Genomic DNA, 72,089 nt, shown 5'->3' with positions numbered 1-72,089 from the left:
ATAACATAACATAACATAACATAACATAACATAACATAACATAACATAACATAACATAACATAACATAAGTAAAGTGGCATATTGGTACACTGGAAAGCCAATTAAACAAAAATTGCAATTGAATTTCTTTGACTTGCCTCCGTCAATGACAGATACGGCATACCAATAATTTATTTCACGAACTACTCAACACGAACAAATCACGAATAATTCGCTTCTAAATCCAAGTCTCAGCAGTATTGTATTAATTTGTTTACCAGGAAATGTATTTAATTGCCAGTAAGAAACACCGAAGGTCTTCTCTTGTCAGTGTGAATCTGTAAGCTGAACTAAACGTTCTGCCATTTTTTGTCGAAACCCCGTTTGGCCAATATTCGTCTTGATGCAGTCCAGTCGGTGATTGCTGGTTCTCGCTATCCGCCACTGGTTGTATGCTTTTAGCAAGAAAGAAGAAATGTCTAATTCATTCGCTCTTATCCACCCTATTCATGTCCTGTAGCACTCAAGAGCTGGACCCTAATCGAATATTGTCCATCGCTGCTTCTTCGCCTGACCTTTCTCGCCTTTTCGAATATTTCATTTTTCATGTTAACCATAAATAAATATGAGGATGTACATATATATATATTTTTTTGTGTGAATGTATGCACGTATATAAATACTTATATAGGTAGGTATGTAAGTGCAGTGTCCGTGTGAGTCGTTTGGTCGCCTGCCATGGAGTTCAAAATACAATATAATTTTTGAATTGTGGTAACATGCTTTTAGTCAGACTGTTACTCTTCCCTATTGCTGCTGCTGGCGCTGATTTAGAGCTGAATTTGTATGCCTTAATTTGTTTACACAGCTTAGTTAGTTGTTGTTGATTTGTACATATTTCCCTTTTTTTTGTCGTTTTCGTTTTTGTTTTTCTGTTTCAGTTTTAGTCTGTTTCAGTTTTTGGTTTTGGATCTTGACGTTCGTTTTTGCTATTGTTTTTCCTTGTTGGGCAAACTTTTGAATTAATGTACTGTTATACGAACGCACACAACTGTGCTATCTCATCCGGTGGCAACTCTCGCTCGAACGCTTGTAAAACAAGTAAAACTTTTAAAAATTCACACCAAATACTGGTTAAAAGTTTTAATCTTCGGGCGAATATTTCAATTAAGTGACAAAACTTTGCACTTGTCGTTTTGTTGTTATGCGTCATGTTTGGCCCGCTGATACCATCAGCCTATATGTATGCTACAAATAAATCTGCGTGCGTGCATTCCCTAATTTCGCCTCCGGCCAAACTCTCAGTTCAGCAACCGTTACTACTGGCTACATACTTACATACATATCTATCTCTCGACTTTTCACAAAACAACTTAAGTCGACTTAGCACTTTCTGCCTTTGAAGCGCTAAATTGCTGGATTTTAATTAAAAATTTAATATTATTTGCTTTGCACTTTAATAGAATTTTTAATAAAAAGATTTGATTATATTATGAAACATCACCATTTTATTAAACTAACAGCAAAACTCGCTTAAGTCAGTTAAGGTGTTTTGGCAAAAGTCCGCAAACGAGTAGAGGTAATTGTTGTGTGTAATTTGCTGAAGTTGTTGTTGTTGAGGCGCATGTTGCTTATACGCTGTGTCATCTGGTTACCTCTCTGCTATTCGTTCGTTTGTTTGCCGCTCTACACATTTCTATTGTGGTTGAGCAGCGCTTCATGGTGTGACCGAGTTTAATTGCGAGTATTTTGGAATCTCACTTGATTATATTCAACTTTAGAGTTTCAAATAAAAATGCATACATACGTAGTTATATAATACATGAATGGAGCTATTAGAGAAGAGTGTATTTGGGTATATTAGGAATTATACATGAAATATGGTGTATGGAAATTTTCTCACTATCTTTTATTTTACGTACTCATGTAAGAACGAATTAAATTTTTGTTTACTTACAGGTGTCCTTATTTATCGAGGAGAGCCTGTTAGATTCTGTAGTTTGTTGTTCCACAATTTGTATGGATGCACGGCAATACTACCAAGATGATGTATACTTTTTCTGTCTATAGTTGGAAATTCACAAAGTATTGAAAACTCAAAATACATGAATTTTCTGTGGCCATTTAAAAAAATCGACAAATGGTTGTTTCAGAAAGACCAATTTCGCTTAAGTGATATCTCAGACTACAGTCACCTGTAAAGGAACTAGTTAAATGTCTTTAGTCTACTCTACTGAGCAAAAGTAGCTTATCAGAAGTTCTTCTGTTATCAGTAGCCCACGGCGTTAATAATTGTTTTAGTTTTCACTGGCTGTACTTAAGATAGATTCGTGTTGTGTAAAGAATGTCTTAAACATAAAATAAAAAATAAAAAAATAGCAATTCAGGTGTATGGCTTAAAATTATAGTTTCAATGTACGCTTAAGGCATCGCCAGTCGACCCATCTATAGAATGTGTACTCGTAACAGTCAACCCCATGGTACCGTGAACTAATTCTTAGATGGCTCAAGGTTGTATGGCAATAGGAATTTGTAAAGGACGATTAATTGCATGTTCTTTCGGTGGTAGCTGTTTGAAATGCGATGAGATGGAATTTTCGCAGTATATTCTTCAGTTCTACTCCCTTCTAAAAAGCTAAAAATTCAAACATACAGGGTTTGATTGAAAAGTAAAAAGCCTTCCCGCGCGGAGCGTCAGCCAAGCGATCAACCAAATCGGCTGGTGAGGGAATATGATCGTTGGACCTTCCCCTTCCACAAGAAACCGGTCCCAATTCGATGGCAACAACGGTGCAGTAAACATCGCTCCGCGCGTGAAAGCTGTTTTAAAAGTGTGTTAGGATTTTGTAGTGGCGAAATGCAGCGATCGTTGGAGCAACGTTACTCGATCAAATTTTGCGTAAAGCTAAACAGTTTGTATCTCCACGAAGCACTGTAAACGCGGCATTTTACAAAGAAGTGCTATCTGGAATTGTTCTTTTAAAAAGCGCGCGTTAAACATATGTCTAATTTTCTTTGCTGGAATGTTGGTACAACTGTCCTAGTTAGTGTCGTAGAGTTTGAGCGTGATCTGTCAATTAACTTTTTTTCTTTTCGTATTTTTGGCATTTAATTATATCAGTCAACCCGAGGTGTGCTCTGCGATTTTCACTATGGATATAAATATCGAAAAAAGAATTTGTCTAAATTCTGTGCTATGAACGAGATTTCGTGCGCCGAATCGTTTATCAAAAACACGAATCTGCGAGTGGTATAAGACTTTGGCGCGCACCAAAAAGTCGTGGAAGATTTACCCCGATCTGGTCGCCCATCAACATCTTCAGCGGACGAAAATGTCTACAAAGCCAAGGGAATGGTGCAGGAAAACTATCATTTAAGTTTGAGGAAGGTAGCTAGTGACCTTAACGTGTCTCACAAATTAATGCGCAACATTTTACACTATGAATGGGCCATAAGACGTGAGGCTGTTCGACTCGTTCCAAAAGAGTTGAATCACAAAATTCATCGGAAGAAGATGGCTGAAGACATGCTTGAGCAAGTGAATTCGGACCCAACGTTTATCCAGCGCATCATAATAGGTGATAAAACGTGGGTATATAAGTTTTACATGCAAACCAGTCAACAGGCGGCTGAATGGGGCTATCCACATGAGCCGAAACCCAAAAAACCTCGTCAAAGTCGGTCAAAAGAGAAAGTCATGCTACTCGTTTTCTTTGATTATCATGGTGTTGGGCACTCGGAATTCGATCCAAATGGTTCTACCGAAATAAAGAATATTATTTGGAAGATATGCGTCATTTGAGAGAGAATATGCATAGGAAACGACTCGATTTTTGGAAAGAAAACTCATGGATCTTGCACCATGATAACGCACCGTCTCACAAGGCTCATATTGTGCACACTTTTTTGACCAAAAGCTCGACAAATATCATCAAACAAACGCCGTATTCACCGGATTTAGCCCCCTGTGACTGTTCCCCTTTCCCAAAACTTAAATTGCCACTCCGCGGGCGCCGCTTTGAGTCGATAGAGGCCATTCAGGAGAATTCGCTGAAGAAGCTTTGATGACTGAACTAGTCGTTGCTTCGAATGGAGCCTAAACAATTATTTTGTGTTTTATTGAAAATGCCTGGTACTTTTTTGACAGAATGTATGTGATCTACACGTTGAGCCAAAATCTCTGGTTAGTTCGTATACAAATAGGAAAGATATTTGCGCTTCAATTTCAAAATTATGTCAAATTTACACACCAAACCGCTTGAAGGTAAATTTTGTCAAGTGTAAAAAAATGTTAAATTTATGTAAAACCTGAAGCAACTAAAACTACACCCGAAAACTTGTGCCATTCAATTGAATCAAAATTCAAAAAGCCCAAATGCAAAGCCAATACTGATGAAGGTCTCTTAATTCAATTATCTAACCGGCATACGAATTTGAGTGAATTATATTTCACTGGCAATCTATCTTTCACTCTCTTGCTCTTCAGCTCATCCTTCATTGATTTTTATAATTTTGTTTGGGACCCGATGCCTTATCCAAAACTCCTAAATCGCCAATGCACACAAATTAGTTTCCACAAGTTTGAATTACCGCAGCACCATAAGGAATGTTAGTCAAATTAGAAGCAATTTAATACCAGTTTTCAAAACCAAATACGAACCTTAACATATATATTCAGTGTATATGTGCTTGTATGTGTATATGTATGCCTTTTAGACATCGTCACTGGCTGTTGCATTCGCTGGGTGCAGCGGTCAAGCCTATCGAGTGCCGATTTGCTCACGTTTGCTAACCCAGTGATGGAAATAGTTGCAATGGCTTTAGGCAGCTTTTAACTACCTTAGTATTCATACTCTGTAAGAGCTTAAGCAAAAGGTTATTGCAAAATACGTCATTTCAAGGAAAGTCAATTTTTAATTCACTCGAAATGTGGGAGCAGTGACCAGTTAAGACCTTCTGCATGATTCCGAGCCAACAATAAAGGTACAATGTCTAGGGATTGCAAAGGATGTGTTAGAAGCTTTCATATCAGCGTTATCATATACACATTGATAGCATTAGCAGCATGTGGCCGATCACTGCTTTGCTGGTGTATCACGCGTTCGTTTCATACTTCGGCTTCTTTGAGAATTTCGTTGAAGGTTCAACAAAAATGCAACCAGTTATGGTTTCAGCTAGTTCTGGTAGCTCAAACTTTTTCGGTTTCCCGAATTTTCCTTGCTTTTTACGCCAAAATCACTCATTTTAATTAGGCCCAACTTGGAAAAGTTTGGAGCAGACCCACCGCACACTTGAATAACAATTCGATGGGCTTTGACCGCATTCTTCTTTAACATTTAAATCGACATTTTCATCAACCCACTTGAAGAGGTCATCCCCTGTGGAGGTTTTTTTACTTTTTCAAATTTTTTTTTTTTTTGATATGAGAACTAAAAAGCTTCCTTTCAGAATTTGTTATCATGCATTTATCTGAATTTTGGAAGCGTATAAAAGTTTAAAAAATATACATTTCATCTAAGGCAGCAAGCTTAACAATAAAAAAAATATATTGGCACCTGTTTGATGTTTGGTCAAGCTCCTTGTCCTATGAAATACAATCGGAAGTTTGCCTTTCCCTGCCAAGGGGTGAACGCTGCTAGAAAATCTGTTTCTGTCATTTCCGAATGGCAGTCATGCATCAAACTGTTGGGCTACCAACCAGCATAGCTGCACGTTATCGGGCTTCTTTTTTTGACGTGATAACGTCTTATAATTCGATTTAGCCGGCTGCACGCACGAAAAAATGTGTCGTTACCTTGCTCATTTGTCGTTACCTTGCTCATTTGTCGTTACCTTGAATGAATTGCAAGCGAAAGCGCGGAACGAACAAAGCAAACGAACGGCAACGTTCGAAATCTTGCTCTCTCCTACTTAAGTGAGCGTATATATGTATGTATATGCGCATATGTACATATATAAATTCACGTATTTGTATTTGCATATGCCTTCTTATTTATTATTATTAATTTGATTTACTTGTCTTAATGTTATTATTATTAATTTTTTTACTATATATGAAGGAAAAAATGTATGGTAATATTTACCACATACCTTATAAGATATGTTGTCTATACTAATATATGTATGTATATAAACATGCGTATCCATATACAATTTCGCGCAATTTTCAAAAAGAACAAATCTATATGTAAAGATGCATAAAAGTCATATGGACAAATCAAATATACGAATCTATTCCGTACGCAAGCAAATGTAGGCTAATGTGCTTGAACTGCAAGCGAGAGCGCGGAACGAACGACAAAGAGCACTCGGCCCAAGCGTTCGGCAATGTTAGACATCTGGCTCTTTACTTGAGGGAGCATATATATGTATGTATATGTATGTATATGCGCATTTGTATATAAATTCACATACTTGTATTTGCATATGCCTTCTTCCTGTGTGCATGGTAATGAACCAATTCTCTGTTGAGAATAGGACGATGATAGAAAAAGTAGGAAATGAAAGGGAGTGTTTCAAGTGTATTGTGTCTTGAGAAAGTCAAATCGATGATGATGCCTCTAAGTGTTGTTGACTTATTAATGTCTGATGCACAATCGAAATTGAAGATATCTTTCATGAATTTGATCAATGTTTCGTCATTTTTCACGTTTGTGTAAGTGTAACTTGACCTATTCCATTGCAATTCCATTTACCTCCTCCTCTATATCCATACAAAATATCTATCAAACAAATAAAATTAAAATTTTCTTTTGAAAATTGCAACCATTCCATCAATATTTTCTTATGACGTTGTCACGTTAAACTATCGTCAGTAAACCGACTTTACAGACAACCTCTTTTTTTAAATATTTTTTTATGAAGAACAAATTGCCCAATAAATCTTGATTATGCTGGTTCATCACATGCAAACACAAAAAGATGGTTATACCCTATGATCAAAAAGTACAGGGGATGTTTAATTTAAATGAACCGCGCATGTGAGAACCAGTCCGTACTTTTTTCTTATGTTGGTAGAACTGGAAGGCACACATCTGTTACTTTGTAGCGCCATCGCATCGTTAGTGTCTGCCTGTACGTCGCAAACAGCCGGAAATGTGGGCAGGCAATTCTTGGATTTTGCATGATAATAACGCACCATCGCACCGAGCTCAAATTGTGCTGGATTATATGACCAAACATCAAGTAAATACCACCGTGCAAGCACCGTCTTCACCTGATATGGCCCCGTGTGACTTCTTTTTGTTTTCCAAGTTGAAGTTACCACTTCGTGGAAAGAGATGTCAGTCAATAGAAGAGATCAAAGAGAATGCGACGAAGGAGCTGAAGACCATCTCTTCGTTGGCCTACCAGGGATGCATGGAGGACTGGGTTAAACGTTGGCACATGTGTGTTGCTTCAGACGGGTCATATTTTGAAGGAGATAAAATAAATTTGCCTGAAATTTAACTCTGTTGTTTTTATTTAAACATTCCCGGTACTTTCTGATCATAGGGTATTTTGTACAATCGTAATTTTTTTCGCGAGCTTGGTCCCTTGTAAGATAAATTTTGTTTCTCGGGCTTGATTCGTCGTCTAATATTAGTGATGATGTAAGCTTTTTTACCAAAATATATAAATGAGCTTTAATAATATAAATTCCCAAAAATTCATTCAAAATGCTAATGGTGACCACCTCCTGATAGAATGCGGAGATTACGGCTTTGGAGAAGGACACCAGGAAGTTGTTCAATCTCCCAAAAGAGACCAGATCTTCGAAGGTCTATAAGAATGGCCTGAAGATCTTCAAAAAGTCCGTCAGAAGAATTCAAAGGCAACTGTGAAACGACTTCAGAGACATTGCAGAGAGTGCTGAAGGAAATCGAAAAATCTGATTCCTCGAATCTCAACCAAAAGCCAAACGGGACCTCTTTATGCAATGAAAGGCTAGACGTTCTAATGAACGTCCACTTTTCCGGGTGCACAGTGGATTCTGGTGCAAGCATTTTTAACGTGAGGACCAAGAACTACGCCGGGAACACCACGAGTAGTAGAAAGATTGAATGAGCAATTAGGTTTTTCTAACTGTACAAATCTCCAGCACTAGATGGCATCTTTCCCGCTGAACTACAAGTAGCCTGTAGCCTTCTAATTCACCATTTCTCTGACTCAACCTTTGACACATCGCGAGGAAATGGAAAATGGCAAATGTGATTTTCTTTCACAAAGGAGGTAAAGCTTCTCATGTCAAACCAAAGGATTTTGGGCCAATAAGACTCACTTCCTGTTTTATCAAAATTTTGTAGAAATTTCTGGATGTCCATATGCGACAACAAATTCACCCGAATTGCATCTCACCGTGTCAGCGCGCATGCTCCGAGGACAAGTCCGTGGGCACAGCTCCACATGCAATTGTAAACAAAATAGAAATGGAATTTTGTAATCATAGACTTAAATAAATAAATAAACACAGACTTAAATAAATAAATAACAAAGATACCTATCTTTCACGATGTAGCAGGAGCTTTCAACAATCTCCACTGGATGCTGTTATCAGGCGTCTGCTTCAGGCGGGTCTGTATCAGCCGTAGGTAGAATTCGCTTGGCAACTTCTTGAGAAAAGAAACCCAAAACTATTTGAGTGAGTTATTAATCACAATCTTTATTTTACCGTAGTGCGTTATATATCTACTTATTAGCATTGCTTCATGGCTGGTAGATCAACCGTCAGCAATCTTGCGGTTTTTTCAGAGTTTTATACATCTACTTTTAGTGGCAGACTTCCAAGTTGATACTATGAAATTCGATATACGAGATTTCTCCAATGCTTTTTCTAACAGTTTAGTTCTCATTGGTTTAATTCTCATTGGTTTCTCAAAATAGATAAAATCGTACCTCTACCGTCGGAAATGTGAAGTCGTTCTGAATGAGTTTTCTTCCTATTCGTTTACGACCACTTCTGGTGTTGCTCAGGTTAGTGCACTAAGCCCTTTGCTCTTTACCATTTATATTAATGATGTCTCTGATTGTATTCGTTTCTCTGAATTTCTTTTGTATGCAGGCGATTTGAAAATTTATGTCCCTATTTCTAGAATCTTTGATTTCTATATACCCTCTTCAGGCTTCCGTAATAAGTTGGCTTAGTGTGATAAAAATCGGCTTCTATTGAGTACAAAAAAGAACTTTCGTATATTTAGTAAGGGCTTACATTTCACATCTCTGCACGAGATTTCTGATTTGGAAATCGATTTTTGTGCAAATCATTAGGGTTTATGTACTTTAGAGGCTTGAGAGTAAAATTTGATTCCATCATTACAAAGTATGATCACAAAGTAAGCACTTGTGCATCTAAAGAACTTCACCTATTCACTGCTGTGTGCAATGAATTCTCCATATGTGCGAACATTCTTCTGAGAATTCAATACCAACTGCCTTAACGATACCGTCGGTGGCTGGGCCTGCAGGCCGTACAGTACTCAGCTAGTACAAATTTTCTGCAGATTTGGAAGCAATTGGCCGAAATGTCTTATTAATGATAGCAAACGGACCGACAACTACTCGCACACACACACACACGCATACACACATACGTACATCTGTACCTACTCGAATATTGCATGCCAGCTCATGCACGAGTCAATTGTGTATTGGGCCGCAAATGGCTAAACTTTGCTCATCGACCAAGTGTTTAGCCTTGCAGCAGGCTAAAACAAGAACAAGAAAACCAATCACCGCAATAACAACTGTATGCTGCACCTGCAACTCGATGGACCTAAATCACATCGTCTTACTGAGAAATCGGTTGTGCCCATTGCACAAGGGAATATAGAAGACCATTTGGCTAAGATTGTTGGCAGCCAGTGATTTGTAAGTTTATACGACATTTGCAATGTGTGTTTGGTGGTACTGCAGTTGCCTATGGTGTTACATAAATATGCTGTGCATTAACGTTGCTGCATTTGCGCCAAAGAAGTGAGTCTGTCGATGCGCAAAAAAAGCTGCTTGCAACTATGTACGTATACATATGTAAATGTATGTACGAATGTACCTATTACGTTAGTTTGTGTATGCTGCAGAAAAATGAAGCACAATTCGGTCGGAAGAATAGGGATATAATGAATGCGGCTGCCGCAGTAAAGTAGTCAGTTGCCGGTTGCTGTCAGGCAACAGTCAAAATGACGGCGTGTTCCACGGCGAGTTAGTCAAAGTTCAAGGGCATAGCAATTATTATGATATTCCAGTATTTTTATAGCTTCAGCACAAGAGTGGCGGGTGCATGCCACCAATGCCAATGTCATGACCATGCTTCCCGACCAAATGGCGGCGGAGCGTATGCGCAACAATGGCTGGCAGCTGTGGCGGTGGCGGTGGCGGTGGCGGTGGCGGTGATGAGCAGTGGACGCTGCTACCAGCCGCTACACTAACTCTCGCTGTTGCTGGGTCTACTGTAATACTTTATTATTTGCAATTTTGTTTCAGTTAACACTTTACCGAATTCTTTTTGCTTTTGTTGGGTTCGCTGCTGTGGTACTTCAAAGTAAGCGGAGTCGTAAAAATCTCAGCTCGAAAATGTGATTTATGTTGTGGGGCCGAGAATGAAGTGAAAATGTTTTGATGAGTTAACTTTTATCTAAGTTGCGGTGGTAAGTTTTTTGTTTGCTTGGAAATGCGTGCATGTGGGAATCAGTACCTTTCACTCCGTTTTTATAAAAATACCTACTTTCTTGCACTGAAAAATTGCGGCTTGGCAAAGGAATGCCTTGGGTTTTTGTTTTTGTATAACATTAAACCTGTGTTACTATAAATTATGTTGAGAAGTTTTAGAGAGTGGCGAGAGTATAGGTAAGAACCTGTTTTCTACTAAAAGTCTTCGAAGGATTATTTGATCAATAAATTAAGGGAAGGATTTCGCGTTTAATTTCGATTAGATGGTAGAAAGAGCGGAACTTGTAGAGGTAAAAGGATACTGTCTTAGTATATATAGGTAAGAAGGAGGAAGTGAAAAATGTAAAGGACAAAGAGATATGCTGTGAGCTAACAAAAACGAACGGAAAATGGTTTTTTATGAGAAGGTTTTTCGTGGCAGAAATACTGCCGGAGGTTTGCCATAGCCTGCCGCGCCTGGTATCTCCTCAGTCATAACTAGAAAGTGTTTTAATGCCACAAAAGTGAGGCAGTTAAGGGGTAGATGTTCCGGCAATTCCATCTCACCATCTTATAGACTCCTACCACAGAAAGAACTTGAAGTTGTATTGAGTTTCATGGAAGAAGCCAGTCACGATCCAATCGAACTTCATGCGCTGTGGCACAGCATACAAATTTCAAAAAAACTATATTTTTACATAAGTAACACCGATTATGGCCACGGTAAAATCCTGGCTGGCCCTTTGGGGCTTCCCGGACTGGTGGACTATGCACTCCCGCCTATACTTGCTATTACATCATTTACGACCCTCCTACCCTCAAGGGAAGAGTGGGAACGGGACGACGTGAGACAGGGCGAGTCCATCCATGTATACACAGATGGCTCAAAGCTCGAGGGCAGGGTGGGCGGAGGTGTATATTCCGAATATCTGGGGATCTCCTTCAGTTTTCGGCTCCCCGACTACTGTAGTGTCTTTCAGGCTTAACTGATGGCAATAATAAAAGCCGCGACACTGATACAGTGTGATGCGATATCCGGAAATGATATCTACATTTTCACTGATAGCCAAGCGGCGATAAAATCCCTCACAAAACAGGCGACAACCTCCAAGGTAGCCATGAAATGCCGCACATCTCTTAACGAGATGGCTGAGTCACTTCACCTAAAGGTAACATGGGTTCCTGGCCATCGCGACATTGAGGGTAACTGTAGAGCCGATGAACTAGCAAGACTCGGCACTAAATTCTCTGACGAGCACATATATAATGACATAGGGATACCTTTACAAACATGTAAGCTACTTATCCTTGAAGAAACTGTAAAGAAAGCAAACGAAAGATGGCGTAATGAAGCCACCTGCAAAATCGCCCGTCAACTGTGGCCGACTCTGAATGCTAAACGCACTGAATCTCTGCTAAGCCAAAATAAACACAGTCTTAGCACATTGATCTCAGTCATAACGGGGCACTGCCTAATAGGTAGACACGCCCAAAGGATGGGTGTGCAAACACATGACTTCTATAGAAGTTGTCTAGATGAGGACGAGGAAGAGAGAATCTCGCACCTACTGTGCCACTGCCTTGCTCTATCCAGACGCAGGTTTACTATTCTGGGTAGACAATTTTTTAATGAGTTAGAAGACCTCAGTTCTATAGAAATCAGAGATATTTTAAAATTTTTGAAAAACACACACTGGTTTTAGGAGAGATAGGGACAAGCTCCCCACGCGGCATTACAATGGGCTATGCGCCTGAGTGTGTCCCACAGGACAACCGCTTCAACCTAACCTAACCTAACTAGTAGATGCTGGCAGCCGCTGTAGCCGAATGGGTTGGTGCGTAAAAATGCTCCGGCTTGAAACCTCGAGCATGAAATACCAAATGATTTGTACCGTGAAAAAGATCCACATAAAAACCCAAAAAAATTATACACGAATATTATTATATAAATACTTATGTTACGTAAAGCTGATGGCCTAATCGCTTTTGCTTTTTAATGCATTGTGATTGTAATTCATTACTTTCCAATTTTCAAATAAAAAAAAATAAAAAATAAATAAAAAAAACCCCATCTACCGTTCTAGGCATAGAGCCGTGGATCCCTTTCAGAACGAAACGAGCGATAGCCATTTCAAAGTGAGTTGTCCATGAGCGTAAACTTTATAGGCTTTTTGGTAAAACTACTCTTTTTAAAATGGCATATCTCAATTAAAAACAAATCGAACGAATTGGCGACCTACAAATTGCATGAATTTACTTCATAGTCATATTTTCTATACGAACTAATAGTTTTGAAGTTTTAAAGTTCAAGAGAGTAATTTTTTTCGTATGACAGTAACCAAAAAGTATTAAATACACTTTTTTCTAATGCCAAATTTACAATTTTCAATTTAAACTTGAAATTTAGGTTCATATTAGGCGAAATTTTACTACTGATCGAGAACTATTTTTTTCCAGATTTACCAAAAACATATCAGAAGTCTGTTCAAAGCAGACCTGTAAGTTTCGATGAATACTGGAGCTCAGCAATAATCAGCACTTTTGTGAATAATAAACATTTGGAAAATAATACATAGTTTTATCGTCCAAAAAAATCTTAAAGAAGACATAATTTTCACGCGCGCACCTTCAGTTTCCTCTTAAGACTCGCACTATTAAATAGAGTTGCGGCTTTGAATCACCAAATCCACAGAGACCAGATAAGATAGTCTTCTTGAGTTCCACGTGCCCTCCCGTGGTCATTTTTTTTCTGCACCGGTGGACCGCGTGCTGACGAAGGGTTGTGCTTTAGTTGACAAGCTGGGACCAAAATTTGTTTACTTAGTTTTGTTAATTTTTTGCAATTGGGTTGACTTTGTGATATTTATTTTTGATAAACCAAATGCATTTTTGTTGTTTGTTTCCTCTTCTTTTTTTTGTGACCACCGGTGGCCACGTTGTCCCAGAATGTCAAAATTCATATTGGCCCCAAGTGGCCACCAGTGGGCATACTCTAATTTTATATTTTTATGTATTTCTCTTTTTTGCTTTTATTTATTTGTTTTACAGATTAATTTTAGATGTCTAGAAAACTTTGACCACGTGATGGCATTGCTGCCGAGCTCAAAAAATCGAGTGTAGACGAAGTTACAGGATTTTCAGATGATTCACTTGTTGATAATGACTTTGAGCCAGATTCGTAAAGTTCTGGTTCAGAATCTGATGACAAAGATTTTGACGATAGTGAAGAAGATATAGCAAAGAACTTGGATGAAGACCCTAGCAAAGAAACTCCTCTTGCAAACTTGATAAATAATCGAACATTGGGGCCTGTTGGTGCAGATCGATTGACGTTTGTTGAGTCTCCGAAGTGTACAGGCGTGAATCCTGATGTTGCTGCCGCTTTAACTGGAAAAACTCCTGCAGATTTTTTCAACTATTTTATATCCGAAGACATGATAAATCTGTTTGCAGCCGAAAACTCCTCCAATAGATCGCAGGCAAAAAGGCTAGCAAAATGGGTAGATACCGATCCTTCAGAAATGCGTAAATTTCGTGGAATTATTATTGGGATGGGCCTTTGGAAGTGCCACAACACCGAGATTATTGGTCCAGGAACATCTATACTATAAAGGTGAATGTCTGTACGTTGTCCGCGCATCACTACGAAACGACAACACCAAAAGACGTTAAAATTTTTATACATTCATATTTTCACCCAATAAAGGTTATTAATAAAAAATTATTTTCTATGAAATTATTGTTTGTAATTCTTTTATATACTTATCCTAAATCCCTCAAAACTACTCGTACGCGAGCGGGGCCGCGGGTTAAAGCTAGTACTGTATAAAAATCAAAATCCTACATTTATGAGCAGAAGCTGATTTGAAAATTTAGTGCCCATGTTTCATACTTCTGATAACGAAAGCCAAGCAAATCTGAATGATCTTCTTCGCAAAATATCTGACGTTCTAAATACGCTCCAGTCCAAGTTCAGAGAGGCGTACGTTCCAGAAAATGTCGTGTGTATTGACGAAAGTAACGTTCCATTCCAGGGAAGGATACATTTCCGGCAATACATACCTAATAAGCGATCTATGCCGCTATGCCACGGCATTAAAGTTTTTAAACTTTGTGTAGCAAGAGGTTACACCTGGTCTTTCAAAGTCTATACAGGGAAAATGAAACAGGGCGATACATTAGTTTCATATACAGTTGTAACTGAGTTAATGGATGGACTCTTAAATTCAGGAGGAACTCTCTGCACGGACAATTGGTATATAACCTGCAAATCAATAAAATACTACAAAGAAATTAGTGCCAGAGTAGCTATCTTTTCAGACAGTCAGGTGGCTATTAAGGCCTTCGATTCCAATTCCATTTCATCCGAGTTAGTTTTACAGTGCAGAAAGGAACTAGAGCTGCTTGGTCATTGGCTTCAAATTACTCTGATATGGGTTCCCGGCCATAGGAAAATAGACATGAGCTAGCAAGAAAAGGTTCGGCACTAGACATAACAGAGGCGGTGGCGGTCGCTTACCGCTTTTATTACAATTAAAAACATCCATTGCTTCGCACTACTATACTTTAGTCGAAAAAAGGTGGAAGTGAATAAATACGTGTAGTACTACAAGAAAAACATGGTCATTGTACAACATCCAAAGGACGACTTATCTGTTAGGATGCTCTCGGCCAAACATTTCACGCATCACCGCAACCCTTACAGGTCACTGAAAAGTAGGGCATCACGCAACCAGACTTAACACCCCTTTCAATCGCATCTGTAGAAGCTGAAAAGCGGAAGCGGTGAAAGAAAGTCTCTTCCACTATCTATGCGAATTCCCAGGTCTAGCTAGAGCAAGACTTCGCTCTTTCGGCAAGCCCTTCTTACAGCAAATTAATAAAATCTCAGACGCAGTGATAAAAATTTTGCTTTTATACTTGGATCGCACGAAATGGATCTTACTGAAAAAAAAACACGAGACATCAACACCTGAGGGCAGTAGTAGTAAAATGCCGCTAGTCGCTAAAAAATTTGATTTTTTTGCATTTTCTTAAAGTATAGGGTTTTCCAATTCATGAGGCTATCAAGGACATAGGGCAGCCACTTTGCAATTCGGTTATGGACATTTTCATGAAAAGGATATTTTCCTGTACAAGCGTGGTCGTGGTGGTCATTTGCCTGAGGTTATTTTCCACTATTAACGCCATACCTTCCGGCATATCATCCGATCATTTATATTAAAAAATAGCATTTTTCTTTGAATATCAAAATAACACCTCTTATTGGAAACCCCTATATAATATCTTAAAAATATTGTGTGAAAATTTGAAGTGAATCCGTTAAATACTTTTCGAGTTATTCAACAATTAACGAAGGTCGTTCGGGCGCTCCGGAGCTCGATAGCAAAACTTTAAATGCGTTTTTCTCAAAAACTACGTTTTTTTAACAGGAGATCACTGTAACTTAGAAACCGCTTGGTAGATTTCAGTAAAATGTATACTGCTTTTGAAAAACATAAAAAACTCGTGCCTGATCAAAGGATTTTTTTTCAAAAATTTCGATTTTTTTTAACAATTAATTGTGGATTATTTTCCCAAAAATCTGAAAAATATTTCCTGAAGGCGCCATATTGTTAATTAAAAAAAAAAAGCTTCGATCAGCTACAAGATTATCTATTAATAAAACTAATTTCTCCTGTCCGATTGATTTTAGATGAATCTCCAAGGACTTGCGATGATCACCACAAGGGACTACTGGAGAAACGGGCTCCACACAAACAGCGATAACTTTTACAATTATAAAATTTTTTTTGAAATTTTGCCAAAGTCAAGTCGAAACATGATGAATTATTACTATGTTTTTATTTTTGTAAAATAAAGCAATTAACTAGCAAAACAAAATTATTGAAAATCATCATTTTTTCAATCATCATCATTTCATTATCTAATTTCACTGCAACGGTTATGTATATATTTTAAGATTATTTATTTATACAATTTTTTACAGCAGCTATCCTCCCCCTTGCCCTTAACTTCTACATGATTTGTTTCTTCTTCCTTACGTCTCTAATTATTTACTCAATTCAATTGCTTAACTGCAGCTCCCCGAGGGTTTTGTTTTGCTTTACAATAAGAATTCCTGCAGGTATTGCAATTCAAAAAAACATAAACCCCAAGGATTTCTTTACGCTAGCAAACAATTAATTTATTTCGTATTTCACTTATTTTTAGTATAAATGCTTGCGCACACATACATACACATATTTGCATACATGTCTACATAGGGAAACTTGAGAAGCCATTTGTGGATACAATAATCCAAAACGAAGAAATACATACATGCATACATGCATACATACATACATATATACATACATACATATACTAAATCACAATCGCTTTTGCATTCCGCTCCGAGCGTTTAGTAATCCATCTTAAGCTCAGTTTTTCATTAACAAATTTTTGCAACAATAAATTTGATAGTCCAAAACAAAGCCTTAGAATACTTATAACATATTTGTAAAGGGTGTGCCGGGACTTAATTTTTTTTAACTAAATGTTATTTTTACACATTCACATTTTTTTCAAAATTACATTTTTCAAGTGGCCGGTCTAGCTCAATAAACTCGTGCGTGAGTTCCCGAGTTCGATATCGTGGGCAAGAAACACCAAATGATTTGAAACTTTTTTTCTATTTGCAGTCGTTCCTCGGCAGGCAATAGCAAGTCTTCAAGTGCATTTCTGTCGTTGAAAAGCACCTCATTAAACTGTAGGTCCCTCCATTTGTGAAGCAACATCAAGACGCGCGCCACAAATAGGAGGAGAAACTCGGCCAAACCCCGAATAAAGGGTGTAAGCTAACTATATAAGTATATGTATGCACAAACATTTCTCAAGTCGACTGAACTCATAATTTCTGACTTTGCTTGTCCAAAACACGTTCTGAACACCACAAAAAAAATGCATTTCGAAATCAGAAATCATATCTGATCTGAAACCTGGCCAAAACGAGACATTGACTCTAAATTTGCAGACAGAAAGCAAGCGAAGACAAAGATGAAAACGTTTAAAGGGGTGGGGTGATATACATTTCACTACTGTCATTTACCGGGAGACCGGTACCACCTTCTTGAGCTCCCGTCCAGTGAATGCCGTAATCGGAGTCCAACCACTACCTATAGCCGATGAAGAGCTTCAGCTTTCCCGTGAGTTCCGCGTAACACTGGCACAATTACATTCTTGAGCGCTCTTGAGGCAGCCCAGAGTTTCGTGGACTGCACTGTACTATTTCCACGTTGAGAGAAAGCCAGCCAAAGGACCAACTGCCACTTTTCATGCCTACAATTATATAAATACTATGCATGTAAATGAAAGTAAAAAATATAATAACTATTCACCTGTGTTGATCCGGGAAGTTATGCAACTTGACCCTCACCTCCATTCCACTGTAAACATACCCAACACTTCCCGAGTCGCTGGCCGTCTCCTCATAGATGTGCCCATTTTTTCGGGCCAAACGCCGCTGTGACATTCTTTCACGCCACAATTCCATGAGTGCTATTTCTGTCGCCTCGCTCCACAAAATTCGTTTCTTTTTCAGTTGCTAGCAACTATCACTGACTCAAATTATTTAAAAATTGGCTTCTTCTATTCGTCTTTTCCCCGCTCGCTATCTCTAGAGGTCTAGTACTAAATCAGTACGAAAATAGCCCAGACAGACGGTGGCGTTAAACGGGATTAACCACTTAATTCTGAGCTACCGCAAGAATTAAGTGCAATTAATGTTGACTGACAACTAAACTTAATTCTCATATTTTCAGCGGATTAGGGGAATTTTCGATGGCCAGTTAATATCTTTTGTGAATGCAAAATAATGCAACTTTTACAGAGAAGGACAAGAATGACTGGATGCTATGATATTTCGGAGCAGTTTGAGAAATTTCAATTAAAGATTTTTTTTTAATAAATAATTATTTCTTAGTATCGGGCACCTGCTGTTCACTCATCCGTTTGCCTAGGCTACAACAGCACTGAGTTTGAAACTTGTAATTTGATTTTTGTTATGAAATTAAGTACAGAAAAAAATACAAAAAGTAAAAAATAAAATAATTAAAATTAATAAAAAAATAGTTAACCTTATGTCAGTCACTATTTATAAAACTGTGCATAGGAAGTTTTATCGCACCCGTCGTATTTACCAAACTTGACCTCTTCTGATTTGCAATTACCTTGCTCATTTCAGAGTTCTCCTTCTTGAATTAGGCTCATTTCAAGTGGAGGTACAAAAAGTTGGTTCGCTTATTTCTTGCTCTCAAGCGATGAATGTTCTTTTTTACCAGAGAGAGAGAGAAAGAGAGTGCAGACAGCTAAAACGCCCGATAGCCAACACTGTGAAATAAAGAAATATGTTTAATAATAATAATAGTTTAAATCTGTATTCCATAGACTACTTTAAAAAATCTGTTTTCCATTTAGAAAATTTTTCTGCACTCTTTTCTCTTCTACTTTTTCGAACTTTTTCTGCTATATTTTACACAAATTAATTCGCTTTTGCAAAGCCATTGCCTCGGGCCATTTTTGTATTTCTCTACAATTTTGTTGTTATTAATTTATTGTACTAATACTCAAACGCTTCCCACTCAAACGAAGTCATCAATACAAATGTTTTGATAAATTGACACCTCGGGTTATTTTTCCGAATTTAAAAATGTTCAAACCTTTTTTGCAAATATCAGTTTATTAAATTCTAATCCTCAAAAAATCCGAACTCGTATTTCATCCATAAATATCCTCGTAAACATAAGCGCGCTTATTGTGAAGAGAAAAACAAAATCCACTCACTCACAAAACAATGTTGCAACAACAATTTCGTTATCGTTTGTATGTGCTCGCATTAATATTGATGTCGTTGTTGTTGCGATATGTTGCAAATGTCGCAAATGCTAGCATTGAAGAGCATGGAGCTTTGGGAGCATTCGACACATTGCCCCCGCCTTCTGTAGAAACATCTGTCTCATTCAAATTTGCATCCAAACGGAGGAAGTAGGGCGAAACATATCTCACGAAAGCAAAAAAAAATAAGTGAACGAGTTTGAATCCATATCAAAGTTAGTGTTTTACACATTTTTTCACTCGTTTTTGTATTATTTTATTTATATTATTTTCTTTTATGTATTTGTGAGAGGTGTTTGTGTGTGTGTATAGCACTCAAGACCGTCGAAAGAAATTCGGGCCCAGAACTCAAAAGTGGTAATAAAATTAAATACTTTTGAAGTCTTTAGTCTATAATTAATCATTTGGTTTATCATATAATACATAAATTGCAGAAACTTGGAAGAGAGGCGGGTCCATAAGCAAAAATGTATTAAAACCCGTAAAAGTTTAGGAATTCGTTTTACGAGAGACGAAGTGGCTTCAGCAGATTACGAACTAGACCAGGAACTAGAACTCAAACTAGTGGTATGCCAATGAACCTCCAGACTTAAGTGGGCCGCTCTACACCCTTATGGAGACTGGAAACCACCGTAACCTAATCTAGCAGATCAAAACATTCTCAAACGATTGGAGTACTGTTTATTTTTTGCTATACTACTTTGAAGTCTTTGCTATTAACCTGGTATCCAAGTGTTGTTGGCTATTGGAGCGTGTCCAATTACTAACTACGCGGAGTAGGCTCCGACATACTGATATACCCATGCTCAAAATGAGAATAAGCCTCGCACAATTCTTTCCACTTCTTTAGCCAACTCATCGAAAACCCCTGTTCTTGTAGTCTGGTTTCGTTAAAAATAAAGTTTCCTAGGACTGTTGGATTCGAAGCTCTCTTTTCATTTTCATTGGGGGAGATTTTTGCGTAGCGGGTCCCAAACGCAGCGCGCTAGCAGTAATCCTGGGCTGCTTCCCCTTCTCACATTAGCTCGGTTCTCGAACGGATGTTCGGAAGCTACCCAGAGGATACTTGAGCGAAGCCCGGAAGTTCTGAGCTACTTGGGCCATATGCCGAAGAATCTTCTTGGCCACTCCCAAATGAATGGCGATCAGGGACTATCCCCACTTGGGTGGTTTTCTACATATGGAACTATCCTCCAAGCAGTAGAGCAGTAGTAAAGTCCTCTCTTGACGAACGAAACTAATTATCTATAAGACTCTCATAATGCCCCTCCTAACGTCCGACGCAGAAGCTTGGACGATGACAATATCCGATGAGGCATCCGATGGAGTGTTTGAGAGAAATATTCTGCGGAAGATCTCTGGACCGTTGCACGTTGGTGACGACGAATATCGTAAGCGACAAAGAGCTTTACGACGACATAGACATATTGCAGCGAATAAATATCCAGCGGCTTCGTTGGCTGGGCCATGTCGTCCGAATGGATACAAACGTGCTGGCTCTGAAAATATTCCATGCGGTACCAGCTGGTGGTAGCAGAGGGAGAGGAATGCCTCCTCTGTGTTGGAAAGATCAGGTGGAGACGAACTTCGCTTCACTTGGTATGTCCAACTGGTGAGCCGGCTAGCACGAGAAAGAAACGGCTGGCTTTCTTAAGCTCGGCCAAAATCGCTTAAGCGGTTATCACGCCAATCAAGAAGACTAAGGACTGTTAGATAGAAATAATAGTAGATGGCCTCGACGAGAAGACTAAGTGTAATACCGCGGTAGGCTTCTAACACCAACAGTATACAGGGTTAGCAGAAAATTTCTGATTTGGATGGCTAAAAAGACATACTTAAAAACAAATTTTTTTTTAATGTTGTGAAGTAGGAAATACTTAGCGAAAAATCGTAAATGCAACTTTATCAAGCAGTTATTTTTAACAGTAAGGGCTTGTTTCAGTTTTATTTATAAATTTTATTAATATAATTGGCACACCCTACACTTAAACACAAAGAAAAAAATCGGAAAACGTAAAAATTCGCTTTACACTTGGAATTTTTCAAGTTGATCTGTGTTCAAATATTTTGAAAAAACACTAAAAGCAAACAATTATAAATGTGCTAATTATCTTGAAATACAGCTTTCAGCGGTTATATTTACATTTACGAGGGTTACTACTTAAATTTTGAAACCGGCAGGTAAATAAAAAAAATATTTATAAACGAAAATTGCTTTAGTATTTATCAAAGTTTTTTCCATGATTACCAATACACCTTTACATGCGTCAAAATTTATTTGCGCCAAACGACACGAGCGATACGAGCACTTTTAATACCGATTGTCAAATTATGCTGCATTTTGAGCGAATAAATGCTTTTGGCCGGCAAAGATTCAAGCAATACTGAATATATGCGAGTAATGCCCTGGGGTGCCGCTATGTAATATCAGATTAAACACAGCATCGATTTTTTATGGTACAACATTTCATTTTGTACGGCCCTCTAAATCGTCCTAAAGTGAAATGTGACCATAATTGAGTTCGGAAGCACGAAACACGTTTCTCGAGAAAGTGGCCCCTCACCAAAACCCAAAGTGAGTTGATCGACGTACTGAGATCGTTCACGTCGAAAAACATAGAAACTCATCGCCCAGAAGTGTTACGATTTTTCGACCAAGTTTAATATTTCAGATACCTGTAAATAACAAAAAAGCACTCGTGAAACAAAAAGTTCCAAGTAGGATTACCATTAGAAGTTTTAGGTTTTACGTTAACAATAACAATAGCAAGTTTTATATATTCACACTGGAGTTGCCATTTCTTAAAACAACGGTAGCGACCCTCGTACTAATGTTTTTCTTAAGTTCTTGTTATGTACACAATAAGAGGCTTATAAAAAAAGTTAAAAACAAATAAGTTTTTTCCAATTCGGACTTTTTTCCATTTGCAATGTGCAAAAAGGGTACTTAATACTACTTAAGGGGACAGATACCTGTAAACGGCCATATTTTCCCTGGTTTTCATTAAAATTATTTAAAATGAAGAAGTCAATATATTTTTTTTTCAAAATTAGCATACAGTTTATTTATACATTAGAATAGTGATGGGCAAACTCAGCACGTTTGCACTGTGCAGCAGCGTGTGCTTCTGCGTGCTAAAAGTGCTAGGTGAAGGGGGATAACAAAGCACAGGGAAGAAACAGAAAAATTGAGCGAGTTGTGTCTGTGTTTGTATCCTGAATGAGAGAGCAATTATTCATGAATTCTTACCAGGGATGCCAACTTTTAACTTCATATCAACAAATTTCTAAAAAAAAAATGGATTTTTTGGAAGATTTTTGTTCAATAAGTAAATTTAATATTGTACATATTACACTTTCTATTATAATAATGAATTAAGATAATGAACAACAATAAACAAACAATTAAACATTTTAAAAGTTCGCGTAATACTGTTTTTTAATTGCTAGATGTAAAGAAGATTAAGGCCTCTGAAAATATTTAATTTGAGATTAAATTAAAATCTTACATATTGGAAAGCAATGACAGTTAAATCTTCAATAATATTGATCACCGCATATACTGACGAATCTGTAAATTATTCACACTTATCTTATGTTACTTAAATGGTTTTTGAGATCGGATATATTTTTTTAAATTGAGCTAAGAAATCCAGAAAATCAATTTTTTTAGCAAATTACTTTATAAAACTGCAAACTCTCTTCAGCTACCGAAGATTGTCGAATGTTTGAGAATTTTTAGCTACTGAATGATACCATTTTTTCTTTTATTTTTCATAAAAAGTGGACGTGATTGACAACAAATTTCGCCTATCTAAATCCAATACACTCTGATATGCACAACTACAAATAAAAATAAACAACCAGGAGTATATACTTATGTATATAAATCATGAATAATAAAATCAACAATGCCCTAAATTGATTCCCAGATTTAACAACTGCGGCAACTCTTACTCATAAGTTTTGACATTTCATAAATAAAATCAGTTTTTTCGTGATTTCTTCATTTTTCGACGATATTTTTTGAGACCGTAAGTTACATATCATTGTCGCATAAAAAACCACTAATATTAAGTGTATTTGTATGGTGTGGATGCAGTGAAAGTGCTGAAAATTCTATTTAAAAATTTGAAACGGCGAACGTCAAACAAAGTGCACAGTGTTCAACTGCCGAGAAAAACATAAATTTATTTCTAATGTGTAATATATTACTCTGTTTTAACTTTTAATTTAGAAAAAACAAAGTTAAATAAAATATTACAATAAATATAAAACATTTGGTTCAGCATGACCTCAAATAAAAGAACATTGTTAAATTTGAATCCGAAGTTTAGTATAACTTTTTTATGCAAATATGTAGACGGAGAATCACAATGCCTTGTATGTGAAAAACGTGTGGTGTGTAAGGTTTTTAACATAAAGAGACATTATGAGCTGCATAGGAGTGAATATGATGAATATGTAGGAGAAGAAAGGAAAAGTATAAACAAATCCTTAAGTCTAAACGAAAAGCCCGATTCGATACCGGTAAGTCATGTGCCAAATTACAGAAGGTCGGAAAAATTCAAATTATTAATTTTTTTTTTAATTTCTTAGGAAAGCGAAGAGTACGTTGTAGATGCAAAGCGTGCAACTTATGAAATCGCGTTAAACCTTGTTCGTGAGAATCGTGCATTTTCGGGTGGCGAATTGGTGAAGTCTTGTATATTAAAAGCAGTAGGAATTTTGTCCCCTTATCTCGTAGAACTATAAGCAGACGAGTAGATGAAATGGCGGGGATTACAGAATATCAGTTAAAAGAGCGTATAAAATCAATCACAGCGATTTCATTGGCAACTGACAAAAGTACAGCTATTTATATCCGACATAGCTCAATTAGCGATTTTTATCCGAGGAGTTGATGCCCACCTAAATATATGTGAAGAACTTTTGAACATTATTCCAATGAAAGGGACGACTAAAAGTGAAGATTTATTTCAATGTGTTAATGAATGTACTGAACGCATGGGTGTATTATGGCGAAAAGTGGTTTTTTTCATTCAGAAAAATATACTCGGATTTGTCAGTACAAATTTTTCTCCACATAGTTTAGCAACTATGAAACTTTGACATGCGAATGTTCAAACTTCTTGATTATAAAATCGCCTATGCTTCTTGATTACAAAAATTATTAAAGTAAATAAAATAGAAATTTGCTAAGATGATGTTAATATTCAAAGAAGCGTTTCTCAATAAAAAAAACCAAAAGCATTTTATTATTTAATATGAACGATCAATACTTCGAAATCCCCTAACATGGAATGAAGTCCCCTTATCTGGTAACTTTGCTATTGGCAAAGCTTCACTCTCTTTTTTACAAACACATATGCGTTGCGCAGAAGTGATTAATATACGTACACGCCTATTGCTTACCCTTCTGATGTAAGCTTGTCGCCCCCTCATCTAGCACTTTGCTAGCCCGCTCTGCTGCGAGCGTGCGACTCTGCTGCCCGTCCCTACATTAGAATAATGTAAATTTTTTTTTTTAATCATTTAAAATGGCGAATGTACACTCAATTCTTCCAGGAAGGTCGCAGCAAGTATTCTCAATCGGTGGGCATTGTAGCATCGGCGTCAGTGACCTGAATACAAAAAACCAAAAATTTTTTTGCTTATTAATGTCATAATTTCTTCATGAATTAATTTTCTTACTATTTTTGCTTCGAAAAAATTATTTTTTCGAAAACTTGTAAATTCACATAGAAAGTAATATCATAAGAAAGATGTGTGCAAAATTTCAGGGAGATCGGTCAATAACTTTTCGAGTTATCGTGTACGCCAATTCGAAAAACATAGTTTTGAGAAAAACGCGTCTAAAGTTTGAATACAACGTCACTATACCTCTCCCAGCGCTCGCTTCCGAGCCCTCACTCGACGACCCTGTTGGCAATCGTGCAATAAGAAAACTCGCTGCCAAAAGCGACAACAGATGTTTCAACAAATAAAGGGTACAACAGCAAAAAATCAAATAAAAAATTTGCTCTAGCAAGAAACAGCGCATAAGCAAGAAAGTTGCGGGAAAAATTACTAATGCAATGAAAGAAAATATTCTGCAAGAAAAGAAAATTGTAAATAGAAGCAAACTGAACTGAACAGAGGCAGCAAGGCAAGAAAAAATTTTATTTTTTAATTTTGTTAGGACAACATCATGCGGCACCAAATGCGCGCAGTTATGTGCACTTACCTGTAAAAACAAAAACAACTACTTTGAACGAAACATCCACGAAGTAAATATGTCCCTACATACACACTCAATAAAAATTTTAGTATATCTGTGCATGTGCCTGCATCAACTGCAGCTTTGATATTTGGCGGTTATTTGCAATAAGAAAATACACGAAAACCCTATTTAGCAAAAATATGGAATTTAGAAATTTTGCGATTTTCTTTTTACATGCATTCAGTTTACCATCTGTTCTTATAATATTTGTTGTTATCTTTACCATGATGCGAATTTTTAGTGGCATTTATTGAGTGTCTTTAGTGGTACCACAATCAACGAAAGAGCCCTTTTTGGCTTTCTCTTGAGTCAATTCTCTCATGAATAGGTTAAAGTGAGTTTGTAATCTCATGGTCTTCCCGAAAAAAAGTTTATCTCACATGTGACAATATTGCGAATATATTTTCTTGCGCCCTACGAAAATATTGAATGAATAAGAAAAGAACAAGAAAAATTCAACACTTACACAATTTACTTTCACAAACGATTTACTTTCATTTTTTAACAATCAATTAACCATTTACCGTAACGGCAGATCCTTCGAAAGAAATATGAACCGAACTGCCAGTGATCTATGAACTTTGCGAACAGATTTATTTTTATTTTTTTGCAAGTCAATTTTCGCAATTTGGAAGCGCTTTTCTGGCGTTAAGCGATTCATAATGACTTGCCAAACTTACTGAACAATCGACGACAGTCTACACAGTTTACGGTTCTCAGCTCCCAAATCATAGTTATCGATATCGACAATTCTCATACAACTAAAAACACACCCCATATACCATTATACTCGTACACTAGTCAAAAAAAGTTAACGTACACTTTAAATAAAAATTCAGATATAGCCGAATGGGTTGGTGCGTGACTACCATTCGGATTTCACGGAGAGAACGTAGGTTCGAAACACCAAATTAAGAAAAACATTTTTCTAATAGCGGTCGCCCCTCGGCAGGCAATAGCAAACCTCCGAGTGTATTTTTGCCATGGAAAAGTTGCTCATAAGAAATATCTGCCGTTAGACGTCGTCTTGAAACTGTAGGTCCCTCCATTTGTGGAGCAACATAAACACGCACACCACAAATAGGAGGAGGAGCTCGGCTAAACACCCAAGAAGGGTGTACGCGTCAATCACATATACATATATATTTTCTCTAAGTTTGGTTTTGTAACGCTTTGCTTCAAATTTCAAGTATTTTCAAATAATGCCTATGTATGTCCTAAAAAGCGTATGCCCTCTAAAATCTTACATTCTCCTACTCCACTTCAGAGCTACCCAGGCTCACGCCTGTAAGATCATCCACTCCGCTAGAATGCCCAGGCAGAGCCAGAGTTGGATGTTTACCCTTCCCCTTACACGATTTGGATGATTTTTCAAACTACGGTTGACTTGACGGTGTTTGGCTCCTCCTCGACTTCCAAGAATTATATAATACAAGTACACCGTGCTTCTTTTTGCTGGCGAATCTGTTTGCTACCGAAATTTCAATCTGTCTAATTGGTGACTAGCCCGAAGAGTATCAGACGCTGCGCTTCTCGGTGATATTCTACAATCTGATATTTTACGGTTGACAGCTGCATCTCTATGACGCTTTTCACATACGCTTCCTATATGTTTAATGCTAGTAGTTGCTGGCCTACGTGCTCCACAAAGAAAGACGCCTACACCTCCGAGACACACGAGATGATACTGACTTGTTCTTCCGCCGATTCCACTCTTGTTGTTGTTGTAGTCACCAATAGTCGTGGTCTAACTCATCTAAAGGTAGGCCTAACAAGCCTGCTGTTTCGACGTGTTGGATCCAGAGGAAGAGGGGTGTTTGGAAAGTGGGTTTGAAAGGGTATGTGCGGAGTGCATTCACATGGCGAGCATATATTGAGAATTTCGTACTTCAATATCCAGAACGTAAATGACCCAAAGTTACGCGAGGCAGCTGAAGCTCTTCGTCAGCAATAGGTGATGGTTGGTTTCCGATAACGGCATTCGGGGATCCGGAGCTTAGAAAGGTGGTAAGAGTCTCCCGATAAATATCGTTTAACGTCTGTCTGTATACAGCCCGGTCCAGTAGTTGTTGTTGTTTTTTAGTCGGTTTTAGTCATTCCCATGGCACCTGATTCTACATACCGGAATGACTCGGGTTTGTATCGGGCCAAGGACTATCACTTTAGCAGTATTCTCCGCTACAACAACGACCGGAATGTCTCGATTTGTCCCCGGTTCCGTGCCCCCGACAGTCGGTTCTACGTTACCGGAATGACTCAGATTTACTGTATATCCGGCCAAAGACTGTCACTCCATCAGCACTCCTCGTACATGTATGGGGAATGTTTTTGCTGCTACAACAACAACTCGAGTTTTTGTCGACCAAGCGCAGACGCCCCCAGTACGCCTCTGGTGTACTAAATATCACCCCTCATCGGTTCCTATCTCTTTCTTCTATCTGCTCTTCTTCTTACGTATATTTTTTTTGTGCACAAATTTTAAGTTTCTTTTTTATTGTTTCGTTTTTTTTTGTCTTTGTTATGGATGGATTTACAAATTTTTAGTATAGAAAACAATTTTTAGTATATAAAACATTTTTTTTTAATTTTTACAGTTATAATCTCTATCAAAAAAAGGTAAAATTGCAATTCATTGTCGCTTAGTCATCAACTGCAGTAAAACTGATTTACGAAATGCATTCAGTGCGTAACTGAATTCATTATACATAACTGTTAATTCTTGTGGATGTAAGGTAAATAATAATAGGTGCGTAAATCAGCAGTGGAAACTAAAGATAACAGCAGCGACTTGCAGCGAGAAGCCTGCGCCTATGCAACTAATGAGACATTTTGTGTAAATCAAATGCAGAATCATGCAAATAAGCAACTCAAAGGAAAAATTTACGCATAATCGAGATAAGCTCCCACTTAGCTTTTGGTATAAAAGACGTTCGCAGCCAATGCGGGAAAAATCAAATACGAAAAGTGTGACTAACGAATATACAAATTTTCTAAGCGGTAGCAAAGTATCACCATCATGAAATTGCTACTCATTTTTCTCATAGTTAGTGGTGTTGTTGCAGCAAAGGTAGGGAATTCAACTGCAATAATGAAATTTTGGAATATAAAAAAACATAATTTTTGATAACCTTTAAAAATGCTGTTACCTTTCAGGCGCAACTAAACCTTGGCTTGGGTCTTGGGATTGGGATTGGGCGTCTGGGCCCTCCGCCACCTGAGTTCTTCCAAAATGTAGTATTGAATTCAGAAGCCCAAAAGCTGCTTGCAACACCTGATTTACCAGCCGATTTACAGCAACGTGTGCTGGACACCATGAGCAGTTCTGAGTTGGGATTCACTAGTTGCAGTACTGTGACCACACTTCCGTGGTTTCAAATGCGCTGTGTTGCCTTACAACTGTCAAAATCCAAGGCCGAGTTGAAAGCTATTGACGACGAAGCAAAGGCGCGCGCTCAGGCTGTAGCAAACACCGAAGAATCAGCACAAACGGCAGCAAGTGCCTAAAAAAATTATTTTTATTGAAAGAGTGTTAAAAATGTGTTGCATATTAATCAAAAAATGTACATAGCATTAAATATATATACTGTGAGTGGGAAAATAACATGTTTATGTATGCGTGAGATTTTTAATTTAGGAAGAGTATTTCAAAATTCATTTCGACTAATCTACCGCTTATTAGCAAAATCAACTAACACGCGAAATGCATCTCTGTTTCACTGCTTAGCCGTTGTCCTCGAACTTCTTTACCATTCCTGCTGACCTGCGGTACCAACAAATTTGAGCTTTTATACGAATGTCAGAAACAGCCCCAAATTTACTAACTGTCAATTTGTCAAGTACGTAATCCCCCCACCCGTTAGTTGGAGCACGTTAGCGCAGTGCAAAACAGTTTTTCCAGTCATTTCTTCTCCTATCTCCAACACACACTAAAAGCTCCGCTACGAAGTACACAAATTCTTTGGATGTGAAATATCGATTTGCAGCGCGAGAAAAGTCCATCAGCGCAAAAACTAGAAAAAAGTTAATTTCATCGAAGAAAAGCGGAAAATCAAACCAGAAACAACTTCCAAGTGCAAATCGAAAGTCCGATAAATCACATCGGTGTTTGAAAAACCAGAAATACGCGAAAATAATTGCTCTAGTGAAAATCGCTGTGTGCACTGAGGAGACCAAGTGAAAAAAAGCGAAAGTAGCAGTGATGGCGTTCGCAGGATTGAAAAAACAAATTAACAAGGCGAACCAGTATGTGACGGAAAAAATGGGTGGGGCGGAGGGCACTAAGCTAGATATGGACTTCATGGAAATGGAGCGCAAGACGGACGTCACCGTTGAACTGGTCGAAGAGCTGCAGATGAAGACAAAGGAATTCCTGCAGCCCAATCCAACGGCGCGTGCAAAAATGGCTGCCGTCAAGGGCATCTCCAAACTGTCCGGCCAGGCTAAATCGAATACGTATCCACAAGCTGAAGGTCTACTCGCCGATTGCATGCTAATGTACGGAAAAAAATTGGGTGAGGACAATAGCGTATTCGCGCAGGCGCTTGTCGAATTTGGTGAAGCGCTGAAACAAATGGCTGATGTAAAATACTCACTCGATGACAATATAAAACAAAATGTCTTAGAACCACTGCATCACCTACAGACTAAAGAGCTAAAGGAAGTGATGCATCACCGTAAGAAGTTGCAGGGACGACGCCTCGACTTTGACTGCAAGCGTCGCCGGCAAGCTAAAGACGAGGAGATTCGTGGCGCCGAGGAGAAATTTGCCGAATCGCTGCATTTAGCGCAAATGGGCATGTTTAACTTGCTCGAAAACGACACAGAACACGTGTCACAATTGGTAACGTTCGCTGAGGCGCTTTACGAATTCCACTCGCAGTGCGCAGAAATACTGCGCGGCTTGCAGGAGACACTTCATGAAAAGCGTGAGGAGGCCGAAGCCCGACCAAAAGCTGAATTTGTGCCCAAGACGCTATTGGATCTCAATCTTGATGGCACCGGCGCTAACGACACGGACAGCGTGAGCACACCGGCACATAGGGCTTCAGCGGCATCACCGCTACCCTCGCCCTTGCGCTCACCAGCCAAGTCGCTGGTGGCGGGAGCCACTACACCACAGCGCCAGCAGCCTTGCTGCCAGGCACTGTACGATTTTGAGCCAGAGAATCCAGGCGAATTGGGCTTCAAAGAAAACGATACTATTACGTTGTTAAGTCGCGTTGACGACAATTGGTATGAAGGCTCCTTGAATGGACGCACCGGCTACTTCCCACAGTCATATGTGCAAGTTGTTGTACCACTGCCCAATGGCAATTAAGGGGAGCACGCTAAGCTGCATTGATGAGAGCAAAGCACTTCATCATCACTCCATAAGCAACTAGTTGACAAACAATAATTAATTATTTAAAATTAAATCTAACGGTTAATTAAATTTAAAGCTGCTAAAAACATTACAAACAAACTAAACAAAAAAAAAAACAAACAAAGAAAATCGCAAACAAATTGAAATGTGTATTTATTATAATTATTAAACTCAATGGAAATTAAGATTTATAAAATTTCAAAGATCAATTCATAAATACTTCAATTACATTCAATTCAAAATGACGGTACTTTTAACCTGATGTTTGTAATCAATATAAAATGAAAATTGTGCTACTATGAGTATTTATGTAACTCCTATCTTATTGCCTACCTATCGGACTAATATTTCATAAAGTTATCACCCGCCATTGTTGCCATTCTTAAGTCATCACATACCATATACGATAAACACAAACTTACACGAACTTACGCCCTGTTCCCATTTCTTGCTCTTAACTTACCTGTATTGTGTGTGTTGTTTTGTTATTTATATTTATATATGTATTTATTAAGCATAATACAAAATAATATATGCGTGTATATTTATTATAAATCTTACATTAATCTCATATATGTTTTCGAGGCGAAATAAAAACAAAAAACAAAAGCATATAAGAAAATAAATTTAAAGAAACACGAGAGCGAGAGCTCCTAAATTCCTAAATACCTTAAATATACCTTATACATTTATTGAAAAGACCTTACATTAAATATAAAAACAAAACATTAAAACTTACAAGTTAGAAGTAAAACCATTTGAACTGTATTGTATTTCAAAGAAAAAACACACTGATATTAAAAAACAAAAGCGAAAAGTGTCATAAGTGAAGCCACTAACTAAACGAAATATAAAAACTGAAAACAAAATTTTGCAGTGGTCCAGAAAAGAAAACGGATAGGTTTTACAATTTTGCTGTGTTAAAAAAAATTATTTTAATTTGTTAACATTATTATTGTAATTAAGCTGTTAAGTAACAAAAAATATATAATAGACATGAGAAACAAACATGTATTGAAGCTCATTTAAGAGGGCAAATGTACGCATGGGCTTGTGATCCCAGTGCTGGAAGTGTGGTTTCAGAAAATTTTAAAGTTTTTTTGCTTGAAGCAAACTATGAGATAATCAGTGGTTGCAAGGCTATTCGTAGGTTTGTTTGAATAGCTTAAGCCGAAAATCGCTATACGTTTCTGTGTCAAATATGTTTAAAAACAAAAAGTTTGCTGCCTTTTATAAAGAGCTACTTAGGGAGAGTTGTTGACGAATCGATAAATAAAGTGAAGTCAATTAGAAGAACTTTGGCTTTTCTGTTTTAAAGAAAATTGGTGTTTTTCCGTTGAAATTTGTACTTTGTTCCAACTTTTTCAATTTGTTTCATTTTCATTCTGCGCTTTGTTCCCACTTTTCACTTTATTTTCAATTTTATCTTTCTTCGCTCGTATTGTTTTCGCTAAGCCTGTGTTTATTTTGTATGACGTTAAATACATATTTTGTTCATTTTTTAATGTTTTCTTAAGAATGTATGCAAATACCACCTTTTTTCAACGAAAGCTTGTCCGTTTTAATTTTTGTGTGGCACTGCCACTTGAATAGCAAATAGAAACCAATCAGCTGAAGTGCTGATAAAACAGTAAATAGTTTTTGCGGGGCAGTGAGTCCCACAGTGACGAAGAAGCGTTGAATGCAAACGACCCACGATAACAGAAAGATATAGTATCTACATAACGCTAACGGTGGTTTAGTAGTCTCATGTTGGAATAACAAATATTGAAATTAAAACAATTTAAAAATGGATTTAATAATTATATACATACATACATACATAGAAGAAAAGGCTAAGCAAAACGAAAAACAATAATGTATTGAAAATATATACATACATACATACATATATGCAACTTGATGCAATTACGATGAATTAAAACAATAATATTGTAATGAAAATTTACAAGTGTAATAATGTAACAATTACCTACCCCTATACATACGAGTACGTACATACATACTATATACAAATACAAATACTTAACGTTAATATGGAATATGAAAACTAATTATAAAGCTAACGTAAATGCAGAGACAGCAAAGGAAGACGAGTATAATATTTATTTTATGCTGATATTAAGATATAATATTAATTACGTTATGCAAACAAGAAAAAAAACAAAAACCAAAAAAGTACAGAAATCATTGATGCAAAGCGCGACAAAAATGAAGGCTAAAAATGCGAACAAAAACAAAACCAAAAAGTAATTAATAAAATTTTATTTTTAATGTGTCTTTCGTTCCATCGTAAGCATTCTTTCTTTCCCATGTTTCTTTCTTTCCACTTCTATATATTTTCTTTGCGCACCACTTTTCTAACGAATATATTCTCTACGAATCTGCTACTCTATCGTCTGGTTTATTGTACTCGTATATGCTCTCCCCCCGCCGCCAGCATCCTGTGTCTCTATGTAGACCAGCCAATTGGCATTGATTTACAAAAAGTTGACAAAAAAAAAAACAAAAAACAAATGCCAAGGCAAAAAACCATTAGCTACTCATTGCCACTGTCACACCTACCGTAGCAAGCTTTCGTAAAGTTCATCCGTTTCCGCCCCCGCTTCTGTGTTATTTACACGTAACACCAAGTGCCGCCCCTCACCCCTGCGGTTAGACTCACAAATCGTTTAATTAAATGGGGGGCGTCAAATGGCTTCCACTATGACAACAATGTCAATGCCAAGCGGAGGCCACATAATACAATATTCTAGTGAGCATATCACAGCATCAGTCTATTCCTTTGCCCCGCAACTGCGCATCCCTATTTGCGCACGTCCACAGACAATCCATAATCTGTTTGTCCATATGCTGTGTACGTATGTATATGTATATGTGCATATCAATATTGTTGGTGTATTTGGAGCTTTTGGAATTACCCCCTTTAAAATGAATCGAGGTTATAATGTATGATGGCGCCATGGTTACAGTGACCCCGAAAAGGAGTAAGTATGTTTAAGCTCAACGATTAGTAAGGCATGCATGATGTGAGAGTGGCGCCAATGGAACACGCATGAGCTTTGTACCTGTGGTATTGGGTCTCCATAGCAGCCACATTAATCGCCGAAAATTAGTTTATGCAAGCCCAAGAATGATACAAATATTTAAGTATTCAATTCGCCTTGATGCAAGCCCATATTAGTTTGCGCGTAGTACATATACAACCTTTAAGGAATTTCTATTTGGATGATTCTGCATGTTGCGCAATAAGGACATGAGGTGCATCGCGAGGAGTTAAACACTAAACTTATAAAAAAACTATACCAATGCAGGTATACATAAAATAAATTCACATACCCTTGAAAGTTTTGAGTTTTGCTTTTTTAACGGTAAATAACTCATAAAAACACATTAAACAATAAATGCAGCCAAGCTAAGTGGCACATTTGCACGATTAAGGTGAAAGAAACGCTCCAAAACTATTTTAATTAAAGAAAACTGACGGAAGTTTGTCGGTTTGTTTTGTTGACAGAACTTTTGAAAGAGGAAATGATTGAAGACTTTCAGTCAGCATCCTGTTATAAATTTTTTTTTACAACTACAACTTTCATGTAAGAGCAAAACTAAAATATTATATTCTATAATTCTTGTGTCCTATAAATTATATTGGAAACATCTTTACTGGCTTAATTCTTTTTCTTTCGCATGTTATGTTTTGATGCAAATGTTTGCCGTTAACAGGTGGTTGGTATTTATAAGTAAAGGGTCTTTCAAAAGTGACGCCCAGACGTCAGTGAATAAATGCGACGGTATCTTTTTTATGTCACTTTGACATTTGTCAAAGAAATAGATGTACAATTTTAAACGAGTTAAAATTATTAAAACTTATTATGAAAATGGTCGATCTTTAAAAACAACATATCGGCAAATTCGTGTTGGAATCCTAATGAATCGACAATTCAAAGGTTGGTGAAACAATTTGAAGAAATTGATTCTATCGAGAATAGACAAAGGACTGGCGCAACAAAAACTAAACGTTCTCTTGCGAATATTGCTGCTGTACTGCATATGTAGCTGAAAACAATTAGGGGTAAAAATTTAGTAGAATGTAAAGTTCTTTGAAAAAATAAAGGTTATAAGGGGGATAGAGCGGTGTATCCCCATCTTAGAACTGAAAACCGTACCCCCCGGAGGCTTATATAGGGGCTTCAATAGGTGCGCTTCAACTTTTTTCCGATAGGGAGGGCGAACGACGCAATATTTTTTATTTTTCGCTTGTCATTTGTAAACTTCATTAGTATACATTTCATCATGGAACGCTACACACTTGAGCAACGATTGCAAATCGTGCAAATTTTTTATGAAAATAATCGTTCTGTTTTTCAATTGACGCGGGTCGATTTTGGCGCCCTTGGCAGCCATTTTGTTTTGGTGACAGCTGTCAAATCTTTTGTTTATTATTCAGTTGTTTATGCCAAATCATCATGGCAAGTTACACGATTGAACAGCACGTTCAAATGATAAAACTTTATTATCAAAATGAGTGTAAAAGTTGCGCGCATTGCGCCCATTTTTCGGTAGACGTGGTGGCCCTTCCAATTTCTTATGGCCCATATTGAACCATATGGACCTAGACGACATGTGGTTCCAGCAGGACGGCGCTACGTGCCTCACAGCAAACGCCATTTCATTCCATTTCAACATCTACCCGCTCTTATTGAAAAACCCTTTAGTTTTTAAGTAATTTATTGTTATACTTGTGGAGTTTAGCGAAAAGTTGGTGTTGCCAGACACCTGAAATAAGAACGAAGTTCGGATGCAAACATGTTCAGTCTGTAAATCTGCAGTATTTTTTGCTTTAGAATTGAGAAACATTTTCCAAAGTATTGTATAAACATATAAAATGAATTTTACAGGAGCGTCGACTAGAAGGGTTTTTGTAAATTTGTAGAATTTTTGCTTAGAACTTTTTTTTGCGTAGGCTTCCTTCGGCGGCGCTTCAAAATATAACCTTCATCAGTCCAACTCTGGCTACGCCATCCACAGTATTTTTGCATAGAACTCCTTTCCACGTTAAAACCATTGAACCCAAAATTAAAACGTCATATGCGTGTGTGTAGTAAGGAGGCACAACAACCCCCATCACCCATCATCAACACTAAACTGAAATACTTCATTTTTGTTCATATTTTTGTTTTCATTTGCAGGCATCCGGCAACACTAACTGTCGTCAATTCCAATTAATTATTATTCGCGTTTAAAATTGGAAAGTGATGATATGGGTAAATGCATTTGCATTTCATTTTTATTGAAATATTTCGAATACAAGTATATAAAATAACAAAAACGCGCGTGTGACTGTATATTTTGTGAATTTAAGAGAAGTTTAGAAAAATATGTATGTATTATAATGTGCCAAACTATAGTGAAGTTCCCGAGCAAAGTCCGCATTTTGAAGGCAAATAATTACCAAACAATTATTTTCGGAATAAATGGGAGTTATAAAGGTTGTTCCTGAATCACTCCCTAACATCTCCACCAAGTTTCATTAAATAAGACATTATAGTTTGCCTAAAATTTCCCATGTTCCATTATAGCAAATCCCAGTCCAATTAGACATTCACGAATCGATTCTACCTGTAGACGGACGCATGTTGGACATTTAATTTTTTTAATTTTTCACATAAAATCGTTAAGAGCTGTAGTTTAAATAAAAATAGCGAAACCTGAACAAATCTAAATTTTTATGTGTTTTATTTTCAAACCACATCGAGGCGCCTCTTTTGAAAGACCATTTACATGTAACGAAACGTTTCATAAAATAAAAATTTTTCAATATCAACACTGTTAGAATAAATGCTAACCGAAAGCAAATAAATTCGTGAATTCTGTTCATTAAATTTGTTTTTCTATAATCCCATTCAAAGAAAACCAGGTGTTGAACTAACGTAATTCTGGAGTTGTGTCAACGGTGCTGGAATACAATATTCTATCATTATTGTATTTGCTATTTTCGCAAAAAAAACTCCAGCCACGGCGAATCTATTCAAGGTGGTGGCATTCGAGCAGGAACAATATTTTTTAAACTACAACTGTCAAGGGCAAGATAATAGAAGAATGGAATGAATGACAAATAGTTAAAATTAGTTCGTCGCACATTTACATCACAACAAAATCTTTCCGTCATACCATTTTTCTAGCATTTCTAAATTAAAGGTGTGTTGCAGACGAAGAATCAACTACTCTTATCATACCACCTTCTATACATACACTTTGACTCCAAGACGAATTGAATGCAGAAGGTGGCGTCTTCTCAAAACAGTTACTTATTTTTCGCTATTTTGACTCAATTCGCTTTGGATAGAATACAAGATTATGCCTTCCGATTTTGTCGTGTCGAGCCCATGAATAAAGAAACAAAAGGAAGGGGAATTTCTTAAATTATTTGAGGAGACTATGAGTTATATAAAACTTATAAAAAAAGAGGTTGTCTGTAAAGTCGGTTTACTGACGATAGTTTAACGTGACAACGTCATAAGAAAATATTGATGTAATGGTGGCAATTTTCAAAACCAAATTTTAATTTTATTTGTTTGATAGATATTTTGTATGGATGTAGAGAAGGAGGTAAATGGAATCGCAATGGAATAGGTCAAGTTGCATCTACACAAACGTGAAAAATGACGAATCATTTATCAAATTTATGAAAGATATGTTCAATTTCGATTGTGCATCAGACGTTAATAAATCAACAACACTAAGAGGCAACATCATCGATTTGCCTTTTTCAAGCCACATTACACTCGAAACACCCCCTTTCATTTCCTACTTTTCTTATTACCGTCCCATTCTCAACAGAGAAATGGTTCATTACCATGCATACTGGAAGAAGGCATACGCAAATACAAATATGTGAATTTATATACAAATGCGCATATACATACATATACATACATATATGCTCACTCAAGTAGGAGAGAGCCAGATGTCGAACGTTGCCGAACGCGGAGGCTGATTGTCCTTTTTGTCGTTCGTTCCGCGCACTCGCTTGCAGTTCAAGCAAGGTAACGACGAATGAGCATGATAACGATGATTGAGCAAGATAACGACACATTTTTTCGTGCGTGCAGCCGGCTAAATCGAATTATAAGACGTTATCACGCCAATAATAATATATATATATTGAAATATGTATATTCCCAAAACAGTTTGCTTATTAAAATTAAAAACATTGCTTACAAAAAAAAAGCGACTGGTTTTTGATCGAAATAGTTATAAAATAACCAACTATTTTAAAATAAGTAAATGCTTTTATTATTTTATTCTTTTATGTTAATAAATTGGTGCAATAAAGATTATATTGCATTTGAATACTTTTTGTCGTTTTTGTTTGTTATTCAAAGAATGATAGAATACAAAATTGTGCCTTTCCGTGACAGGAGTATAGATAACAAGCAAATAAAACAAGGAGAACAAATAAGCGGAGGTGGAAGGAAATCCAAATATAGCTAAAATCGCTTAAGCGGCTAGTGCGCAATGCAAGAATATAGAATAAAGCCGGCACACATACATTTGCACATAAACAGTAGCGGTTGTTAAAAGGCGCCACCTTCTATATTCTCTGCGACGTGTTATTCACTAGTCCGTTTCTTCAGGTGGCATCGCCCCGGTATTTCGAGTCTTGGCAGCTCTGGCTCTATTGTTAAAAGCTTCCAATCAGAAACGTCATTTGCGAATGTCAAGAATTCGATGACGTTTAGCTTATTCATATTTTGCACCGATTTCCATACGTCTTGTGGGCTGAGTCAAGTTTGTGCAGATTCGTGGACGGAGAAAGACAGAAAAACTAAACGTAATTATTCGATTTTTATTAAAAAAATTCTACAAATTATTGTAAACTTAAATTGAGTGTACGTCTCAGTATTGATCAGTGAAGCTACGGTTAAATCAGTAGTGTTTGTCTAATTGGAACGAGTGCAAGGGGCGGTGTGTGAATTGGTGGTTTTGGTTGTAAAAGTTTGGGGCGAAATACCTACGACTACTAAATAACGCGGCCAGATCCCAGTGCATACGAATACAAGTGGCGGTGGTGCAAGTGGAAAGGAAAATTGTGACGGAATTTTTCCAGAAATAAATTTGTATGCGTATGCGTGATTCATATCAGAGTGTTGTGGGGTCGCGGTAGTGGAAAATAAATAAAATAAAAAACGCAAACTGAAAAACGATAAAAAATCGAAGTAATACCCAATTAAAGTGATTTTGTTTTCTTTTTTTATACATTATTACAGCCCTTTCTGTGAAGTGAAGTCCTAGCCGTGCGAAGTTGCCGCTAACGTAAACGTTGTTCTCCGCTGTAGTTGTGTAAAATAGTAACAAAATGTTCAGTTTTTTGAAACGTGAAAAAAACAATCAAGAGGTTGTGGAGAATGTGGTGGGGGAGCTTAAGAAAATCTACCGCAGCAAGTTGTTGCCATTGGAGGAGCATTACCAATTCCATGATTTCCATTCACCTAAACTTGAAGATCCCGATTTCGATGCAAAGCCAATGATCCTGCTAGTGGGTCAGTACTCTACCGGCAAGACAACGTTTATACGATACCTACTGGAGCGTGACTTTCCCGGCATACGCATTGGACCTGAGCCAACAACAGATCGCTTCATTGCTGTAATGCATGACGAAAAAGAAGGTGTCATACCCGGCAATGCGCTGGTCGTCGATCCCAAAAAGCAATTCCGTCCGTTGAGCAAATACGGCAACGCCTTTTTAAATCGTTTCCAGTGCTCTACACTTAACTCACCCGTCTTGCAGGCAATCTCCATTGTGGACACACCCGGTATTTTATCTGGTGAAAAGCAACGTATCGATCGCGGCTACGATTTCACTGGCGTACTAGAATGGTTTGCGGAGCGTGTAGATCGTATTATACTGCTTTTTGATGCACACAAACTTGACATCTCCGACGAGTTCCGACGTTCCATCGAAGCGCTCAAGGGACACGACGATAAAATACGCATCATTCTTAACAAGGCTGACATGATTGATCACCAACAGCTCATGCGTGTATATGGCGCTTTGATGTGGTCTTTGGGCAAAGTGCTGCAAACACCCGAAGTGGCGCGTGTTTACATCGGTTCATTCTGGGATCAGCCACTTCGTTTCGATGCCAATCGTCGCCTCTTCGAGGACGAAGAGCAGGATCTCTTCCGCGATTTGCAATCACTGCCACGAAATGCAGCGCTACGCAAACTCAATGATTTGATTAAACGGGCGCGTCTTGCGAAAGTGCATGCATTTATTATTTCTGAATTGCGCAAAGATATGCCATCGGTGTTCGGCAAGGACAGTAAAAAGAAGGAACTGATCAAAAATCTGGGACAGATCTATGATCGCATACAGCGGGAGCACTCCATTTCACCGGGTGATTTCCCGGACATCAAGAAAATGCAGGAAGTGCTACAACATCAAGACTTCAGCAAATTCCATTCGTTAAAACCGCATCTGCTGGATATTGTGGACAATATGCTGGCCAAGGATATTGCGCGATTAATGGAGATGATACCACAAGAAGAAATGACGCTAGTTTCAGAACCGGTGGTGAAAGGTAAGTGCCGGCGTTTCAGTTTCGGAATTTTTTGTGTAGTGTCATTGCTTGTCGGTTTGTGGCGCATGCATGTTGTTGCTTTTGCTTGTGAAATTTAACTACCTGTGTTCATTGTCTTCAAAACGCTTTTTTAAGCATAAAAAAGTGTCTCATATGCATTGTATTTTTTATTATTTTGAACCCAATTTAATATTTTGAATTTTTATATATTTTTTATATGCTGATGTATGCGATTCAACTCACTTGTTACTAATCAGAACTCAAAGGTAAATGACACTACAAAAATAATTATTTAAAATACTTCCAATTTAAAGTAGTAAATGAGCATGATTCAATTATTATTATATATATTATTGAATCATGGTAAATGAGGAGTATTTGTCTGCGTACATATGAATAGGAAATGCGATAGGCCTCATAATTAGTTACAATATTTTCTACCAATAAATAATATATGAACGAATTGCCTAGTGAAAAGCTTTTATAGGAGATACTTTTGTCGACTTAAATGCCTGCTAAATGTATACCTGTTGAAATCCCGCATGCCGCGTCATCACTCAGCATATTAATTTTACCGATACGACTTCCTATGACATGACCGCGATTCGATTGCAATTCTGGTCTCTGCAGCGTTATTTACCTAATTTTTTTAGAGAACTTTTCTGTAACTCCAGTTCCTCTACTTGTGCCAGAAAAGACACGTGACTTTGCAACTTACTATAATTCAAAGAGCTGCGATTTCTTTATGATACTTGAGCAATCATCAAGAAAACTCCAACAAACTTACACATCTAAAAATGTTGACCCAGTTAAGAGTAAAAAAAAAAAAATCTGTAAAAAAGCATTTAGCAGCTAAAATAACAATCGGCCAAACTCATTGCTGGTTACTCATCGTGATTTACTATGTCGACAAAACAAGTTTCATTTGCACTGGTATCAACCGAGTACCGGCAAAGTAAAGAACTGACATGGATGAAATTGAAAAATGGCAAGCTAGGCGGTAGCCGGCCACGACAACCATCAACGTATGCCCACACACATACAAAGGTGTTAATAAAAAATTGACAGTGTAGTAAAAATTGTACTTGGAGCTGAATGAGTAAGAAAATTAGGGCTGTGCAACTGTTCAAAATTTTAATAAATCATAATTAATTCACAATTATGATTAATCGGAAAGCAAATGATGCGCACAATTAAATTTAAATTTATGAAAAAAAATTATGATTTATTATATTAATTTAGCACAAGTACATATTTTTGGCTAATAATTCTGAATATATTGATGCATAAATGCATTATGCAAGCAACAACAACACTGACAGTTGTCAAAAACTGCTGAAAGAGAAGCTTGGACTGGGAACCTTCTGTATACGATTTCGATTAATTTGAGCAAACAAAATCTTGGTTATTCGCAAAATTAATTTACCGAACAATAGATTAATGAATTTGCTCTAATAAACGCACAGCCCTAATAAAAACTCAACGAATCATGACTTAGAAAGAGTAAATAAAGTGGAGTTAGAAAAACAAACAAAAAAAAAACGAAAAGCGGACAAGATCATATGACGAGCTCTTCACTTATTTCTAAGCCGGTATTCACGCCCGGCTTCATTATATGAAAAATTATGATGTTTGCTTTTGCGCGAACTGCCATTAGACTATTCGCACTAAATACCTCACGCGCATGTGCATGTACTATGTATGCGAATCTACACTTATGAACATGAAAATAGCAGTACCTTTAATAAATTATTTTGAAGTCTTTTATTTTCATCATATAAATCATACAAAAGAAAATTTCAACTCTAAATTATCAACGAAGGTTTAAGGGATTTCAGGTGTGTAGAGTGTATCTGAATAAATATGGCAACTACGTAAATAACGGTTCTTTATTGGCGTCGTTACGTTTTTAAGAGCAACATTGACATAGCAGTGCAAAGACTATTAATAGAATTTGGAACAGATGTATAGTAGACGAAAGTACATTTTTTATTATTTATTTTTTTGAAGTGAAACTTCTTAGGCGTCGGTGGACGAGCGAAAATGGAGAGTAAAAGTTCAAGGCCATGCAACGTTTTGGGCATTTTCGTTCTGCGAGAGAGAAAAAAGATATAACGTAGAGGAAAAGGGGAGAGAAAGCTATACCTTATATATATCTTAGATACACTTTAGGCTATTTTTCCTGAGTTTTTCGATGTGTGGTTGCTAATTTTTAGTGAGAAATAACACTACTACTACTACACTAACTACTTTTTGGCGCTTGATTGTTGGTGCAAACTTGTAGGTTCCTACTTTTTGGCGTTATACTTCCTTGGTGCCTTTTGGCGTTTTTTTTTTTGGTGCCTCCTTTTTGGCTCTTATTACCGGCTAGTGTTGGTGCGTACTGTAAAGTGCTATCCATTCCGGCGTCGGATTTATTGCTGTTGCCTTGCGCTAATTTGTACCGTTGCTGCGGTCCTAGAATCGCTGCGTTTGTGCGGGTGATAAACGCTCAGGATAGTGCGCGTTGTTGCCACGGTTTGTATCCGGCGTTTACCTATACTGGTCGACCCTCTCCGTTTTTGTAAATTTTGTCTATTTGTATTCTCTGCAAATGTTGTGACTTCATTTAGATATATATTCTCTCTCTCTTTCATTCTCTCTCGGGTCTCTCCCTCTTTCTTTGTCTGCCTTGAAAGTTTCACTTCTGTTATGTGTACTACGCTACACGCACGGATTTTAAATTTTGGTGAGTGCCATCCAGATATTATATTTCTCATGTTTTGACTGTAGTGAATCGAGCGAAACACTGTACCACAGAACAACGAAAGCAAATTCTGAAATTCACAGCAGTGAAAATCTCACACAAAAATTCAGAAAAAAGACGATGAAAACGAAAAACTTCCCTGCAAGATGATCGCAGAATTGTAAGGTGCTCCAAAGAGAATACCTTGAAGTGAGCCATACAATTTAAAAAAGAGCTGAACTTAAATGTGTTTGACACGAGTGTACGTAGAATACTGCGGGAAGCTGGATAAGCAGCTCGAAGCCTACGAAAAAAGCTTGACACCAAAACCTTAGGCAAAACGTTTGGAATTTGCAAGAAAAAATGCCAGCTGACATGTGTCGTAATATTTTCTGGACTGACAAGTCTAAAATAGTTGTATATGGGGACACGGTTTCACGACAATGTGTGAGACGCCCACCTGGCACCGAAAATCAGCCACAATACACTCTAAAAACCACTAAACAAGTAATAATAGGTGAATGTTTCTCATATTATGGCGCAGGCCTCATACAGAAATTTGATGGCATAATGTGCACCAATTTTTGTGTGGAAATAATGCAAAGTGTTCTGTTGCCGTATTGCAGAGAGAAATAGCCGATAAAATGGGTCTACCAGCAAGATAATGATCCTTATCGCACGAGTCGGAAGGCCAAGGATTGGTCTTGCGCAAATAAAATTGGGGTTATGAAATGGCCAGCTTAGTAAGCCGACCTCAATCCTATAGAAAATGTGGGGAGGGACTTAATGAATGAGCTGTACACAATGCCAAGCCGAGTAACAATCAACAACTTTGGGAAATTGTTAAAGATGCGTGGCTGAAGATTCCGAAGCAGCGGTGTGAGCTACTGGTGCAATCAATGCCCCGCCGTTGTACTGCCGTAATAAAATATTTGGGAAATTAACTAAATATTATTTACAACTTAGTATGTGCGAACTTTGTCACTGCAGTTTTCCTTTAATTTTTCTATAAACTTGGTGAGAATGCGTTACTTATATGGTCACTGCTATTTTAATGTTAACCCCGAGTTCGTATCATTTTTTATAAACAGTTTTGTTTTTCGTTATAGAATTGATTTAAATTCAGAAAGAATAGAATGAGCGGAGCTTTTCGTCATAATGGGAACAGTGGAAACTGTATTCAAAAGAGCGTTCGAAAAAGTAAAAATTAAAATACTTTCGGACAGTCAATCAGTTCTCATATTCTTAAAAAGCTTTACGTTCAATTCAAAAGTGCTTATCGAGTGTAACAACACACTCAACAAACTGGCGACTCGCAATCCGATTTCTCTGGATTGGGTACCAAGACGGGAGGGGCATGAAGGAAACGAATAGGTAGACTTTTAAGCCAAAAAATCCATGGGCCATTTATTGGACCAACACCAGCTTTCGGCTTTAACAAAAACAACCTCAAACAAGAACTAAAAAAATGGACCCCAATAAAAACCAAGGAATACTAGAACGGCACAAACGGACTTAATCACTTCAAAAAGCTCCTGAACTTTAATACCAACAAAGAAAAACCTGCTCTAACCCTAGACAAAACAGGTCTCAGATAACTCTGTGGAGCCGCTTACTCTTATAGGCCGCTTTGACTGCACCAAATATTTCTATAGACCATCTAGCTCTAGTTATGCAGGTTCTGCTGTGATGATGATGAGTCCATGGAACACTTAATCACCAACTGTGAAACATTAGGTCACAGGAGGCACAGAATTCTGGGCTCGTACCTACTAGAGGATGAAGACAAATGTTCCCTCCTAAGAAGCTGGTTTGATTTCCGGCAATACTAAATAATTTAAACTAAGCACTTAGGGGCGCACAATAGATCAATCTGGTTGCAGTGCATAATGACCTTAACCTAACCCGTACATCCATTACCACTACCATTAAAAAAAGAATAATATTTCAAAATAATAGTAATAATCGCATTAGAGATACATTTTTTTTTTTTTATCTAATATTTTTTGGTACTGCTATTTTCGTGCTCGCAACTGTATATATGTATGCATGAATATATGTACCTTCGAAAGGCACAAAATTTGTTGAAATAGAAAATGAAGCAGTAGCATCAGCTCAGTTTTACACACTTTCTAGTTATTAGGCAAAAGCGTGTGGACGCTCGTATTTGGCCTTGATAAGGCTTGGAACATTTTGCGTGAAACTGTTCTAAAATTTCTGAATAGATAATGGCATAAATAAACAAGCTTTAATATTAAGTAAAAAACAATTAAATTTAGTATTAAAAAGTGTTAAAAACGTAGTGAATCCATAAAAAAAATGTTAAACCAAATTTGAAGGAATCAAAAAACATTTCTACGTGCTTATGTTTGTGTACATGTACGTGTGTTTGTGTGTGCTTAAATGAGCTAATCATTTTGTGTTTGCTTCAGCACTTCTTTTATAGCGCCATCATTACTTTGTGTTTCGCTGTTTGCTTTTCTCAACTTTTTCTATTTTTGAATTTACGGTTTCCGCTTGAAGGCGCCAAATCCCCTGCTCAGATAAGCCAGATATGGCGGCTGCTGCTGTTACTAATTAATAAGCAAATAGGTTATATGCAGATGAGAAATCCCAAAGAATTAATGCTACTGCTATTCTACTTGGTATTTATTCCATTTTATTATGTAATACACTTCGTTATGTTAGCCCGTTATCGTTTTCGCGCTGAAGCTGATAAGCGCACTTATTGCCCTGTTCAAAGGTGCGGGGGGAGGGGAGGGAAAACACTGAAATGGCGAACAATCATTTTTCATTTATAACTCGTTCTTTCTAATTATATAATTTTACCCCGAAAGAGTTGTGTTCTCCACGACTCATGCGCGCATTTGTGTGTGTGTCTCTAATTTTATTGCAATGCTTTCGACAGACACCGGTATTTTGGGTGGGTCTGAGATGACTGATGCCTTGCCTGTGTTTGCTGCAGAAATCCTGCCATAAATGTGACGGTATCAAGGTTGGCACAAAACTAGTCCATTTTTGGTCGGAAGTAGACCACACATACATATATCACAAAATATGCTTTCCATTGGCAATTTGTATTAAGCGATGCCCTTGTTAGAGGAAATGGAAGTCTTGTCTAATTTTTATTTTATCTAAGACTGAATTTATTACTCAGCTACGGTCAAGAGTTGCTAAAAAAGACTTCGAATTGAAGTCGAAATGTCGACAAAGGCAATGTAAACGTAATTTGTTGCTTTATTGTTAAACCGGCCGTGAGTGCATAAACTAAAAATACGAAAACTTAATTTTCTGTATATATAACTTAAAAATTTTACCTGAGCCTTAGCTTGTTCCTAAAATGTGTAATATGCAATGAGTGCCTAATTTTTTTTTTACTGTATGACAGCTTCAGAGGGTAAATGCGCACAATGACACTTTGTTTGTCTTTTTTATCGCAGCAACATTTTTCATTTTCAAGCTGATATGCAAGCCACTGTATCAGCGTTGATAAACTGCGTAAGAATTCACATTTATGTGGTTGCTAAGTACTCATACTTAGAATGTTTGCTCTGGAGTTGCAGACGGATGGCAAGTAGGTCGGCGGCAGCGTGACTAAACCCTGACGCAACCGAATCCAGTACATACAGTTACTGAAGCTCGAAATGTGACAATAAAAAAATAGCAAATATTGGCATCAAAGAGGAGACCCAATTTGAAGAGAAGGCAATGGCAAACCTCCGAGTGTATTTCTGTCAGGAAAAAGCTGCTCACAAAAAAAATATCTGCCATTCGTAGTCTACTTAAAATTGTGGGTTCCTCGATTTGGGGAACAACATAAAGACGCAAGACACAAATCGGAGGAGGAGCTTGGCCAACACACACAAAAAGTGTGTGAGAATAGATTGGTAACGAGTCAATGTTGGTCGACTAGGCGAAATCGGAGTCATTCCGGTATGTATAACCGCATGACGTAGGAGTAATTGAACACATTACCAATCAAGAAGAAATATAATTAGGGTACATAACACTATTTCTGTTAGCATCCAATTCGCATCGCCGGTTTGACGAGCTCCAAAAACGCGCTTCAAAATTTCTTCCCACAGACCTGAAATGGTATTTACTGAGAACTGATTACAGCATTTGTATACACACGAATGCTGTTATTTGAGACCAACCGCTTTCGATTGACGAAAAGTGTAATATTCTTACCTGTCTTTGCTATTGTAATATCACAAACATTTACCTGTTGCTGGAATGACAGTGGCCGAATACAATTCCGGGTCCTTTCGGTACCGTAGGAGCTGCTACCGTCGGGATATAAGTCTTGTTTAGTGAAACGTCTTAGTCAAACTTCACGATGTACAGAGTGCAAGGGTTTGGTCGTACAGCCGGTTAACGGCTCTCAGCAATTTTGAAGGAATCAACTGATTTCTGACGTAACTTGGGTCATGACAACGGTTTGTTTGCGAAAAAACCGAGATTGTGTTGATGGAAAACGAAAAAAAAAACACTATCTGATTACACAAGTGTGTGAGTACGTGTGAAAAGAGAGGGCAGAGTTCTGCTGCCGAATACCCGGTGACGTGGCAGCCGAAGTTACTCTCACAATTTTACTTCGGAGGGCCAAATCTGGTAATCTGTAATAAAGGTGCATTAATTAAAAGTTATGACACTAGACCATCGTTTCCACGACAGTCGGTTCTACGATACCGAAACGATCCGGATTTATATGCGGTCAAGGACTGTCACTCCAGCAGCATTCCCCGTATGTAAGTATGGGGAATGTTTATGCTGCTACAACAACAACAAAAACACTAGACCAACAACAACGTTTTTTACATTGAAACATCTCGACAAAAGAAAGTACGAACCATGTTTCACAGCCGGCATGAAGTTGGAGCTTGAAGCATAAGACGATAGTGCGAATGGAATGGTTTTTCGTCATTTCCTTTTATGTTGACATACGGATGGACACGACGAAACAAAAACAAAAAAACAAATCAGTTGGTTTACCAATACCACCTTTAATAGATTCCCCTGTTGTCTATCATCCCTAATGAAATCCCATGGTTGAGAGAAGACCGCAGGTTATTTGTTTAGAAAAGCTCGATGATTGAACTTTTTTAGCTCTATAACTCGCGATGTATAAAACTGCATCATGCCAAAGTTGCACTCATTTCTCCATTTTAATGACTTTTGGAATATTGTTGCAGTTAAAGCTTCTTTCAATCTAGAATAGCATTTTTACTGCATGCGAAGAAAGCCATCTCTTTCCATGCCCTTTTAACCAACTCACCAGAACTCATCCACGTCTTCAATAACGATGGCGTTTTCATTGAGAGATTTCAAGAGGAGATTCGTTTTTTGTTTGTACTCTCATGAGCTTGAAATTGAAATTTGAAAAGGTCGAGCCAAGAAGTACCAGGAGATATGGTGGCTCCTAAAACACTCAGGCTAAAGCTCTGGAAAGAGGGTAGATAGTCAAGGAGGGAAGGAGAAAAGTATCTGATAAAGAGATAGGAAAGAATAGAGACGGATATAAAGATAGTTAGTCCTGTGAGAATTCCCCAGATTCTTTGGCAACTCTGTAAATATCCTCTAGTTTTAGAGAACGAATATTACTCATTCTCTCGACATCGGAACCTCAAACTCGTAGCCCTGCTCTAGCAAAGGCAGGACAATCACAGAGAAAGTGTTCAGTGCTATCCGTCTCCTCCATGCACGACAGGCACATTGGGTGCATTCCTTTCTAGTTGGCGAAGTTTTAGCTAATGTGTGAGTCAGCATAATCTAGGTCACTAAGAGTCTGTTCTGTGAGAACTGTTATAAACAAAAGCGGCGATAAGAGGAAGCACTGTCGAACGCCTTTGTTTATGGTAAACTTTCCGCTGATTTTTCTGTTGAAGCGTAGACTTTGCATTGCATTACTGTGCAAAGCTTTGATAATGACGATGCTTTTGTAAGGAACGCCAACGAACTCCATGTAGAGTCCCGAGAGACGGTGTCAAATGCATACTTGAAGTCAACGAAGAGTAGAAAAAGTGGTAATCTCCATTCATTTGATAGCTCTATAATAATAAATGAATAAACTATGTCCCTTCTAATGGGCTCAGATTTTGATTACTAAACTTTACCCAAATCATTTTGAATAGAATAAAATTGAAATTACCAAAATTTTGTCGCTCTTAAGCGACAGCTCTATTCCATTTTAAGTGTGAGTAACTGTAAAATTTTTGGAAGCTATAATTTATGAAAAAAAATTTCGTATTATACGAAAACCCACCAGTACCCTAGTTTTTAGCCAGCTTGCATTTTTTTCAGCTCCACACATCTGCTAACCAAATTAATTACCGTCATACTAATGCTGTTAGATTTTTTCTGTCTTTGTTTTTGTTGCTGTTTCCTCTTAACAAACCTGTTGACTAATTCCTATACGCAATTCACATTTTACTGCCAGCCACGATTCTACGCTGACTCACGCTGATCGTTTTTTATTTAAAAAACAATAAAAATTCAGAACGTTTGTAAATTACCGGACATAGTATGTAAAGGCTGTCTCAAAGGGGTGGACCGAAATTTTACCTGGAAAATAAATTAGAAACCTTTCACTGAAGTAATTTAATCGTCCAAAGCGTCTTATGACAACGAAAGATGAGTAGTTTTAAGCATGACATTTCGGCATTAGGTGCTGGGTACGATGCCCACGCGGACATAAAAGTGCAAAAATGCATGTCAGTACAACTCACGGTGGGTTGAATACAGAGCAAGGATGATAGTTTACCAGCTATGGTGAAAAAAATATTGTCCCGCTGTCGTTGTTCAAACAGCAGCGAAGCAACATGAACGTAGACTGTGTTGCTTTTTTTCGTACATCACCAATACAATCTTCGTTTTTTCGTAATCAAACCGATGTCATGTCTCGGGTTATGTCAACCAATCAGCTGATTCTTTCAAATTCGCTGAGAGCCGGTTAACGGTCTGATATGGCCCTCACCTTCTGAATTCTTTTCACCATTAATACAGAGATGGCGATATCCACGAACCGCTGTCCTGGTCTCATTGAAGAAAAAAAAGAATATAATGCAAGCGAATCACGAGCGAATTTGCCCGACAAGAATGTTGCTTTTTTTTGTTTATTTATATTGTGGTACAGCCAGAAGTACGTTCACGGTTGTCGCAATCTTGTAATCTATCATTCTTGAGTGCAGTCTGTTTTTTTAATAATTTACCCTCTTTGTAGACCGAGTCCCAAAATATACTTAAATTTAACATTTAAACTTTGTTCAGCGCGAAAGTGAATCAAAGTGGCAGGTCATTTTGAGATACCCGTTATGCACGTACTGAGAGGGGGAAAATCTACATAGGTACATACGTAAATGCACTGACCATAACCGTTCACAGGAGTATTAAGTGTGGCGAGATACAGATACCTCACTTGTGTTTATATGTTAGTACAGGGTGGCTGATGAATTTTGCTATATTAAGAAACTCAAATAACTTTTTTTTTAGTGTATGGAATTCATTTATTTTTTTTTCAAGTTGAAGGTCATTAAATTTTATTAAATGTAGCTTAACTAGTTTTAAAAATAATTGAATTTAAATGCCCCCCATGCTCGTTGACACAAGTGCGGCATCTTAGTAAAAAGTTGTTCATTGCTGCTTTGAGAGTTGCGATAGGAATAGCCGCAATTGTTGCCCGAATGGATTGTTTTAGTTCATCCATATTTGTTGGCTTTGTTTTATAAACTTCTTGTTTACATAAACCCCATAAGAAAAAGTCAGGTGCAGTAAGGTCAGGCGACCTGGGGGGCCAACGAAATTCGGAGTTTCTTGAAATCAGTTTATTGGGAAATTTTCGTCGCAACTCTGTCATAACAGTCTCGGCTATGTGAGACGTTGCCCCATCTTGTTGAAACCACACAGAGTTGAAAGGAATTCTCTTTCGACGTAGTTCTGGATAGAAAAATTCTTTCAGCATTTTCAAATAACGGTATCCAGTAACCGTAACGGTGTGACCATTTTCTTCAAAAAAATAAGGCCCGACAATACAGCGTGAAGAAACCGCACACCACACTGTCACGCGAAGAGGATGCAATTCCGTCTCGTGGAGTATCTGTGGGTTAGAAGTACTCCATATTCGACAATTTCGTTTGTTCACATTGCCGTTTAAATCGAAATGGGCCTCATCAGACATGAAAAGGCAGTTTAACATGTTTTGGTCTTCTTCCACCATTTGCAGGATCTTCTGGCAAAATTCCAAGCGAATCGGCAAGTCTGCTGCATTCAGTTTGTTAACCATTTGAATTTTGTAGGGAAATAAGTCTAAATCTTTGTGCATTATTGTTTGCAAAGACTGTCGGCTGACACCAAGTTGAGCAGATAAGCTTCTTGTTGAAACCCTTGGATTGCTTTGTATAGCTGCAGCTACAGCAGCGATCGTTTCCTCCGTCCGAACTGGTGGGTTTCGATGATAAGGCCTTCTTGCGACTGTTCCTTCCTCAGCAAAATTATTCACCAGTCTCATTATGGTCCATCTGCTCGGGGGATCGCCGCCAAACATCCGCCTGTACTCTCTCTGTACCAATACTACGGACTCCAGTGCGTGATAGCGGCGGACTATCCAAATTCTTGTTTGCGTGTCCCAGTTATCCATTTTAATAAATTTTAAAGATCAATCTGCAAATTAAAACAAAAATGGAACAGATAACTTAAAAAGAAAAAAAGTTATTCAATTTTTTTTTGGTAGCGGCTTTCATCAGCCACCCTGTACATACATATGTATGCATGTATGAATGTATGTAAGTTAAGCTAGGCGTGAAAGTATGTACGTTCGTTCCCGCCAAATAGCCGCAGCATTAGTCGTTTGTTTGACCGGAACAACGACGCAACATTCAGACGAGTTGTGCTACTATTTCCAATGGACTGATTGGGTCTGGTCGCAGTCAGTCGTCATTGATAGTATTTTTTGCATATTAGGGGAGAAATGGAAAGCACGTAAGAACAAATTTGAACTGAAATAAAGGTAGCAATTTTAATATTAGCGCTATTGTGCAGTGTTTCGAGTTACACAATCTAGGTGGGAAAAAGTATTGATCGGTCTTATCAATAAATGAATAATATATGAATTTATTTATCATAAAAAAACAAATTATATTTTACCTGGCGCGGCGTTACCGCAGAAAAACTAATTTTATTGAAAAAGTTTTTTTTTAGTTATAACATATGAGTACGCTTGCTGAAATTTAATGATTTATTATTGACATTTTAATCAACTGCTTAGGATATACAATATTTTTTGTTTTCCGTCTTATATAGATTTAAATTCTATCAGTACTTGCAGGTAGCGGCGATAGATACAGTGCACTCGCGATAACTCGAACTAATTAAAACAGGCGCTGTTCGATTTATCGAATTTGTTCGACTTATCAATTGAGTGTGCTATGTTAAAAAAACAGTCATCGATATCGATTTTTCGATCGATTGTTGAAAATGGAAGCCAGTAGAAAATTTCTGTAGTATAGTTTCGTTATACGAATTACATTTTGGTCCATTGGCTGGATCAATGGTGTTACATTCGGCGGCATAAACATAGTTAAAATTAAACCATCCTCGGACTTTAATTCGATTTCGTTGGGATGTGATGGGGCATTATCAATTAGAAGAAGAGCCTTCTCAGGTAGTCCCCCATCTTTCAAATATTTTCTTACCTAAATATTAAAGTCATTTAACTTGGTTAAAAAAATTGTTTTAATGAATCTGGATTTTACCTGCGGCACGAACGAATTATGAAACCAGTCTTTGAAAATCGCCGAAGTCATCCAGGCTGATTTGGAATTTTTGTACTCCACCGGACAGTTAAAATTTTTGAAAACACGAGGATTTCTTGCTTTGTCAATAACGAGAAGTTTAAGCTTATGGTTGCCGGTAGCGTTAGTGCAAGCCATAAATTGCCTTATCTTTCTTTTTTATAAGACTTATGGTGGACTTGGCTACCCCATATTCCTTCGCTAGAGAAGTAACACTACGTCCACGTTTAATTTTGTTAAGGACTTCAGCCCTCTCTTTTAATGTTAAACACTTCAACCTTTTACGATCCATTACTCACGTGCACTGATACACTACAAATGACAAATTTAAAGCAATTTGGTCAATGCAATATGTTGTTCCCAGAAAACTAACGGGATATTAACGCCGAAATATTCATATGGACAATACACTAGTATACATATAATTTATATACATATACTATTACATATGTATCTATGTACAAAATGTACATGTTTGAAAAGAATGTGTGTACAAATAAATTTGTTTTTTTGTTCGAGTTATAGCGCTTTTTTATTGTTCGAGTTACAAAGAAGTCAATAGGGGAAAAAATGTGTTCGAGTTAGCACGTCGTTCGACTTAGCGGCTATTCGAGTTACCGCGAGTGCACTGTATATTTGTGTCTCTTTTCTTCTTATTACCATAACGTAATATTACATTTCATGGAATTTGTAATTCCCGTCATATTAGCGTGTAGGTCGAAGCTAAATATTGTTGGATTAGATTATATTTGAAATTGAAATTGAAATTTGAAAAGGTCGAGCCAAGGAGCACCAGGAGATTTTTTTTAGAGAACGAATATTACTCATTCTCACGACGTCGGACCCAAAACTCGTAGCCGTGCTCTAGCAAAGGCAGGACACTCACAGAGAAAGTGATCAGTGCTATCCGCCTTCTCCAAGCACGACAGGCACATTGGGTCCTCAATGATTCCAATGGTGGTCATATGCTGACCCCATGGGTTGTGTCCTGTAATGACATCGACCATCAACCGAACGTCTTTCCTTCCAAGATTTATATTTATTTTTTGTTTGTTGTACTCCCTTTTCCAATTCCCCATCACTTTTCGGCAACATCAAGGCATTGATATTCAATAGTTTCGAAATCATGCAATATCTAAAAATTGGTTTGTATAGGGCATGCCACGCCTTCTTTATCAATACCACCCACTTTTCGTAATTATTAAGGCATTTGTACATTTTACATCCTGTGCTAAATCCAATTACTCTCCCATAAATGGTTTCGAACCTATACAATAATATGGATTGGGTTTATATGGGGACTGCCACGTCGCCTTTACCAATGCCGCCCTCTTTTGCCCATTGTTAAGGTATTCATATTTTATGTCCTTGTACCATTCAGTATTCAGGTACGAATGGTTTCGAAAATATTTAATATTAAAAAATTGGTTTGTATGGAAGTTGCCACGTAAATTAAATTTACTGTGCCTATACTTCCGACAATTGAAAGCAATAAGTTGACGAAGTTTCACTGCAATCCGATGATTTGCTTGGCAGCCTTCAAAATACGTACAAGCAAACAAATATTAATTTTTTTATATAAGATTTATTTTTAAATTCCTCAAAACTTTAAAAGCTATTTTTGCTACTTTTTTACACTTGCATGTATAGCCAATATTTTTGGTTTTATTTGGCGCAACGCTTTATGACTTGATTAAATATTCTTTAAGTTAATATCTTTATGATTGAAGGGTTTTGTGTAACTTTTAAATTTACTTCTATGCTTGTGACTGAAATAAATGCACAACCCTTCCATAACACAGGATTAACGTCCATAACCTATTATTAACTTTTTTACACTTTTCTCATAAGTGGACAAATTTTTCAGTCTCTTATGTGTCCGCTTAAAAAAGAGTACACTGTATAAATAATAATAAAGGCCGCAGCGTTTGAAATAGAGCTGACGCTACATAATTTGATAGTTGCAAATATAAATTGTTTATTTTTATTCAAAATTTTAATTTAATTTAATTTTTTTAAAGTTATCTATTTTATAATTTTTTTTATTGAATACACTTTTTTTATTTAGTATTTTTTTATTTATCTACTTTTTTTAAATTAAACTTTATTTAAATTTTTTTTATTTGTATATAATTGACGTGTACACCCTTTTTGGGTGCTTGGCTGAGCTCCTCCTCTATTTGTGGTATGCGCCTTGATGTTGTTCCTCAAATGGAGGGACCTACAGTTTCAAGCCGACTCCGAACGGCAGATATTTTTTATGAGAAGCTTTTTCATAGTGGATATACACTCGGAGGTTTGCCATTGCCTGCCGAGGGGCGACCGCTATTAGTAAAAAATGTTTTTCTTAATTTTGGTCTTTCACCGAGATTCGAACCTACGTTCTCTTTCCGAACTCCGAATGGTGGTCGCGCGCAAACCCATTCGGCTACGGCGACCGCCGAATTTATTATTTAGTTAAAGTTTTTATTTAGTTTAATTTTATTATTTAATTTAATTTTTTCTTTAATTTAATTTATTTATTTTTTTGTTTTATTTTTTTAAATTTTATTTTTTTAATTATATGTTTTCATTTAATTTAATTTTTTCGTTAATGTTTTTACTTAAATACATTTTTTTATTTATTTAATTTAAATAATTAATTTTATTTTACTTTATTTAATTAAATGGTTTTATTTATTTCTCTTATTTTTTAATTAATTTTTTTTTTATTTATTTGATTTAATTTTTGTATTTCATTTAACTTTTTATTTATTTTATTTTGTTATTTACATTAATATTTTTTTTTAATAATTTTCTTTTTTATTTATTTATTTTTTTCTTTTGCCATACAAAATGAGCAAAATATATCAACTACCACACCGATCTTCGATGTTACTAAAATGTTGGCAAAAAAAACTCTTTATTCCAGTGCATACTCAAGCTAACATAAAGAAATATGATTGTTTTCGTTTTTAGCCAATATTTCCAAACCCTGCTCGTTTCCGCTTGAGCTTAGCATTTCTTCCGTATACTAATTTTAAATAAAAAGATTTGTTTTTTCTTAAAAAAAATTCAATATCGATTCAATAAGCGTTTAAAAACAATCATGCAATCACCCCACAGCCAATATTGATTTATTTCATTTCCAATTAGCCACCGCTAAAAATACTTACAAATACGAAATACCAGCTACTTCTCCAGCAAACGAGTTTGCGTGCACCTCACCGTTGTTGACATGTAAAGTTCAAGGCCTCCAACAAAAAGCGCACCGCTCCGACTGGCTAATGTATTATTTAATACATCCAACCACGCAGCTGTGGTCGTTCTAAGCAAAGCTGGATATTCGTTTTTATTTCTCTCTTGGTGTCTTGGTCTTCTTGCCCCTTGTTGGCCTCATTTTTAAACTGTTTGATTATTATCATTGATTGATATCGCATTTTTATGTAGGCTTTTTTAAGTAGCGGCTATATTTTTCTGTATCAAAAGCATAGCCAACCATTTCATGTGTGCTCATTTCACAGCTGATAAGAGTGGTTGCTTGTAGCCACTCTAACATTTCCCTATGTTGCTTTGCTCACGAAAAGAAAAACAACAACGGCTGTAAAAACGATATTTGAACTTTTATGAGTCTAAAGCTCATGATGGATATAGTTTTAACTGTATGATTTAGCACATACTGGCTTTTGTTTATAGATATGTGAAATGTCTCAAAAGTTTAGAACGCAAATGCCCACATACATACATAGGTATGCATATATATGTACATATGTGCACAGTATAAGTATAATTGCCTGAGTTTTGTTTTAACTTGCACCCTTTGATTCCCAACCATAAATTTTGTGCACTGAAAAATTCCGCCCCATTCGAGAAGGTTGTCGAATATGTGTATTTATAAAACTTCAGTCTAATTTCCACGTGGTCTGTAGTAGAATAGGAAAATTATGTGGAAACATATTAAATTGGAAAACGAATTGACTTTGCAAGATATAATTTCTAGCTAAATGTTCCTAATTCATCAGCAAATTTATTCACTTGCACAAATATGAATGAGAATATAAACATAAATACAGATTTGATTAAGACGAAATTGATAGCTTAGGTATTTATTTACTTACATATTTATTGTATTAGTCCAAAGATCATCGAATCTAATTGAATTGTAATCGTAAAGTAAATATGAATAAATTTGTATACAGTGACATCTCTCTATGATGAACATCGTTAAACAAGAAACTTTATCTAACCCACCGTTTGCCATGTGCTTTTGGGGAGTTGTTCAGACAAAACTGATCTATAGGTAAAACGTCTAATATCGAAATATTCTCTCAATAGCAGCTCGGATATGCTACCTTTACTAGCATTGCAGGCGATGCGAAATCTGACGATTAATAAGTGTAGAAGGGTACAAATCTAGAATTCCACACCAAAATTGTCAGTTAAGTTGTTAAGCTTTTACAGACTTTCCCGGTTTTACAAATTGTGGATACGGACGCAGTAGCTGAGGGGCTTGCGTTTGGCTACCATTCGTTAGAGACTGGTTTGAAACTCCCTGTTGGCGTACAACACGAAATAATAATAGAAGAGGTTGTTTTTAAATAGCACAAAACCCCCAAATACATTTCTGCCATGAAAAAGTTTCTCGTAGGAAAACCAAGGGTTATTAAGATTTTAAGGATTTTTAAGATTGCAATAACAAATATGAAAACTTAATTCCTCCAATTTATTTAAAATTTGAGAAAAATGTATTTATTTCCAAAACTTATCTTTGAAAAACATTCTATTGATATAGGGGTTCTATATTGATATAGGGTTTGATTGAAAAGTAATGAGCCTTATTTTTTTAAGCACTTTTATTAAACCTTTTGTCTTACACAACTAATATTCTTCAAAATAGGACCCTTGAGCGTCAATACGCCGCTGGGAGCGGTCCTTCCACTGCAGGAAACAGTGCGGTGTGCGCCCGCGCATTGTCGTGATGAAGGGTCCAATTGTTGACGAGGTCGGGCCGAACCCGGGCGACGCGGTTTTTCAGCCGAAGGAGAACTTCTTTGTAAAATGCCGCGTTTACAGTGCTTCCTGGAGGTACAAACTCCTTGTGGACGATGCCTCGAGAGTCGAGAAAGATGATCAGCATGGTTTTGACCGCTGTTCGTCTTCGACGTCCTCCCGGCCTTCCTTGAACGACTTGTGCCACCGTTTTACCTGGGCTCTAGACAGAGCCTTGAGTAGTCCAATGGTTTCGGTACTCGTTTTGTTTAGTTTTACGCCAAATTTGAGCGAGTAACGTTGCTCCAATGATCGCTGCATTTTCGCCACTGCAAAATCCTAACACACTTTTAAGACAGTTTTCACGCGCGGAGCGATGTTGACTGCACCGCTGGGACCGGTTTCTAGTGAAAGGGGAAGGCCCAACGATCTTTTTCCCCCACCAGCCGATTCGGTTGATCGCTTGGCAGAGGCTCCGCGCGGGAAGGCTCATTACTTTTCAATCAAACCCTGTAATGAACTCAGAAATAGCGAAATATATTAGTTTTGGGAAAAAGAAACCCATTATTTTCTCGTTAGATGGCTGAAGTGATCGATATCTCGTAAAGTATTGATCAAGCAAAATTACAAATCAAGTTTATGCTCGTTGTCAAGGTGACATCACACACAAAAAATTCGTTTGCGCCATTCAGCTGTAGTTTAAAGCGTGTTAACAATGGAAGTCAACAAAGAGAAAATCGTGTACATTTTGCAGTTCTACTTTGATAAAGGCTACAAATTAATATTCTGCTCCAATATACATACAAAACGTAATTGTTCAAAAGTTACGCGGGTCTCAGAGACAGCTGAAGCTCTTCGTATGCGATGGCTGGTGGTAGGATTCCGATAACGGCATTGGCGGAGAAGAGAGCTAAGAAAGGTGGACGAAGACTCTAGCGCCGATCTGTATACTGTCCTTAGTAGTCCTGAAACTCGTCAGTAGAGTCGAAGAGATGTCTCCTGACGCACCCAGCTTCTAATAAGTGCCTGCGTTGATGAATCGTGCGATAGCAACCCAGCATATTAATGTGCTCCTTAATCGGGAGTATGGAGGCCTAGTTGTGAAGATGTTGCTGGGGAGATATTAGGAGGTATCCCTTGGCTGTCCTGATGGCAGTATTCTGATAGGTCTGAAGTGTTGTTCACTGTCAATCACTAGTGTTGCGAATGCAGCGCAATTTAAAACCGACCGAACCGAATTGCTTTCAAAGTCGGCAGCAAGATTTCTTTGTCTATGCCTCAAGTGCTTTCAGCTAGTGATTTGAAGACTTTTGAACTTTAGTGGCAATTGCGGTTGCTTGCGGCGAGAAGGAGAGTAAACTGACGGCGATGAGTCCCAAGATTTTGGGGTTGTTTGCAATCGGTATTGATGTAACATCGACTTTCACCTTTAACTCCTTCGTTCAGGTTGTAAAAAGAGCCGCAGTAGATTTAGTGGAGGGAAGCTGGAGATTCTTCGCAGTGAGAAAGCTCAACGTAGAAGCGTAGTGCTGTGTGGCCGTTGTTAAAACTCCGAAATCAACTGAGGTTTGTTTTCTCCTCAGGAGATCATTTTTGCTTTATGCTTAATGCAAACGTCGAACTGTTGCTCTTTGTCCGACTCATGTAAAATTGTTTATATGTATGTTTATGTATGTATTTTCATAAATTAATTACTAATTCCATTTGTCGCAAACTTTTTCAAGGCTTTCCCTCGTTAATTGCAAAATCGCTTTCTTCCCGTTTAGTGGGCTGATTGTGTCTAGCATTCTACCTTCAATTGCTGTCTTCCAGTCAGACGATCGTCCCGCCTGCTGTGGATGGCCGCCTCAATTGAAATCTTCTTCTATTTGGCATTGTGCACACAAATCAACCAAGTTTTTTCTTTCCTTTTTGTTTTGTCAAGTCGGCGTGCCTAATCTAGGCTAAATGCTTACATACCTGCCTATCTATAAAATATACACACTCAATTACTTATGTATGTATGTGTGTAGGTATGTGTAAATACCTATGTACCTGTCCGTGTTTGCTATCCTATCGCAACGTGTCGCCATGGCGTCATACTCGTATCGCTAATACTCTCAAAACTGGCAAAAATGTATGCAAATTGTACACGATTAGTGTTGTTTTTGTTATTGTTTTTGTTTTTGTTCTCTGTGGTGCTCGCTGATTTTAGCAGGTTTAAGTAATCGAAATGAATGAAGCATGAATGAGCTTGGCTGTGACGCCGGTTCTGGTTGAGTGCACCGTGCGGGCGGATGTGTGAAAGTGCCAGTGTGTGTGTGTGTGTGTGGAAAGGGCCATTGTGTGACCAGCTGTGACTTATTTATCAGCCGCCCGCGCTCACTTATTGTCGTTTAATGCCAAGTGCCAGATTTGACAGCATCAAGCTGCGCTCTGATTCCAATCATACATTCACCGGCTGTCGTGCAATTCATTGAATGCAACATTGCAGCTGGCGCTGGCGGCATTTTCGAGGCACTCACCTCAATTGGTGGCACAAGCTGCGTATGCTGGTGTCACTTCTTCGCTCAAATATTAAATAAATAAATGCAAGTGGGTTACCCTCTTGCCAATCAGCGAAAGCAGATGATCTTTGTTGTTGAGTTAGATTATTTGTACAAACCTATCTACATATGTATGTATGTATGTGTGTGAGTATAGGTTTTATTTGGTTTGTTTGTTTGTGGACTGCTTGCAGTTCTCTAAATGACTTGATGTCATATTGAAGATGAGTTAATGCATGCGTGCGGCTATAAAAGCATTCAAATTGTGCACTCATTCTACCACCCGATATGGGTTAGTAAATATGTATGTGTGCACGAGTATGTACTAACATATCAGTAATGCATTTGCTCATTCATACTTTTCTCAGTCAACCATTCAGAGAATTTAGCACAGCGAATTGAGGTTATCGTTGATAGTCGACTTAAAACAGATGTGAGCTTTAGCCATTTAACGATTGAACGAATATTTTAGATTGAAAAGTATTTGAAGCTTTCGTGCGAATAAAAAACTAAAAGTATAACTAATTAGATAAATTTTCTGACTTAAATTTACACTTGAAATTACACTACGCGACAATTTTAGGGCAACTCAAACATGCCTGGACTTTGTTTTTATTTTCTGAAAGTATTCCTATTTCCTATGGCTCCATGGAGGAACAAAGAGAACAGCTGAAAGTATGCCTATCCCGTTATGTTTAATGCACGATTTCTCACAAATGACTAAAATACATTTGCCAATATTTTGTACTTCAATTTCAAATAAAAGCACTTTCTTAGATTAAAATAAAAATTATATTCATTTCGACCAAAATCGCTAAAAGTGCAGTTGAAATGCATATTTTACACGAAAACATTTACTGGTAAGGTTTGCGTGGCCACGAGTGTATGTATGTGCACGCAAAATTTTAGAAAATACATAAAACTGGGTTAATTTTAAATCATTTTCAGCCAAATACCGGAGGTCCCGACTTGCAAATAAACTACACCCAAAAGGGCGGATTCTGGTATCGAATTCGTTTAAGCTGGGGAAAACCAAAATTCGATAGAATTGCACCACTGCGATTGAAATTGGAATTCCATGCGTACATATGTTTTCACTTTCGGTAAAAATCAAGTACCAGTAGGATTCTGCATGTAGCGAAATATTCTATCACACATACAGTGACCGACAAAAGTCTACATACACCCCCCATTTCCACTGGGTTGAAAGTTCAACAACTTGAACTGAAAAATGTGTTTACACAGTTTTATTTGAAAGCTTTTTCTAATAATTGTAGACTTAAAAAAATCCATACATTAACATAAAATAGCAAAGCCATGGCAAAAAAACCTAAAACCAACGTTGACAAAAGTCTACATACAGTGAACAAATATCTTATTCTAGTGTGAAAAACTTCACTTAACTCTAAGTAATATTGCTTCTTAGTATTTAGTTGGCCATCACCATTAGCATCGATTACAGCTTGAAGCCGTCGTGGCATCGAGGGGACTAATTTTGTTAACTCTGCAGAAGTTAATATATATTGTTCCAAGCTTCTATTAGTCGCTCTTTGAGTACTGAAGCGCTTGAAATCGGATTTTTTTTAATTTTTCGATCTAAAATTTCCCAGACATATTCAATAATATTCAAATCTGGGCTTTGCGGTGGTGTATTTAATTGCCTTGGAGCATCGCTACCGAATATATTCAACTTCGACTCATCTGTAAACAAAACTTTTTGCCAAAAATCATTCCCTGTATATTTTGGTGAACTCCAGGCGAAGTTTACGGTTTTTTTTTTCAGAAATAAGAGGCTTTTTTGTGATGTTCTACTATGGAAGCCGTTTTTGTTCAGAGCTCTTTGAATTGTTTTTGGATGAACACACTTGTTGTACTATATGAGCTTGCTACATCCTCGGTCAATTTCGGAGCGGAAACTTTTGGATTTTTGTCCACTTCTTTTAGAATCAAGTTGACGTCTCTGCAAGATAGTTTGCTTGGGCGGCCACTGTGCTACTTATTTTCGGTGGAACCACTATTTTTAAAGTTTTTTACAATGGTCTGGACTGTTGCACAACTTAAGTTTAAGGTACTTGACCACCTTATAAGTTTCAAAAAATTAAATTTTTTTTTTTTACATTTTTTCAATCCTTATACTTTTAAAAATCATCACCTGAAACTGTTTTTTTAAATTCGAATTCTAACAAAGTGAAATCAGTGAAAATGTGCAGGCGCATCCTGCACTCATTACTTGCTGACTCAGCGGAAAGAAAATAGCAAGTTTTAACTTTAAACGCGTTTTTCCAGAAATTACTTTTTTTCGAATGGCGGACACTTTATCTCCGAAACTGCTTAGCCGATTTTAATGATTTTGTCTTGTTTTATTTGTTAAGATGTTTTGTATGCCAATTTACCACATTTTGCAAAAAAAAAGTTAATAAAGTATTGCTTTTTAAGCATAACATTGTGAAAAACAGGGGTGTTTTCTTAACTTTTTTTCAAACATCCGCCATTTTTTTATTAATATATTTTTTTTTTTTTGTCAGTTTGTGGTAAATTCTCACGCAAGGAACCTTCCTTTTGAAAATTTTGTTTCTCTCTTTTGTTTTAGAATTACCATTTCTAAGATTAACTGTCCGCCGCAAGACATGATTTTCTTCAGGCCTCGACTTTGGCGCCTCCTGGATATATGTTAAAAAAAGAAATTTTAATAAATCAATTTTTTTTTGTATTATATAAGCTCTAAATAAAAATTTAAAAAAAAATTTATTTTAATATATTATACAGAACATGAAAAAAAAATTATTGAATATGTTGGACTTTTTAGCTTTCCAAGGTGGTCAAGTACCTTAAGATTTTTGAAATTTCGCTATATGATTGTTTTTCTTTCCTGTGCTGAATAACTAAGTTTCTAACGCCAACTGTAGTGTGAAATTTACATTTGATAACTCTAAATGAGGAAAAAATCATGTTTGAAGCTTTGAAAGCGAAAAACTAAATACTCCATAAGATTTAATAAAATGAATCTCGTTTGTATTTGTGCATGAATGCATATAATAACAAACCAAAATGTATTCTAAAATATTTCATGTACTCTTAAAGGGCGTATTTTAGCATTTGTTTATATGTGCACACACACTTATCCACATATATATTCATTAGATGTGTATAAACGATGCAAGCGCATGTATTAGTCGATATTTGGGCCGAAAATTAGCTTCATCCGCTGTTCTAAAGAATTCAATTGTATTTCAACAAGTGCATTGATATGTATGTATGTGTATGTATATGGACATGTGTGAGCATGAAATATAAATATATGTGCGTATGTATGTATGTAAACTACATAATTACAAAAAAGTATCGCATGAAACGAACGAAAACGCAATGTGTGGAAAAGTGAATGAACTTCCGATCACCTAAAATAAGGAAATCGTGCGGATCTGCAGTGACAGAAAGTCGCGTTCGTGCACAGTGATCTTTTTTTAATAAAAATTGTGTAAAATAAGAACGTGTACACGTTGTTCCTCGTTATGTTGTTTACTATAAAAGGCATTGACCTGAAAATGTAATAATTATTACTAATCATCATTACTATCATATCGATAGCAGCAGGAGAGTGCTGCATATACAAGATGGCGCAAAATTAATCACCTTATCGGAAGATTTGTACTTTTTGAAAGTGATGTCATACGTCAATCATATTTGCCATTTGTGAACTAGACAGATGCAATATACAAACGGATAAGCAATGAAGCGCGTAAATGTCAAAATAAAGAGGTAGAAGTCACTCAAAATCATTTTGTTTATTAAAAAAGTTACTCAAAAAAAAAAATGATGATGTTAAATATTGCGCCACCAATTGTACAATAATAATAATATACGCATTTACTCAGCGCAATCACATGTTTCAAAGATATGTAGGCAAAGTTTTGTCTTCCTTTAAAGAGAGAGGTCATGCAGTTTTATGCCGCTTTTGAACCGCAAGAAGTTTTTATAGTACCTTTTTCGTAATAGAAATTCGCTCTGAGTCTTGCCATTACCACCCGAGGCGTGATCACAGTTAGTTAGGACGAACCTGTTTATATTTTATACAGGGTATTTCAAGTTGAAGTTCGTTTTTTTTTTATTAAAATAAAGCAAATATTTTAAATGTGAACTCCATGGTGTAAGGTGTGCTCTTTAGCAGGCTCTGAGCGAATTTGACAGAATCAGCTGATGCGCTGACGTCTCTTGGGATGTGTTTCCGAAAAACCTGAGATTGTGTTGGTGATGTACGAAAAAAATCAACCAATGACACTTCATTGCCGTCTGAGCAAAGACTGATTGGGCGAGTGTGTGAATATATGTATGTGGAATGATTGTACAGAATTCGGCTCCCGAATCTCCCAAGTCACGTGGTAACCGAAACTCCCCTCACAATTCTCTTTTTCACCATAGTTAAAGAGCAAACCTTCTGAATCTATCATCCTTCTATGAATTCTTTATCTGTATGTAGTAGAGGGATACAATTTTTAAATAATGGCTTTTGTGATGAAACTTTTGAGGAAATTTAGGCATAAGAAAAATTAAACCGTTAAGCAAATGTTGGCATTGTGTCCAGCACAGATGCATAAGCGATTCAAACACTTGGGTAAACATATTTTACTATAGGAGGAAATGAAACTCAATAAATAAGAATAAATACCAAAATTGATTGAGGAAGTTGGGCTCAGAGAAATACTGTGAGTCTATGACGGAGGCACAATAGACCTTTCAGGTCGCAGTGCTTAATTATGATAACAAATCATCTCAAGAAATGGCCCTACTAATTGAGCGCTTAACCTAGCATTCCCCCGACATTCGGTTCTATGTAACCGGAACGAGCCGGATTTATAACCGGCCAAGGACTGTCACTTCAACAACATTCCCCTTGTATGTATGGAGAATTTTTATGCTGCTACAACAACAACCACTTAAGCCAATAAGGTTAGTATATTTTGTCGACCTTCGTGCTGGAAAAAGTGGTACATTCTTGGACCACCCGATTGATCTTCATAAAGCCCAATCGAGTTAGTCATATGGTGTCAATTCTTGCTTATAAAGAAAAACTCATAAAATTTGCCAGGTCCCAAAACCAAAATCTTGGCATTTCATTGATATTTTCCTATTTTATTTGAAATACAATAAATGAATAAAAAAACAAGCGATATTTTTTCGAAACTCAGCATTTTGCGCCCACTGACTAGGTATTTACTTGTATAATTTTATTCTTAGCTATTTGGCAAATACAAATTCCGTCTATAAGCGCGACGCATTTTTTGTCTAGCAGCCACAGCAAAAAAAAAAAAGATGCTCGTGAGTTGGAAATAGTAGCTCTTCAGAGGTACATTAACCTTTTACTATTGAACTTGAAGTACAGATACTCAGGGATGTATGCATTTAAAATAATTTCACTCATGTTTTTGGGTCAGATGAACGTAAGAGCAAGCTTTAAAAAATTTCAAAATTTAAAAGGGCTTCGTGAATGGTTTTGAGCTATAAAAGTTGTTAGCTTTCTTAAGTTTCTTAAAAATTGGCTCGCAAGCGCAAATATGAATTACTTATATAAGTACTATTGCAGGTATAGAAAACTAGATGACGTCATACTTCTGCTCTACTCAATTTTATGCACCCCTTCAGCATTTTTTTATTTTCACTTTTTCACGCCTTATCACATGCCCAGTAGTTTCTTCCCAGCTAAACGCAGAGTTGAATTACTATTTATCTTCTTATGCTTTATTTGCTCAAGTGCTTATTTGTATGTGTGTATGCTCTATTTCTATTTTTGCACCAGTTGCTTAATATTTTACGTCAACTTCATTTCCATTGGCGTCTCTGACCATTCAACGCCGCTAAGAGCCGTGTGCTAACTTTAGCTTCTGTCTGCTATCTTATCAATAAAAAATGTTTCGCGCCCAGTTTGAAAAAATATTTTTCCAATGATCGGCTAACTTGTTACACAACTGCCAAAAAATAAAACAGAACGTATCTCATTTCATAAATTCTTGTGTGTAGCGATGAGCGAATTTACTTTTCGTTCCATCTCACCTGTACACACCCTTTCAACCACACCCCACATTCCTTTTGATTTCCGCGTTTCTCAAATTACTTTATTATCTATGGGCCAGTAGCAGTTGAAAAATCGATTTTTTAAATATTTAAGGTCAACAGCTGTCATTTTTCAGTAATTCAAGGTCAATCAAAATGAACGATCAGGTGTGACTCGGTACACAAATTTCTACTTGTCTCTTTTTCCGATTTGAATATGTAGTTTTTTTCTTAATGTATAGAGTGTTTCCAAAAAAACGCTCATTTGTAAATAAAACGAGCTGTGTTTCAGATTTTCATTCAAAGTTGCTCGCCCATCTCTCATCTAACCTATAAAGTGAGCTTTACTAACCGATAAATAGGATTAGAGTAGTCTCAACTTTAAAGCTCATTTTGACGATCTTCGTTGTTGTTGTAGCAGCATAAAAATTCTCCATATATGTACTGGGCATGCTACTGGAGTGACAATCCTTAACCGAATATAAATCCAGCTCGTTTCGGTAACGTATTAGGTGTGCTATTAAGTTTAAGTTATGTTAGAATCGACCAGCACACACTGCTGGCGACATTTATTGACAAACAGCGGGAACTTAGTTGCGCACCTAATAGAATCCACTGTCGTGAGAACGAACTATCTTCGCCTGACCACTGCCTGACAAATATAAACTCGCTAGTTTAGAAATACAAGGTTGTAGTAGTAAAAACCCTATTTTGTTGAACTATTTTTAAGGCTGATAGGGTCTCTGAGCAGAGCCATTGGTTCTTTACTTATATCATCTTAAATCTAATCATGCATTTTAAATGATAAATCGTCCAGAGGGCTTTACCAGCCTTTGAGGGAATGAAAATTAGTTGATCGGTATGAAGCTTGCTCAGAAAACGACCTTAGAGGCATTAAATAGCAGGACCTCATAGCCAATTAACGTCGTCAACTCGCGGGATAAATATGCCCTCAAATTGCTAGTGCAGAAGTGCAGAGTACAGAGTACAAAAGGTGCGTCCTGAAGTGCCTGTGAGGTGGCTGAGCCTGAAGCAAGTGCCTGAAGGGTGGCTCCTGCGCCAGGAATTGCTTGCTAAGCATCCTACTAAACTCCTTAACTGGGAGCATAGTAGTTTTGCTGTGGATATGTTCTAAAGAGGCCAAAAAGAGATATCCAGTGGCTATCCTGATTGCAGTATTTTGGTAGGTTTGGTGTGTTATAAACCGATTTACTTTAAAAACATGTTGCCAAAATATGATAGAATTCTGCGAGGAAATTTTTGCGAAACATTTCAACCTCGCAACTTTTCCAGTGTTTACGACAACATTTTTCTTAGTCGCCTGCTGGCACTCTCGCTGAATTTTTCCAGGATGCCATACAGTACTACTATCTTTTAGGAGGTATACAAAAAACATAGTTTTTAAAAAAAAATTTCTCGCTTATATATGAAGATGGGGCTTTTTTCTAAAAAAATATTACATACTTCGAGGGTATAAATAAAATTTGTCTGACATTTCTCGGTCAGTTAATTGCAGTACTACTTATAAAGTCTGTAGCACTAAATTGAAAAAGCACTATTGAAAGCTTTTTATTTTATTTTTCAGCTGCTATACACAGTTCTTATTTTTGAAGGTGTGTATTTCGAGACTCTAAAGAGTTGAAATAAATTAATTGTTTTTTTTTAAATAAATAAAGTAATATTTTGCACAAAGTTGTATAAGGTTCTTGGTATATAATGAACTAGAAGCTGGAGAGAGTTCAGAGGCACTCATTGGAATCAGTGGGGCGCTTCGAACGACTCCTACTCTGGCGCTCAACGCACCGTACCGTACCGTAATCAGACTGAGGAGTTCGGGCTATAAGCTCAACCTCACTTATGGGCACTCAAGCATCCTTAGAAACTTCGAGTTCATCCCCCTATCAACGGATCAGTGTATACCCTCGCTTAGTCCAACCGGAACCTTCTCCACTCATATTCCATCAAGGGAAGAGTGGACCGGGGGCTACACTTGGGGGCAGAGTCTGGTGAACTTGTTCACGGACGGATCGAAGTTGGAAGGAAAGGTTGGCGGAGGAGTTTTCTGCGAGGAGCTCCCCATCAGATTCAAATTCAGGTTACCGGACCACTGTAGTGTGTTCCAGGCGAGGTAGCCGCAATCAAGGAGGCAGCTGATTGGCTGCTCACATGCGTACTAACAGTCATCATCATCATAAAGTAGCGATTACAGCTCAGGGTGAGCTTTAGCTGCATCCACAATCATCTCCAATCTGCATGGTTCATAGCACAAGATCTCCAGCTCCTAACTTGTAGCTTTTTCAGGTCGGATATGGCTTGGTCAAGCCAGGTTAACCTTGGACGTCTTCGGGCTCAGGTCATTAGACGTAATAACAATCAGGAAAGTAAATATTTACTCCAACAGCTAAGCGGCAATAAGGGCCCTCGGGTCAGTGACGGTGCATTCGAAACTGGTCAGGGAATGCCTGACTTCTCTTTCGACTGCGTCCGAATTCTTTGAGCTGGCCAGACAAGGGACATGTGAGGTGATCTCCCCGCGAAAGGAGAGAATTGGGATCCCTCTGACCACCTGCAGTCTGCTCCTGGAAAGATGGGCATCGCGCCAACTCTGCGAGCGTTGGGCAAGTACACAAACTTGTAAGGTCGCGAAAACCTTCTGGCCACGTGTGGACCGGGGGCGCTCGGGCGAGTTTCTGAAGTTGATAAAATATCAGCTCTCGAATCTCGTGGGTTTTCTCACAGGTCAGTATGCGCGAGGAATTCATGCTGTGAGGTTTGGAATTACCTCAAGTCCCTTTTGCGATGGATGTATGGAGGATGAGGTGGAATCATCTCAGCACCTGCTCCTTAGCTGCCCTGCTCTGGCGGGGCTAAGATCTGATATAGCAGCCGTTGACATTAAAAATCTGATGAATTTCATTAGCAGCACAAAGCGGTTGAAGTAAACGCAGCACAGTCATCGTTCGTAATCCACACACTCTAGCCCACCCTCCTACCATCCCAGAACCATCTCTCCCCGCCCTTCCCCGCATCCCATCGGTCTTCCTCTTTCACCTCACCTTCTTCATAATGGTATCACAAAGGACGAATCCGTTTTTTTCCTCAACCAAGTGTGCTCATTCCTTGGGCAACCATACCAACCTAACCTAACCTGTATAATGAACTATATTTTTTTTAAATTTACGAAAAAAATTTAGCATAAAAAATATTGCGAATATTGTAAAAAGTTAGAGTGACTTAATTATGTGCGCTCTAGTGTACGTATCTGTGATATGCAAAGTGCCAGACGTAAGCTTTAATTTTTTGATAAATAAATATCGCGTACATTTTACCTCGTCTATAATTAAAGTGAATTGAAGGAGCGCATGCTGGCCCCGTGCTCTGACCTGGCATCATGTGAAGCATTAGGAAAAAAACGCTTAGAGGCAGACCTTTTTAATTACCACAGCTTGTCCGCTTTTCGTTGCGCTTTTCTCAACTAAATGCGTTACAAAATGAAAATGCAGCGACGCAGTTTTATTCGCGCAAGTCTCATACACAAATGCACAAGCGAATCAATTGTGCTGTAATGCGACAATTGAGATTAAATTGCCATAAACGCATGCAAGAATTGAAGTGGCCGCCGCCAACTTTCAACTTGTGCCGATAAAAGTAGGTGCGCGCGCGCATTCAAGTGCTCGTCGGCAAAATGGGTTGTCAGACGGATGGTGGACTGACTGACTGGCTGATTGCATGCTTTGGACTATTCCTAATTGCAAGCAATTGCTTCTGTGACTACTTAGGCGCACCGATTGAAAAGGCCATCAAACGCCGAGGACACTGAGAAGAACGCTGACTGGCGGGGCGGCAGGTATGGCAGGCAGGCTATGCGTTGAGTTTGTTGCATTGTAGGCTTAGCGGCGTAGGAAATTAGGAAGCAAGCATATACATATGTACTTATGTCTACGCATGGCTATGTATGTTTTCAGCAGTATATAATTTTTATTAAAACTCTCTCTTTTATTTTTTACTGCCTGTTAAGTATTTTTGCTAATCATTCTTTTTTTTCATCACAATTATCTCCCTTATGATGTGCTTAGGTGGCGCCTTTGCTGGAGTAATCGACGATCACGTCTCACCGTTCGGTTACATGAAGGGCGAGGGTATCGATGCGGGCTTCGGTGAGCACGACTGGATCTGCGAACGCGACAAGCCGCGCACAGACACCATCTTCAACGCTCTCGGGCCGGTGGAAGGACGCATATCGGGAGCGAGTAAGCATACATTTTGCGCATACTGTAAAAATTGCAATATTTAATTTACGATCATGATTTTTTCCTTACAGCTGCGAAACAGGAACTTATCAAATCGAAGCTGCCCAATTCAGTGCTGAGCAAAATCTGGAAATTATCCGATGTCGATGGCGACGGTTTCCTGGATTCGGATGAGTTCGCACTCGCCTTGCACTTAATCAACGTCAAACTGGAAGGCAATGAACTACCGAATGTGCTGCCCGAGCACTTAGTACCACCGGCTAAACGTTGCTAATGTTACAATTCGCTTTAGAATTGTTTTCATTTTTTTTTCGGCGTCATAACGAGCGATCGTTTCACCTCGTTTCTGTATCCTATAGTATCGATGCTAATCTATTGAAGAAATACGATATGGTTCTATGCGCTTAAGTCACTGAAACTTTTTATTGTACCTACCAACTTTTTGACGCAAATTAAAAAAAAAACAAAAAAAATGCAATTAATACAACAAAGGCGTCGTTAAAAAAACATTGTAAAATACTAAATGATCTATCCCAACAAAGCACTGAAGTTACTAAATATGGACATCTGTTTGTACTATGAGTATGTATGCGTGCGTATGTAAACGCTTTGCATTGTATGTGTGAAATTAATCGATATGCACTAAATTAGGTGAAATTTGAGTTTAACGCCAAGTGCACGTAATTAGATCATATTTTTGGAAATCACACATACATACATACAAATGCGTAAATATTACCAAAAGCAAAGCAAAAGTGCTACGCAATGAACTTTAGATGAATTTACATACATACATACATACATACATACGTTGGAACAACACTACATAAATAGCTAAGCGCTTGGTTGAAAAATTTGTTTTTGTTTTCTATAGAGAGTCAAATGAGATTTTGTTTAAAAAGATACTATCACTAAATGTAAATGTGTACAGCACTTGAAAAGTTAAAGTGAAAATACATACATACATACGTATACTTGATGTTTAAATGCGTTTATTTACACCGTTGACCGCAATGTCGTATGCACACAAAAAGCTACAAAATCATATGGATTTCAGAAAATTAAAAAAAATATATATAGAACTGGTGAAAAAAACCCCA

At 37.4% G+C, this 72,089-nt stretch overlaps 3 protein-coding genes across 4 annotated transcripts; all 3 read left to right on the top strand.

The window, feature by feature from the left end:
- Window positions 1–28,444: 28,444 nt before the first annotated feature.
- On the top strand, window positions 28,445–29,340 carry LOC128855991 (uncharacterized). Its single transcript, XM_054091303.1, has 2 exons — window positions 28,445–28,806; window positions 28,893–29,340. The coding sequence occupies exons 1-2, from the start codon at window positions 28,756–28,758 to the stop codon at window positions 29,241–29,243; spliced, it is 402 nt and encodes a 133-aa protein (XP_053947278.1). The 5' UTR covers window positions 28,445–28,755; the 3' UTR covers window positions 29,244–29,340.
- A 253-nt stretch (window positions 29,341–29,593) lies between these two features.
- Window positions 29,594–32,397, top strand: LOC128855990 (endophilin-A). Its single transcript, XM_054091302.1, has one exon. It carries the CDS (start codon window positions 29,938–29,940, stop codon window positions 31,054–31,056), a length of 1,119 nt encoding a protein of 372 aa, XP_053947277.1. The 5' UTR covers window positions 29,594–29,937; the 3' UTR covers window positions 31,057–32,397.
- A 6,431-nt stretch (window positions 32,398–38,828) lies between these two features.
- Window positions 38,829–71,862, top strand: LOC128855989 (EH domain-containing protein 1). 2 transcript variants are annotated; one of them, XM_054091299.1, is made up of 4 exons: window positions 38,829–38,935; window positions 39,372–40,685; window positions 70,816–70,989; window positions 71,061–71,862. In XM_054091299.1, the coding sequence occupies exons 2-4, from the start codon at window positions 39,461–39,463 to the stop codon at window positions 71,261–71,263; spliced, it is 1,602 nt and encodes a 533-aa protein (XP_053947274.1). In that variant the 5' UTR covers window positions 38,829–38,935; window positions 39,372–39,460; the 3' UTR covers window positions 71,264–71,862. The 2 variants fall into 2 exon arrangements, with proteins under 2 accessions (XP_053947274.1, XP_053947275.1); XM_054091300.1 differs by having other exon boundaries at window positions 38,850–38,993.
- Window positions 71,863–72,089: the final 227 nt, after the last annotated feature.

This window comes from Anastrepha ludens, chromosome 2 (genome assembly GCF_028408465.1).
Source record: "Anastrepha ludens isolate Willacy chromosome 2, idAnaLude1.1, whole genome shotgun sequence".
In the NCBI taxonomy this organism is placed as follows: domain Eukaryota; kingdom Metazoa; phylum Arthropoda; class Insecta; order Diptera; family Tephritidae; genus Anastrepha; species Anastrepha ludens.
The sequence above is the reverse complement of the archived record's forward strand: the minus strand, read 5'-3'. Positions and strand labels throughout refer to the sequence as shown.

Bases quoted from the DNA above. Each gene is read 5' to 3' on its own strand.
- LOC128855989 (XM_054091299.1), top strand. From the start codon at position 39,461: ATGTTCAGTTTTTTGAAACGTGAAAAAAACAATCAAGAGGTTGTGGAG. The intron at 40,686-70,815 runs GTAAGTGCCGGC...TGATGTGCTTAG, and splicing joins TTCAGAACCGGTGGTGAAAG to GTGGCGCCTTTGCTGGAGTA. The intron at 70,990-71,060 runs GTAAGCATACAT...TTTTCCTTACAG, and splicing joins AGGACGCATATCGGGAGCGA to CTGCGAAACAGGAACTTATC.
- LOC128855991 (XM_054091303.1), top strand. From the start codon at position 28,756: ATGAAATTGCTACTCATTTTTCTCATAGTTAGTGGTGTTGTTGCAGCA. The intron at 28,807-28,892 runs GTAGGGAATTCA...GTTACCTTTCAG, and splicing joins GTGGTGTTGTTGCAGCAAAG to GCGCAACTAAACCTTGGCTT.
- LOC128855990 (XM_054091302.1), top strand. From the start codon at position 29,938: ATGGCGTTCGCAGGATTGAAAAAACAAATTAACAAGGCGAACCAGTAT.